General features: G+C 41.6%; 1 protein-coding gene across 1 annotated transcript; it reads right to left on the bottom strand.

The window, feature by feature from the left end:
• Positions 1-34,211: 34,211 nt before the first annotated feature.
• LOC142060936 (dynein light chain roadblock-type 2) lies at positions 34,212-40,597 on the bottom strand. The gene is made up of 4 exons (XM_075101315.1): positions 40,558-40,597; positions 40,291-40,366; positions 36,436-36,603; positions 34,212-34,519 (listed from the first exon to the last, which is right to left on the bottom strand). The coding sequence occupies exons 1-4, from the start codon at positions 40,570-40,572 to the stop codon at positions 34,476-34,478; spliced, it is 303 nt and encodes a 100-aa protein (XP_074957416.1). The 5' UTR covers positions 40,573-40,597; the 3' UTR covers positions 34,212-34,475.
• Positions 40,598-60,948: the final 20,351 nt, after the last annotated feature.

Below are 60,948 nucleotides of genomic sequence, written 5' to 3' on the forward strand. Positions count from 1 at the left end.
TGTTGTGAAAGTTGGCCATATAACATGGTATATCCACACAGATGTGGTTATGTCCATGCTGTTGGCTTAAATAGTCCCCATATATGAAACATGGCTTATGCATTGGGGAAAATATTTCCATGTATCTTTTAAATTGAGAAACAGGTTTTCATGTTGCTTTGTAGTCTAAGACTTAATATAATGTTCTATAACAATATACTAACTTATGCTCCTCCACTGTTGCACACATTTGCCCACATTTTCCGTAGATCATATGATACCATGGGCCAGAAAAGCACCCGAAAAAGCAGTGAATCAGTCGGTCTCAGAGAGTGTCACCCTCACATCCTGCAGTGAGATTCTGAGCAGAGGATTTATCACCCAGCAGAGTGAATGTCTCCTACTGTAATCACAAAACTTCATCACTACTTTGAATGAGACAGAGGCAATACGTGGGAGTCGTGCTGGTGTTGCCCACAGATGGCTGTTTGTATCCATCACCCTGGGCATGACTGGAAGTGGAGAAGGAATTGGCTCTCAGGAAGGCCCTTCTGGTGGGGAGGCAGTGCAGGTTGTCCTTGGCTGCCACCAGATGACAGAGACCTCTCAGGAGGGAGCTCTGGCCTCCACATGCACTCAAGACTGCGTGGGTTTTAAAAAAGTGAAGCCTGCTTGGCTGCATCCCTTGTGCTAGCAAATTCTCCCATTGTTTTTGATGCTCCAAGGAGCTGGGTTTCTTACAGATCTTAAGATGATGTCTATGGAAATATGCGGGTTTGGCACTAGATGCCTCAATCTTGATCCTTATGGGTCCCTTCCAACTTGAGATATTCTGTGATTCTGTGATCTCTGGCACTGACCAAGACGGGGCCTATAGTAGAGGGCTGCAAACACGGCTGTGTTTGATGCATCGGGGAGCAGGAGGCAACAGCAATCAGAAGTGATGACCTGCCATGTATAATGGCACTTATACGAAAATAACCAATGACTGTGTCTGAAATGAATCATCCATAAGCTCAAGGTTTGATGTGCCAAATTTTAAAGGTATAAGATAAAAACATGTTCCTTATAGACCCAAATTAAGCTATTTTACTCTGGCTCTGTGTCATTGTTGTTGTTTTTGTTTTTCACTTGAGCAAAAGGCTGTTCTGACTCAGACTTCAATTTGCAAATGTGTTTCCGATATTCCCCTGGTGAACATAGCATAATGTGTATAAATAGATTCTTACGATGAAGCTGCGTGCCAACATGTAACCCAAATCCTTGCGTTTAAGCTTTACATCTCATTTTTAGATGTTCACTTCCCCAGGATGGATATATTTTTTAATGGAATAACTTCATAGTCGAGCCCAATATAATATTAAATATAATCTGTCTAAAGAACTTCACATGTATGCTGAGTACAACGGTTCTGGGGAATGGCATTTGGATTGCGTTGAAGTTTAGTAATATGAAACAATAACTTGGAGCTAAAAATCCTGGAAGTAAAGAAAGATGGAGTACTTTGAAATTTAATTACATTACATAAAAATAAAATGCCAGTGCCAAGTTAAATTAATGAATTACATTTATTGGATTTACCAGTATGAACTAGAATTGCACAGCCGACTTCAGAGGTGGGTAAAGGTGCAGTTTACAGCTCTGGTGGATTAACTGCAGTGGTTTGAAGAACTGTCACTCCAGTGGTCCCACCCACCCCTCTTCAGGTGTCCGTGTATGATCAGCAGTGGTTTTAAGTAACACCCTGGGCAGTAAGCTGTGGCATCTCAAGGATAGCTACATCCCATTTGGCTGACATTAACCTCTGGCAGAAGGATGAGGCAGAGACCTAGAAACACTGATGTTTTAAACTGCCACTCCTAAAGCTACTGGAGCTTGACTCGCAAAGCTCTTTCATCTTCTGACCGTAGGAATGCATCTAGGCTCACGTAGGATGAGGATTTCAGCATACAGATGCTTAGGCCTTTGCAGATCAGACTCAGAATGGATATATCAATAGATATATCAAGAAACAGGAATTTTGTGGATGAAATGTGCAGTAGACGTCAGAGTCCAATGATATTGGTGGACTGTTTTCAACTGAATGCAGTGGCTTTTAAATCTAATATTATGAATATGTATTTTTATTCACTATAAAATGCTCCAGAAAGAAAGTAGAGAGTTTTGTGCAAAGCCAGCTGTATATATTTGAAAGCGAGGTCATAATTACCCATACTTATTCATGCTGTAAAAAATAGTTAATGCTTTATTAAGGCAAATATTTGAGCTTATCAGTCTATGAAAATATTTCTTTTATCAGCATAAACTGGGTGGAAAATTATCTTACTAAGAAAAAAGAAGAATTCTTTCCAGGGATTGATGGTACTATGAATTGTCGTGCTTGGGGTAATATTTCTGTGAACTAACAGATAAGCAACCTTGGAAAACTCAAAGGTAAGAATAAATAAAAAATTTGATGGTTTAATGTAGAAACCATTTTTGTGTGCTGTTAGAATTAGGCCAGATTCTTCTATCTTTTGCTTTACAGTACTACAGCTTTCACATTTTTATCATGAATGATGAAATACTGATGCTTGTAGAAGCTCATTCTTTAAATAAAAATCTTAGCTTTTACTTCAGAAAACAGATTTATGGCTGGATTAAAAAAAGCTTTAAATATGACCAGTGTTTATACAAAAATAATCTAGAAGCACACAACAGAATTAGAGCAGTCATATATCTTTTTGTTAATTCACTAATTCGTATCAGAGTCTTATTATTAGGCGAACAAGACCAAGATATGATCACTCATTCCTGATGGTTATGTCTGGGTGCTGTGATCAAACCATATCTAATTGCTGGAGAAGCTGAGCATGGTAGTGAGTTGGGAATCTAAATGTAGGCTGCGATTTGTAGTCAAGGTGAAGGAGAGGAAGGTGGAGATGCTAATGTACACAGCAACCAAACCGGGTGAGCACGAGATCAAAGTCTACCTGAAGATGAGGAAACGGAGATGCCTGTGAAATACCCAACCAACGTGAATGGCAAGAGCAGAATGAGGGGCAAGGCCAAAGAGAGACACCCCCAAAATTTCTAAGTTCATCTCATGATTTTGAGGGGCTTGGTTTGTGATTCTTACAGTACACGGCAATGCCGTACTTACATGACTAGTTATGTTGTCCTCCAAGTAAATATATGTGTAAATTTTCTTAGGGGACAACACTAGGCATTGCACAATAGATTATATCTACAATAGCTAGTATAGCTCCCATACCGGAACTATTCTTTAGAATAATGTCCCTTTTTTTGTATTTGCCGTCCACTGCTTTTGAAACAGCCAGACACTTCTTGTGCCTAAACATTTTTGTCACTGCTTGTTTTCTGTATGGTATCACATGTCCAGAAGATTCGTGTTTATCTTCTGATTGTCCATTATAAATTTTAAATCTGAATGGCACGTGCACATCAATTTGTCCCTGCCTCTGGCAGCAGATTGTCAAGAAAGATTATAAAGTATCGCACTGTCTTACATGGTAAAAGCTATTCTACTGTTTCGGTGAAGTTATTTGATTAGCTCAGGAAACTAATAGTTCATAAATAATTGAAGTCTAAATTCAGCCCTTCCATTGGGTAAGGTTCAACACTGTGAGAGATTATATATGCTTCAGTTTTGTTGCTGAGGACTTGAAAATATACTGTGTAGATATCAAAGAGCTGTCAAGCAAGATTTCTAACAGGCTGAGTGCATTGAGAAAAGAGTTAGTTAAAGTCTAAGCATGAGTGATAGTGTTTGCATAGTAAAGCAGTGATTATAGCACTGCTGGACTGTAAGGATATGACTAATGTTATACTGAGCTAGTAATGCTTATGAAGCTTGAAAAAATGCACAACACAAATTATTTTTCTCTCCTGAAAATGACATTTGAAATCTACCCAGAGAAGCTGAATTGGTTCCCACATGAAGCCCTGCAGGGAAAAAAATATATGCCAAAGGCAGACAGGAGGAAAGTATAGTTGTTCGCAAACATATTACTACTACTCAGCTTGGCTTTCAGTACATAGTGAAGTTCTGTGGACAGTCAGCTGCTGAAGGTCCTGCTTGGAGGGTGTTCAGGGCATCCATTTGGCATTTCTGATCTGGACTGCATGGAGAGGTTTCTTGTCATTTTCTATCGCTCCTCAACGCCCAAGCACGGGTGTGCTCTTAAAGTGGTGGCTGTGCACTCCAGTGTCAGTGTGCCTTGCTGAATAAAGGTTGGGACAATTTGAGAGAGTAACTGCTAATGAAGGTGAGTGAAACTTGGGCCTTATTCTCTTGGAAAGGTGGGAAGAATCTTTTCCATGGACTCACTGCATTATTGTGCTCGCTAAGGCAGGGGCTGGGCAGCGTGCTCTGGACTCCTGACTTTCTGAATAGTCTTGGCACAGATACCTGGCCAGGGAAAGGGAAATTTTTTAGGAAAAATATGAGTAGTTTATAGTCTAGGTAGAGATTAGATAGTAATTTTCAGGTGAAAACGATGAGTTGAAGGTGCCTTCCCAGTGAGCTTTCTGTTGAGGAGAGGATTTTTTCCAGTCTCTTGGTACTATTTATAGATTGTGATTGCTACCAGTAGTGAAAAGTAAGTTTTTTTAAAAGAATTGTAATGTTAAAATTATAATGATGCTTCAGAAACTTTATGTTTGCATTGCTTTCTTCATCAACAAATTTGAGATCATCAGGTGAAAGGTAAACTAGAAGTACAAAATAAAGGGTCATTTATTGTCAGTCAATATTTTGGCATCCTTTCATTTGCTATATAGCTTTATAGAAAAGTGGCTGGTTGCTTTTCATTTCTTCTCTGTCTGTCCTGATTTTCAAGTGCTGTTTAGGTAATTGGGGTAGTTAGTGAGCATCTACAATATAAATACTCTTGTTATTGGGTAGGTCTAGAGGAAGACGAGTCCTTTATGAAGCTGGGAAGGAGAAAGTAGGGAATTGTAAAGCTACAGTGACAGAGTAGAACAAGACTTTTCAAGAGTGTAGTTAATTTAATCTTGTTTCTTTAAAAATTATGACAGAGGAGCTTGTTGGGAGGCTGGCCTAGGTCAAAATTCCTTCTCCTGCGAGGAGCCGTGATGAGACCACCAGCTGAGAGGCATCCCTCGCCCCGCACACCGGGGCCACACTGTTCAGAGCAAGCACGCAGGCCACCGAACAAGTGGTGGGAAGCAGAGGGTTGCCCAGATAGCCCGTGTTGCTCCAGAAGCTGGCCCCTGCCCTCCTGCAGCACGAGGTGGGTGAGGAAGCCAAAACTGCTTCTTGTTTGAGACACCTGCAGCCCGTAAAACGATTTACTTGTGCACAGAGCAGACTCTGCTGACTGAAAGGGTCAGGCTGTGAACCCTCCCAAGAATTCTAACGTTCAATTAGACTGGAGATGTGGAGGGTGTTGGTAATTAAAATGAAGAGATTTCCCTTGGAAGTGGAGGGTTTTTTGCTACCTGGTTCAGCTCTCTTGTGGATTCTCTTTCTCCTGTGGGTGTTTTTTTTAAATGACTGATATAACTGTATTTTAGAAGGCAGGTCTAGCCATATTGCCTGAAGACTCCAGGACTATGGGGGGATAGATACGTAGTCTTACTGATTTCAGGTGTATTTCTTTAATGAATGTTGGAGTTATAGCAATACCCTGGGATCTAATCGAGCAGAAGCTCCTGGCTTACTTTTGCTGAATGACATGCAAAACTATGAGATGGGAGGTAGACTGTGTCCCAGAGATGTTTAAAATCGAGGCATTGTTAGCAAGACTAGAGAAAATACTACATGCAAAGCATTTATGGAACTGAATTGCCAACTATATGTGGGCTTCTATAAAGAAACCATGCAGGTGGTGTCATTAGAGATAAGTTTTGAAATACCTGGTGTATTAAGGCCATTCTGGTTTCCTCAGAGGTGCTGATTTAGCTTCAGATGGCTAGCATGTAAGCCAGGACTTCAAACCTTATATTTGGGAAAGAGAGGAAAGACAGCTTTTGCCTCCTGAATTTTGTTTTTTAAATAAAGGTGTATTTTAAGTCAAGAATACCTCTTCAGGACATCATAATATCACAGACAACTTGAGCTGGGTACAGATCTTCTTGGCATGTTGCTAATCTTGGAGCCTTCATTTTATCATGGAGCTGGGGAGTCAGCGCAGAAACTCCCCAGCCATCTCTATCAGAAAATTTATTTCAGATAGAGTTGTAACTACTCAGTAGGGGTCCAGTTTTAGACAGCCTTAAAACCTGACCTTTAAAAGGTGCTATTTCAAACATCTTCAGTAATTGTGCCTCTGGAAAGCTTCATTCCTGCATCTCTCTCTCATCTGTACACTCCTGCTGTCTGTGATGATCTAATTTATTTTGGTGAGATTTGAAGTTTATTACCGTTTGATTGTGTGGGGTTTTGCTTGTCTGATTTCTATGTTTTCTTGGTAAATGCCTACAATAGTAAACTCTTCTTCCTTACCTCAGAATGGTTTGCCATATTCTCACAACCTGGTTACCAGCCTTTGAGTAATAATTGCTCCTTAACCATTCTGAAAACAAAGATGCTATCCAGACAGAATTATTACTGGGGATTCACACACACACACATTTTTTACTCTCTGCCCTTGATTTATCTTTGTATTGTTCTTGTATAATTTGAAAAATCTCTTTGAAGGTATATTTTGGGATTGATTTTTTTTCCTCACAATTTCTTCGACCTTAATTAAAAATGCTAGATGGTGATAGTAAATAAAAAGGAAAATCAATATCAAGATGAACTATTTTAAGCTTATTAGTACACATTCAGTTAGGTATTTTGTATTATGGGTAAAAAATGAAAATAATTATTCAGAGCAAAGGTAATTCAGTTAAAGGAAGCTTTAATTTTTATTTTTTTTAAATCTCAGAAGAAATATGCACCATTTTCACTTTTATTTCCCTTCATGCCAAACACATGTAATCCAATCTTTCCTGGAGTTCAAGCAATTAATTTCTACCACCCCTTATTCGCTCACAGATAAAGCAACGTACAACAGAGTCTTTCCTCCACAGCACATTTAGTGTGCCAAAAATAATGTCTACTTGCAAACACAAGTGTCTTTAGAAGGATTATTTCTGAACTAAAAATGAAATACTGGTGCCTATTAAAACACAGTAATGGGAATGCAACTGATGCAATAAGACTTAATTTTGTTTTAAAGTTTTGGCCTGGAGCCTCACTTCTTTCTGTTTTGCTCCTCAATTGTACATTTGGAAACAGAGGAATGTGGCAAGGATTTACCCCCACCCGGAGTTTCTTTCAAGTCAGGCGTAAAGATGAGACCATCATGACAATGCCAGAGCCTTTGTGTGGCATGGGAAGGCCGAAGTAGGAGATAAAGGGTGTTAAATATCCTGCATCTGGTGCCTGGAGCAGCGGGTGGGATTTGGGACATGGCTTTAAGGCTGCAGTAGAGGGAGGAGAGCATCTGCAGAGACAAAGCTGGTGCCTGCAGCATGGCTGAGACCTCTCTAGGGAGAAGCTGTCTCCCTCTTACCTACAGCCTTCCCTTGGTGACATCTCTTCCCTAGATCTTCCCTCTGCCTCCTCCCGGAAAGAAAGAGACATCTATGGATTACTTGAAGAGAACGGTGAAAACCAGAATGGCAAAAATAAGGCCTTTTTCTTTCCTGTATGTTGTCCTTGAAACCTTATCTAAACCAACAAACTCTGCCCTGAATCCATATGAGGAAAAATGCAAGTTAGGTAATGCTTTGGAAAGCGTGTAAGGAACTTTGTTTTGGAGTTCTCTGTGGGTATCACAGCGGGATCAGATGTTGTGTCTCCATGTGATAACATATTGCCAGTGTCCAGAGAGGTATTTTTGCCCAGAACCAAGCTGCCAAGAAGTCTGAAGGAGAATACCCTTCCAAGTGGTGCAGTGTTTCATCATTAATTCATGCAAGTCTGCACAGAAAATGAGCACGGTCCCTGTTTTGAAGTCGTTGCATCAAGAGTTTTTTGGCAGGAGTGAACTACCTGACGCACAAGCAAAAACTCATACAAATGCTCATTTGTAAAAGGTGTTGAACAAACATAGTTTAAAATAAACGGTTTTTCTGGAACAGATAGCAGCAATTGGAAAAGTTATTGCACCCCCCATACACTTCAAAGTGAAATATTCTACTGTAAGTAAGCAGAAGGCTCTCTTCTACTGACAAATAGAGAATGAATAACTTGATATATAGAGGAATGGACAAGTATCCCAGAAGGTGGCTTCTAATCAGCCAGAAACGCTTTATAACCTGCACAATGCAAGGACTATCAGTATGGACCTTAATAGCTGCACTTGATAGCATGTACACTTACTGCCTTGCACGATGCCAAAACCCATCTGTGTGTTACTCACCGATAGTAAAGATGAATGTCAGTTAGTTACCCTCTGCACAATCTGATCTGCGCAGGACTTCAGCCGGCAACTGCCTGCGAAGGATGGTCTGCTCATACCAAGCCAGTCTGTGGGACTGGAGCCCTTGTTACCAAGCAAATAATCACTGTAAATTCATATAAGTATTACCATATAAGAAATCACTCTGAACCCAAGCTATGGCATTTTAGAAAGGCCAAATACGAATAGCATGCATAATCAGCTTGGCCAATTAATTAGCTAATACTGGTAAAAGGGAAGTATGTGATTGACCGGTTTTCCACTGATACTAAGACCCTTTTATATCAGTTGTTTGGCAGGGGCTTACTGTTCAAAACCATTCCAAACGTGTCTTCATACAGCTGTTATCCATCAGCAAGTTAGGCAAATTTTGTAAAAACACCTGAAAATTCAGGTTTGCAAATGAATTTTTGAAGCCATGTTCCTACCTCTTTTGTATTCCCTTTCCATGAATACAATTGAAATGTACAGTTAAGATGCCCATGGAAAGCGCTTGCGCGCGCAGGTGCTTGTGGAGACGGAGTTGTAAATCTGTGTGCTCAAAGACTGATGGAAAGAGAGTGCTACTTGTGGGCTTAAATGGGTGCGCAGGTTTCCATCACCTTGCACGTTTGCCTGGGTGAATTTTAAGGGTATGCTTTCAAAAACCACATGGAAATTTTTGCTTTAAATTTGCTTTCTGTGAATATAGTATTTGGAAACTGACTCTAAAGCTGAGCAAAGTATATTAGAGAGCTCTCCAGAGCTGGGTGGTATAATAAGATATTAGTGAATTGTAATATTCATAGTTAATGAGGGATTTTTTAAAAAGTTTAAGGAATTACTAATAACGCTCAGATTTATCAGTCTTTGATTATTTCCAGTTGTGAAAATAAATGAATTGCATAGAGTGAGATATATGCTGATTTATTTTTGGAATTATAATGTGTTACAATTCAAGATCAGATTAGGGTCAATTTACACTAAGTCTGCTTTGAAACTATTATATAACTGAGCCAGAGTAGGTCACTATGTCCTGCTCCGCATACAAAAAGCTCCCAGACTCAGTGTCTATAAATAAAGATCAAGCTAAACCAGACAAGCAGCTTGAGTCTAATATTGAGAAGATCATTTTGTGCTACCTTCTGCAAATAATTACGCTGGAGTCCAAGCGAGAAAGGAGCACACTATCATCTGGTGTACGCCACGCATACCAAGTGAAAAAGATTATATTTTGGCATTAATGTCAGCATTAATAAATAACCGTTCGTAGCTCCTAGTAAACTCCAGGACTAAAATATGAGCGAGAGGAGTGGGCGATGCCTGGTTTTTATTTACTCATCCACTTACCTATCATATTTTGTGTTGCAGTGTAAGAAGACAAAATAGCATGGCACGGTTTATTTGTGAGATGCTGTTGCCCTAGTTACCAGCCTCATATCAGGGTTGAGGTTGACAGTGTGGGCTCATTCCTTAATCTCAGCTCAGGTTGCTCGCAAGGGAAAAGGCTTTAATGTTAACTGAGCCTGTCTTTGGCTTGGGGAGTTAGGCCTTTAACAATGCACCGGGGAATATTTCTTCTCTGCGGCTGTCATAGCTTGTCTGGGGAATGGGAAAGGGAATCGCATCATGGGGGAGGGCAAACCTTGCTACGGTGAAGCTTATTAAATTATGGAGGAGGGGATTATTGGTGGGAGCAGGGCTGTGGGCTCAGGCAGCCGTTGGAAGAACCTTTTGTGTTCCAGCCTGGCAGAGGACAGGTTTTTGTTACAATCCCCTCCTAGGCGGCTCGGATAGGATTGCTTTGTGCCATGCACCGTATGGCCGAAGAGTTTTTCACTGCAGTTGGAGTAACAGAAGAAGGCGCAGAGTTTGGCTGTGGGATGGCAAGTGTGTGCAAATATACTCACCCTTCTTTAAAGTGCTAAAGAAAAGGATGAATTAATGGAGCTGGTCCCACTCTCAGCTCCGCCAGTCAGGAGTGGTTCAGGCTAAAATTCTCATCCTGGGTAGGCACCTGCTCTGCTGGAATTAACTCTGTAACTCTGGAATTAGCTCTCTCAACTCTCAAATTAACTCCTTTTTTTTTCTGTGCAAAGTTCCCTTCAAGACACAAAAATGCTTCTAGAATGCCACCCAAAATCTTTGATAATACAAGTCATCAAAATGTGTTGATGAGAATGAGCATCTGGTCCTGATCTGCAATGAGGCGCCTCTCCATCCATGTCACCTAGAGGTCTGACCTGGGTGACTTTCTCAGGGGATATTTATCACCCTGATTTGATCAGCTTCATCAAAAAATACACTGGTAAATGTTGCTTTCTTTAAAGCTTGGCGAGGGGCAACAGGTGTCACAGCAATAGCCCCCTCTTTTTACAGTAGCCTAGTGACTGAGCCATAGTCAGGCTGTTGGAGATTGCATTTATGTACCTCCTTTACCTGTGGAAGTTTGGATTTGCATCTTGCTTTCCCTAAGTATTATAGTTATTAAGCTATACCATGTTGGAGGGGACAGTACTGGAATTTAATTGAGAAAGGAAATGCTAGGCTAAATTTTAGGGGCAAATAGCCTTTTCAGGGAAAGGCATTAGAAGAGTTAGAGATCATTATTGCCCTGCTGGGCCGGGCTGCGCAGATCTTTCCCCTGGTATGAAGGAGACTTTGTATTCTCATAGGTGAAGGCATTAGTGCTCACAGAGAAATAACCTCAATCTACAGAATCACAGAGTCATAGTATAGTTTGTGTTGGAAGGAACCTTTAAAGGCCATCTAGCCCACCCCCCCTGCAGTGAGCAGGGACATCTTCAACCAGATCAGGTTGCTCAGAGCACCATCCAACCTGACCTTGAATGTTTCCAGGAATGGGGCATCTCCCACCTCTTTGGGCAACCTGTGCCAGTGTTTTACCACACTCATAGTAAAAAATTTTTTCCTTATATCCAGTCTAAATCTACCCTCCTTTAGTTTAAAACCATTCCCCCTTGTCCTGTCACAAGAGGCCTTGCTAAAGAGGTTGCCCCCATCCTTCCTATAGTCCCCCTTTAAGCACTGGAAGGCGGCAATAAGGTCTCCCCTCAGCCTTCTCTTCTCCAGGCTGAACAACCCCAACTATCAGCCTGTCCTTGTAGGAGAGGTGCTCCAGCCCTTGGAGCATTTCTGTGGCCTCCTCTGGACCCGCTCCAACAGGTCCATGACCTTCCTGTGCTGAGGGCTCCAGAACTGGATGCAGGGCTCCAGGTGGGGTCTCACTGGAGTGGAGCAGAGGGCCAGAATCACCTCTCTCGATCTGCTGGCCACGCTGCTTTTGATGCAGCCTAGGATACGGTTGGCTGCCAGCACGCATTGCTGGGTCATGTCCAACTTTTCATCCAGCTTTTCATATAGCTAAACATATGGGAGATACAGACCTTTAGGTGGGGCATGTATAATGAAAGGATCCACAGTCATTTCCTCAACTCCTGAAAGTGCCTTTTTAATTTCTTCTTGAGACATTAATTTTCGTTACCCACTGTTTTACTTGTCTTTAGTCATCCTTTATAAAGAGGGGACAGCCTGGGACATTTGTGTGCTATCGTGACAGATATTTCATACTTTTTACTGTTCTGTAAAGATAGTGCCATGAACAAATAACCTGAAGATAAGGCCCTCCGTGCTTGATAACAGCCAGAGACCTATAAATCATCAATGCAGTTGCTTTTTATACTATCTTTTCTATATGCTAGTTTTAACTGTGGAGTTAAAGCTGTTTGCAGGGAACAGGTTGCAGACTGTGGGCTGCATGTGTAAGGAGGCAAACCCACTGGCTGCGGTCTTTTCGCTCTGTGTTTACTTTCCTTCAGCTCTCTTCCTTAACATATTCTTTGAGTTTACACATCAAGATAAGGTTTCCTCTAACTGCCAGTCAGGCAAACTTAACCCGGAATCTGATAATTAACTTGTGTTCTGCTTCACACATCAGCAACCACCACAATCAATACTGGGGTGAGAACTAGAGTTGTTGCTGGCTGATTTTGCAAATGACACTTGAGGCAAAATGGAGCAGAGTGGCTGTTACACAGCTGTATTCGCTCCAGCTGCCCAGGCCTCTCTTTGACAGCCTGCTTTTGTAGATTAAGGAGCTGATTTGCAGGGGGTATAAATCATCATAGTTCTATTGACTTCAATAGAGGATCTTTCTCTTTCTTCCCCATATGTTTGTATGATAATTTTTGCCCTTTTCCTTCTATTTCTGGTCTTTCTTTGCAAGACACCAAACGAGCGAGGTCCCTTCTGTGCTGGAGTTGTGAGCTGAAGCAGGGTTAACATGCAAAAACCTTGGATGATGCCATTTGTACATACAAACTACAGTAGCTACATATTAAAACTGCTATGTATTTAATTAGCTGTGTTCATTTGGAGCAACTGTGCACATAAAAGCACATACACCTCTTAAGATGTACTCTGCAAATCAATACTTAACGCCTCCCTGGCAAAGAGAGCGAAGCAGCAGGGTCCAGGTTGGCAGAGCTGAAGGAGCTGAGCAGCCACAGTGGATATGGAGATGAGAGTTTGTGCTTAGGAGCAGACGGGATGCATTTGGCCCAGTGTGATTTACTTTGCATACTCCTAAATGTGCTTTCCAGGCTTTTCCCATCAAGATGATTTATAATTGTTGCAGATGGTGTCTAGGCTAATCCCTGATGAGAACTCTCTTAAGTTCCTGACAAATTTGAATCTGCAGCCACGTATCACATCAGGAGTGTTGAGGCATCCCTCTAACTAACATGCTACAGAGATACCGATGACAGTGACTGTGGATGGCCAGAACTGAATCAGTGTAAACATGTAACATTTTAAAAATACCAAAGAATGAAATGTTTCCTATTTTAATTATTAAAAGGAAACATAGTTATTGACTGATGTTATCTTACCACTAAACACAGTTTTCTTACCTAAATGGTGTTAATACACCATCAAATAATGGGGTAGACAACAGAAAGGGTTACTACAGAGCCAGGAGTTGTCAAAATGTAATACACCAAATGAGGCAGGTGGTAACAGAAGTAGCGTACATAGATATCATGCACAGAATCGTATAGGTTGGAAAGGACCTTTAAGATCAAGTCCAACCATAAACCTAGCACTGCCAGTTCATCACTAAACCATGTCCCTGAGCACCACACACATATGTCTTTTAAATATCTCCAGAAATAGTGACTCAACAACTTCCCTGGGCAGCCTGTTCCAATCCCTGACAACCCTTTTGGTGCAGAATTTTATCCTAATATCCAGTCTAAACCTCCCGTGATGCAGCTTTAGGCCATTTCCTCTCATCCTGTCACTTGTTACTTGGGAGAAGAGACCAACCCCCACCGTGCTACAACCTCCTTTCAGGTAGTTGTAGAGAGTGGTAAGGTCTCCCTTGAAGGGGGACCACAGGAAAGATGGGGGCAACCTCTTTAGCAAGGCCTGTTGTGACATGATAAGGGGTAATGGTTTTAAACTAAAGGAGGGTAGATTTAGACTAGATATAGATATTTAGACCCCAGTTGACCAGCTGCCAACTGGATTTAACTCCATTCACCACAGCTCTTTAGGCCCAGACATCCAGGCAGTTATTTTTACCTGGTGAAGAGCAGACCTGTACAAGCCATGAGCAGCCAGTTAATCCAGGAGAATGCTGTGGGAAACAGTGTCAAAGGCTGTACTAAAATCTAGGCAGAGAACACCCACAGGCTTTCCCTCATCTACTAAGAGGGTCACCTTGTCATAGAAGGAGATCAGGTACGTCAAGCAGGTCCTGCCTTTCCTAAGCCCATGCTGACTGGGCCTGATCCCCTGGTTATCCTCTACATACCACGTGATGGCACTCCAGATGATCTGCTGCATAAACTTCCCCGTCACCGAGGTCAGGCTGACAGGCCTGTAGTTCCCTGGATCTTCCTTCTGCCCTTTCATGTAGATGGGCGTCGCATTTGCTAATCTCCCGTCAGCTGGGAGCTCCCCAGTTAGCCAGGGCTGCTGATAAATGATGGAGAGTTGCTTGGTGAGCACTTCTGGCAGTTCCTTTAGTACTCATGGGTGGATCTCATCCGGCCCCATAGACTTGTGTGAGTCTAGGTGGTGTAGCAGTTCACTAACCATTTTCCCTTGGATTGTGGGGGCTTCATTCTGCTCCCTGTCCCTGCCTTCCAGCTCAGGGAGCTGGGTACCCAGAGAACAACTGATCTTACTATTAAAGACTGAGGCATTAAGTACCTCAGTACCTCATCCTTTGTCACTATGTTTTCTCCCACATCTAATAAAGGCTGGAGATTATCCTTAGACCTCCTTTTGCTGCTAATATATTTATAGAAGTATTTTTATTGCATTTTACAACAGTAGGCAGATTAAGTTCTAGCTGGGCTTTGGCCTTCCTAATTTTTTCTGTCCATAAGCTCGCTACATCTCTGTAGTCCTCCTGACTTGCCTGCCCCTTCTTCCAAAGGTGATAAGCACTCCTTTTTTTTATGAGCTGCAGCCAAAGCTCCCTGTTGAGCCAGGCTGGTCTTCTTCCCTGCTGGTTCATCTGTCGGCACATGGGGACAGCCTGTTCTTGCACCTGCAAGACTTCCTCCTGAAGAATGCCCAGCCTTCCTGGACTCCTTTGCCCTTCAGGGCTGCCTCCCAGGGGACTCTGTCAGTCTGTCTCCTGAACAGGGCAAAGTCTGCCCTCTGTAAGTCCAAGGTAGCAGTTCTGCTGATCCCGCTCCTTTTCCAAGATTTGTAAACTATAATTTCATGATTGCTGTGCTCAAGATGGCCTCCAGCCTTCACATCACCCACCAGTCCTTCTCTGTTCATGAACAACAGGTCCAGCGGGTCACCTTCCCTAGTTGGCTCCCTCACAAGCCGTGTCAGGAAGTTCTTCCATGCACTCCAGAAACCTCCTAGACTGTTTCCTCTCTGCTATATTGTATTTCCAGCAGACATCTGGTATATTGAAGACCCCCGTGAGGACAAGGGCTAGAGATTGTGAGGCTTCTCACAGCTGCTTGTAGAATAATTCATCTGCCTCTTCATCCTGGTTGGGTGGTCTGTAACAGACTCCTACCATGGTATCTGTCTTGTTGGCCTGGTGCTGTGTAGGCCATCCCATTATCAAAAGACCCAAAACTGTGGTGATGACACCAGCCACAGGACCATGTGTTAATAGAGTGGGTGCATCCGTTCCTTCCAGTGTTGCTGCCCGCAACTGGAAGGAGAGATGAGAAAATAACCTGTGCTCTAGAGTCCCTTACTAGCCATCCCAAGGCCCTGAAGTCTCTTTTGGTTGCCCTTGGAGTACATGTTGCAGCTTTATGACCTCTCACATGGAAGAGCAGTAATGGGTCATAGTCTGAAGACCATACCAGGGTAGGAAGTTTCCTAGCAATGTCCTTAAACTGGGCCCCAGGGAGGCAGCAGACTTCCCTAAGAGGAGGGTCTGTCCAGCATCTTGGACCCTCTGTTCCCCTCAGAAGGGAGTCGTCTACGACTATAAGCTGTCTTCTCTTCCTCGTGGAGGTAGTTTTCATAGGGGGTATAGGCCTTTCTGACCCTGGTATCACCACTGGTACAGATGGACTGTTACACACATCTGCTGTTGACTGGTCTTCCACCTGCAGAGCCTCATACCTTTATACAGAGGCACCTGGGAAGGTGAGGTGGGCAGGGAGGGTGTTCGTCTGCCGCCCCGAGCGTGGACTTGCCTCTATTCACACTTTTCCTTTGAGCTACTGCCTTCAGCCTGGTGGGGGAGGGATACAGGAACCCCTTGATCTTGTTTTTTTTGTGGTGGCTGCTCCTGTTTCCGTTTCAGGGAAGGGCAGAGCATGGCACCACCAGTCTATCTCTTTCCTCCCTGACGGTCCTTAACCTTTCTACCTCCTTGTGTAGCTTTGCCACCATCCTGAGCAAATCATCCACCTGGTCACCCCTCAAGCAGCTGTTCTCACGGCTGCCATCCCTTAACAGGGAAAGGCTCTGGCACATCCTGCAGCCTGAGGCCTGGACGGCTGCATGTTTTTGTGGGAGCTCTCCCTGGGTTGCCACGTCCGTTCTGGTGAGTGCACCTCTCTGAGACCACAGTAAAACTTGGCCATGGAATTACTCTAATAATGGGTGAATATCTCTATATTTTGACTGAGTACAAATTCTTAGCAGGGTAACATACTGTTTACTGCCGAGAAAATCTCTGGTTTTCCTCCCAAAGTACGTGGTCGCAACCCAGCAATTGTAAATATTCTCCCTGGACACTCTTAAACAGCAAGAATCAAACAGATGAAATTCTGCCCACTTCAAGCTTTAATGAATGTCTGAGCAATATTAAGCCACTAATTGACTTGTACTGTAGGTCAATGAAGAAGTGAAATCTGCAGTTAATGTCTGCTTAACTGTATCTTGCTGAAAGCCTGCATTAGGCCAGGACGCTCAGTGGGGGCTGTGGTATTGCTGAGCAGCCGGCAAAAATCACAGTTTCATACATTTTAATATGACTACATTGCTGTGGACACACAAACAACATCTGGCAAATGGTGCACAAGCAGTTACGTGGATGGCAGCCCATTTAGTGTTCTGTATCTAATAAACCATTGAGAAAATATCTGTACAGATCAATATTCTTCCTGGTGGGACTCATTCTAAGTTTAATCTAAGGTCTCATGAATATATGTAAAATGGTGGTTTGGATCTTCTGTTACAAAAGGTATAAATTCCCGACTTGATGTACAGGGGAGGTTTCTTTCAACCATAACAACACTAGGAATAATTGTGGCTTATGTCAAGAAGCTTACTACTCTGCTTAGTTAAAGACTACAGCTACAGCTGCAGCAGTACAGCTAAAGCTTTAGCTTTTACTATAGTAAAGACCAGCTACACTAGTTATCTGGGTGATACGTGGATCCCACCAAAGTCACTGGTCTGTGTATGATACAATAGTCTACATTCAGAGACGTGTCAAGATAATTTGGCCTCCTTTTTTGCATGCGGAATCTACTTCTTCCACTGCTGCCTTTCCACTATCCTTTTGCTTTTTAGGCTCCTGCTTCCACCTTCCTTTCCATCTTCTTTCTGGGCAGGAGAAATAAAGGACATTAGCAAATTGCTTATATCCAATGCTTGTTTGGTCCTGCACTTATCTATGGCTCAAACTATACTTCTGAGACCTTGGCTTCAGGGATTTAGAGTAACAAGAACTTCTCTTCCTAATGCTGCACTGAGAACAGGCTTCATACTGAACTAGCGCGGAATAGGTCGTTTGTATTGAAAAACACATGAAAGATTGATCACTGTTTTAATTGTAGTAATTATGAGAAATATGTCTGAGGAATTCTGGTTTCTTAAAGATCATCAAAGAGCAGAAGTTCTCACTCAGAAACATTCTCATCTCCCTTGTGCTGTAGTAAATCCAGAGTAATTCCAGTGGCTTCAATGGTGGAAGACGGGTTTATACTGGAGCATCTACCAGATCCTGGCTCCTCAGATGCTTAGAACTCCTGTAATATTTGGATGTTGTCTGCATAAACAAAGAGTCTTTGAAAGATCCACATCTGGAACACACCTGCTTTTGCCAAGTTGGCTAAATCTCTTTCCTAGGGATTTCATACTGGCATTGCAGCTGACAGTTTGTCTTTATTTCAGTCACTTAGTTTTCTGCTTCATGCACGAGAAGATGGGATTCAGTCATTTCAGTTCACCTCCTTTTCTCATCTCCAAAAATTAGTTCCCAAACCAATTGTCCCTGCATGCAGAGGATCGCGATGCTATTTCCGTATCGTCCTTGCCATCTGTCTCTGCCATGTGACACTTTTTCAGGCAAGAAGATCTTTGCTCTTTTTGCATTATCTGCAGAGCAGAAGGGCCTTGACTCGAGGAGGAAACACATAGCTTGTGCCTGATGGACACGCTTAGTGGTCAGTGCTGAAGGTGCATGGTACTAACTCGTATTAATTCAGGTCTGTGTTTATATGAGAAAGCCCGAGTGATTTTGTAAGCGTGGTAATTGCATACATAGTCAAATGACTGGATGTATGTTTTTGACCAAATATCAAGCTGTGAATGCCCAGCATATAAATTTTAAATATTTGCAACTAGCAGCTCCCAAATAACTACAGCTCAAGAATTATCTGTGGGAGGTATTTGGCAAATAATTTTAAATAATGAATACAGCTGAGATGATCATGATCTACTTGCAGACAACACTCGCAGACAAGTGTAACTGTTATGAATTATTCAGCCAATTCTATTCAGAATTATATTTTTTTTTAGAACTTTAATTAATGATCCATGAGAGTAAGTATGAGACACACTAACAAAGGTCTATTCTGCGCTAGTTCTGAAAGATTAAAATGAAATGCAGACAGTTTGGAAACCACAGACCTTGTTTTAGAATTGTCGTCTGCTCTGTTTACTGACGGTGACTTTTGCTGCTTGTTTACTGCAATTTACTTAGTTACAGCATAAGTTACACATGATTATCTTCTCAGTATGATGCTAAGCTGACATCTGTCAAGTTTAAAAGTCATAATAGGTGCTGTTAGTCATTGAGATGATCCAAAGGCGTAATGACTGGTATGACGACAAAACTGCATAGTCTTTTTTTAAAGGTGTCATAATTTCTAAAGATAATTTTGGGTGGGCCTTACCTGCTCAGAAGTGAGATGATTTTAGTACCTTAAAGGCTAGCAGAAGCAGATGCCAGGGAGAAGTGGACAGCTGGTGGTCATGGAAACAGTTATCAGAATAATATCAATTAACCAAGCAAAAGACATTGTTTGTGACCTTCTTGTTTGTTTGCTGCAACACAGCGGTAAGTTTGAACTATCTGCTATTTGCGTCAGAAACTTCATTTCTCGTGGGTTTATAAAGCAGCGATTTCAAGCCATACCAAGCTGAAATTGCATTGCAAGTCCTCAGCTGTAATGCTAATGAAGATTCCTCTAAGTTCCTTTTCATTTTTTAAAAAGTAGTGCAAAATAAAAATTCTTGGGTGTTTGAGATTTTTTTTAAATTTTAATTTAAGGAAAAAATGCACCATTAAAAGCCTTTTTTTCCAAGCTGTTAAGGCTTAAGGCAGCTCCTTAAGTCAGAGACCAAATTTTCTTTGAGTTTAATGAGAGGATGGTCAGCAGGCCACCGGCTTGCCTTTGGTAGCTTGGACAACTGCAGGGAAGGAGAAAGTCACAGCAGTTATATTTGAAGCACGGTGTCTTTCCGCAGTCTTCGAAAGTCTGGTCAGCCACCCTTATCATGCCTGGCTTTGCATAATGCACTACCTATATACAAACTCTGTAATCACATGGATGACTACACTTCCAGGGGTACCTTTGCTTTGCTGTGAATCTGCAGATTCAGAAGGCTGCACGGTGTTTAGGAAGATAACCTGTTATTTACTGTCAGTGCTTGAAGAGTAAAATACTGGTCCATTGAAAAGAAGCGGGAGAGAACCAGAAGCCTGGCGAGATGCTCAGAGGTATTTAACCACATTTTCTCCACAAAAATCAACAGCAGGACACTGAGGGTGTTTCCGTGTTGTCTGTGCCAGCACTGCCTTTGGTACCTGTGCTCTGGTTCTGCTTTGCATGTACAGTGCCAGGTGGTTCGAGCTTATGTTACACAGGTAGCAAGGACGACAAGCGAGCGAGTGCTGGAAAAGTCCTGCACTCAGGGCTCCATCTTCATGGAGCAGAAAGTGGTGTTTGCATGTAGGATCCCTGGGTCAGAGGCAGTGGCTTTTCCTGCTGGTGTGAGCCATGCACAGCAGTTATATACTTCATGGGTAATAATGGTTTTATTTTTCAGGTCTGTGTCAAAGGAATTTGTTGAAAAGGATTTAGTCAATATACCGACAATCACCTGTTCTATTTCTACAGTGTCTTCCAGTGCAGAGATTTTTTCCTTCATTTTCCCTTTTCTCCCATTCTGCTATGTGGCCAAACCTGCAAACAGCCAAAGCCAAATGCTCTAAAACAGCCAGAAAGGAAATCTGAACTAATGTACCAAAATGATGTAGCAAGAAAAAATGAATGTATTAATGAGAGGGACCAGTCAAGTTATAAAGGTGGAAATTATGTGGACAACCAAGCCAATGTCTGAGAAAAGCATAATGATAGGAGAGGAAATACAGTCACCAGTATGGACGTGTAGAAAGAGACGGTGCGAACATTTACCTTATAACAGGGATAGCTGATTTAATAATTCAGATACATGTATGGAAACATGCCCTGCAACAGGAGGGTGTATTTTTCTTGCTGGAGCTACAGGGACTCTCCCATTCCATCATCAAAACACTGTTAAATCAGTCATGTGTAGTCTGTAACTAAGAATAATGGTTTTAAAAAGATTTTAACTGAATGTATCTATCATGTAGTCTATGTGCATTTTTTCATTGTATGTGTAAAACACCAGCCAAAAATAATTTACAGCAATTATTTCCAGTGACAGGCCAATGTCAATTCTCCCAGGCAGAGGATGGCTATGTGAAAATAATTATACATGAATATCCAGCTGAGATCTTTTGAGCCACTAGAAAAGGGTGGTATGTAAGCAGTTTTGTAACAGGAGTGATAACACATGCACATGCATACTAATGCTGTAGAAAAGTTTTAGGACTGGGCTAAATAGCAGATGCAGAATTAATCCAGGAACATCTTTGCCCATAAAATTGCAAGTTCAAAATTTGGTCAGGCTTTCAAAATCTCAGAGAAAAATACCAAAACCTGATTAAAACACTTGGGCTTTAAAGTCATGTAGGCACTTCTGAAAACTGTAATTCTGGCTCATATTATGAGTTTCTTCAGGATAGTAGAGCACTGAACTAGCATTAGTGTGTACCACTCAGCAATGTATGCAATGTGTATTTCAGCTCAGATAAAATTTCCAGTGCTGCTAAATAAAGATGTATTAAACGACAATCTATGCCTACAGTCCAAGGAAACAAGGGAAGAACTGAGGGTCTAATGGGGTAGTGGTATCATGGTGCAAGAGTTAGGTCTGGGAGTCCCAAGGAGATAAAAGACCCAAGAGAAGTGTGATGTCTGTAAATGATCACATCTACAATATGTATTGCTCGTCTTCAGTCGTTCTGCACTGAACCTGCATTGTTGAGCTTTTCTGTGGTAACTTAAAGGGTAGCTAGCTTTGTTGGGATGTGTCTTTGAACTCATAGTTTATACTATGAGTAAACTGGTTTTATCCTGTAGTCATGGGAACTGTCAGTCTTCAAGTACTATGTGTAATGAATAATATATTATGAGACTATTCACTAAGATTTCTTGTGTGCTATAATATTAACAATTTCCCACATGTGGGATTCATATTTATCCCTCTGTATATTGAAGGCTAGTGTAAGTAGATGATGTCTGTTGTGCAGCAAACACACTTACTCTGAGGTAGTATTTGTTAAAATTATTTCCAGAGCATGTGGAATACAGGCCATAAAATGCCTCCTAATCTCCTAACATTATTAATGAAATAAAAAAGTGTTATTCATTACCCACAAGGAGAATTTAAAAATAAGCTCCACATTTGAATGACAGATTCCATAATGGCAATACATAGAAGTCTGTATCCAGAGGCTGACAGCAGCATGTGCGAAGGCCGACTATGGTGTACGCTGTGCTCTGTTTGGAGAATATGGTGCAAGAAGCTTTGAACTGTAGACAGGTCCTGAAATATCATGTAGCACATTACTAGGCACTGGCAGCCATGGCCTCCATTGCTTGGGCAAATTTTCAAATCTCAGCACGCCAAAGTATTAACTCCTGATCAAGATGACGTACCGCACAGCCCTCAAGTTTAATGTGCAGAAGTAATTGTTTCTACAGCAGATGACTGAATCCCCAGCTCATCGATTAAGTGGGTGTGCAAGTGGGCAAGGCTGATTTGATGTGTGGTTCAGTGTTGACTGAGGGATGGGGTCTTGGCTGGTTTACTTCAAATCCGGACCCTCACAGTGTTCAATCAGGGGTGGTGTCTGTTCTCCGAATATTCAGCTGTGCTCAGGGACTGAGCTGGCATGGGAACCAAGCAGGGTGCGTGGGTGAGTGACCCTCGCAAATCACTTGATGGTCAGTTGGTGCAGTGGGTGGAGGAAGGTGAAGCAAGTTTTCCCAGTTCATAGTAGGGCAATATGGTATTTACCCGCTGCTCACTTCTTAACACACTCAGCCCCTTTTAAATTAATCGCCTCATACTGGGGCCTTACGGGGAAGGCTTGCACTTTGACAGTCTGCCCTGGGCATGGTGAACTAACATAGATCTCTACAGTCCAACACCTTTTCAAATAATAGAATTATGAGAAGTTATAGTGCAGAATCATAACTGGAGAAAGAGTTTTTTGCAAAGTATTATGTTGGGCTTCTCCTCTTATAATTTTAGAGTCAGGTTTTATGCCTTTTATGTTACTTGAGGCATGTCCCTCCATGCTTCAGGTAACAGCACATAAGCATCGGTGGTGGAGCACTGGAACAGGCTCCCCAGGGAGGCAGTCTCAGCACCAAGCCTGACGCTATTCAAGAAGCACTTGGACAATGCCCTCAGAGATATGGTGTGAATTTGGGGTTGTCCTGTGCAGGGATAGGAGTTGGACTCGGTGTTCGTTGTAGGTCCCTTCCAACTCAGGACATTCTAGTCTAGTCTAGTCTCGTCTAGCATTCATTTCTTTTTCTGAATTTAGGATGACTGCAAAGTGTCCTGGACTTTTAAGAAAATCTTTTGGAAGCTGATTGTTGGATGGGATACAGCTCGTGAATGACTTAACAGATTATATTGATGTCTGTTGATATAATTTTTGTAGTTCTGTAAAGCACTATGATTTTTATAATGCCCCCTACATCTGTTGTAAATTTGCTCCTGTAGATACTTTACCCTGACCATGTTTGCTAAAGCTGGCGTTGCTTTCAATGCTGATGTTTAGGAATGTACTACATGCAGTGTGCATGGGTGCATGTGTATTTGCATTATCCTCATTCTATATGTATCCCACAGATAAAGACTCCCATTAACTTATACTTGGCTGTGCTTCATACAGATATTATTCACAGAATGACAGAATCCCAGGCTGGAAGGGACCTCAGGGATCATCTAGTCCAACCTTTCTAGGCAGAGCACAGTCTAGACAAGATGGCCCAGCACCCTGTCCAGCCGACTCTTGAAAGTGTCCAACATGGCCGAGTCACCCCCTTCCCTGGGGAGATTATTCCAGTGGTGACTGTCCTCACTGTGAAAAATTTCCCTCTCGTGTCCAATCGGAATCTCCCCAAGAGCAACTTGTGTCCGTTCCCCCTCGTCCTCTCCATGTGACTCCGTGTAAAAAGGGAGACTCCATCTTCTTTGTAGCTACCACTTAAGTACTGGTACATGGAGATGAGATCCCCTCTGAGCTTCCTTTTCTCAAGGCTGAACAAACCATTTCTCCCAGCCTGTCCTCGTATGGCAGCTTCCCAGTCCTTGGGTCATCTTGGTGGCCCTTCTCTGGACCCTTCCAGACTGTCCACATCCTTTTTGTACAGCGGGGACCAGAACTGGACACAGTACTCCAGGTGTGGCCTGACAAGCGCTGAGTAGAGCGGGATGATGACTTCTTTACCTCTGCTGGTGATGCCCTTTTTGATGCAACCCAGCATCCTGTTGGCCTTCTTGGCCGCAGCAGCCACTGTTCGCTCATGTTGAGCTTCCCGTCCACCAGGACCCCCAGGTCCCTTTCCACAGAGCTGCTCTCCTGCCAGCTGGATCCCAGTCTGTGCTGCACTCCCGCATTATGTTTTCCCAGGTGCAAGACCTTACACTTGTCCTTGTTGAACTTCATAAGGTTCTTTTCAGCCCACTCTTCCAGATTCAAACGTATCATGAAGTTGGACTGCTGAAAAAGCATGCACAAAGCTGATACTCCTTTGTCTTACAGCAGCTTTCATGTATGCAGGACTTCCATTTAGAAACTCCCAGTGAAAGAGAATGCAATGTGTAAGAATGTTTTTTTATTTTGGTTCATTTGGATGCCATTTCCATGGGATGGAGGCCATAGGTAATCAAGATGTATACACAACACTGTTTCCACAGCTTGTATTGGCAGAGGTCTCTTCTGCTGTTGATGCATATGTTCACAGGTCTTTCAGTAGTGAGAAAGTCACACTACCAGTCGCACCTCATTCAAATTACGATAGATAGAAATTTCCTATTGTTGATGTGACAGAGGGGAACATTTTTCCATTAACTTTTTCTATTAATCTTCTGGCATTCTTTGATGATTAAGAATGCAATTACACCAAGAAGTGGGCTTTTATATGGGTATATCTAAAGAACAGAAGTGCATTGCATTTATAAGACATGTTTCCATGCGTTTGTTTTTGTACATTGCAAATGTGCTCCTGATGTCAGCATGTGTGTGTAGATGTTATCACCTAGTTGTGAAAAACAAAGCCTGTTTGGCACAGGTAGATAAAAACCCTTGCAGATACTGTGGTGCTGCTTCAAAAAGGAGGCTATGAGTGTGCAATTATACTAACCTTGCTTAAACAGCTCTTTAGTAGGAAAGCAACGTCAGGCATTTTCTCATACTGTTGAGAAATCCTGCCATGGGGAAATCAGTCATAGTTCAGATGAGACCAATTACTTCATTGCAGAGATTAATCAGGAGCGCAGAAATGGTGGGGAATGGAGGATGGTGCTTTCTGCTTGAAGTTGAGTACAACTGACTGTCAGGGAAGGAGGAAGGAATGGCTCTTACGTGCTTTTATTACAGGGTTTGGGTTGCTGCAATGCATGGTTGGGGAGTAAAAAGAAGGAAAGGGACTCTGAAGGCCTTTGGGATGCCGAGTACTTTATCGTTAGTGGATGTGAGGCGAGCAAATTTAGAGAGCAGCGGCATTTTCCTGCTTCTCTCATAAACTCAAGGACACAATGCACAGCAATGGTCGTTCTGTTGTCTGCCATCTAATGGCCAGACAAGAAAGCAAACTAACCTGGTTTCAGCCTGTGGGCTACGAATCACTGGGTATTCTTGAGCTAAATATACATAAAAATAAAAAGAAATGCAAGCTTTTGCTCACAGATTTAAGTGTGTTACACAGGGGCTTATGTCACCATTAAGAAATGGTGTGATGCCACAGTAGAAAACTGCTAAAAACTAAAAAAAGAATTCCCACATTTGCCTGCAATAGATTGTTTTTAAACATTGCATATCTGAAAGCAAATATCAGTCTCAATATAAATGAAAATGCAGAATTTGAGACATTTAAAGTTTTCCTTTATTTACTTACCAAGCAGGTGAATAACTGTTCTCCCTTCTTTTCTCCAGTTCCCCCCTCCACTGACACGCACACCCCCATTCTTTTATTATAATGTGCAATATATAGGATCTGTCGCTGACGGGGAGCGTTAACACGCACCTATGCCTTTTCCTCTCGGGCAGACCACAGTGGCATCTGCAATAACTGACACCAGTTCCACCGCATGGAGAAAGTGCTCGAGGTAAATCTCTGCTAGAATAACAAAGAATAGATGGGGAGATGTTCCGCTTTAATATCCGCTCCATCTTTCTTATCTATATTAGAAACGTCTGTCACTAAGGGTGTCTGAGTAGAGCTGAAATTATGAAGCACCTTCTAGATTCCTTTATCTCCTGGAGCAACATTAATACTTATAAGTAGAAAAGGATACTGGGTGAAAGGAAAGACCATCGCTTGCCTATGCTGGTGCATTTGTTTAGGAAACATGCCTTTTAATTTCATAATGTTATTTGAAATGCCTTCCTCTGCTCTAAGAAAACATCCACTTTTGTTATTCTTTCTTTGTGAAACAGAAGCTGAAGATAGCAAGCTTGCTCACAAAAGCCCTGATTTGAATATGCTAATGTTAATTTAAGCATTCGATTGCCAAATTTCATGTGAGGATTTTTTTTTGTAGTGTGCACATTTAATATTTGTATATCCATTATTCCCCATGCTTATCTGATCCACAGGCACTGAGTAAATATTGTCTTTAAGTAGATCTACAGCAGAAGTCAAAAAAGACACTATAAAACGGAACTCCTCTTCCTAAGTATGGATGTCCTTTTTCCTCTACCTTTCTCTGGAAATTCAGAGAAGCTATTTCCACACCCAAAGGGCTTATGAATTTTTCGGGGGGGGTGGATACTTTCAGTCTAAATAATACAAATTAGAGCAATTTCTAATATGGCATCTGGCTGAAGTAATGGTGTGTGTGAATAAATTCCCCTCTTCTTGTAGCTCTGCTTGTTTTGAATGCAAATGGTGCAAACAGACATTACCTCCTTCAACAGGAAACGGTGATCAATGGAACACTTAAAAATAAATCTCTGAGTAACAAAACTGACAATAGGAAAAATTCATACCTTATCTTAGAGAACATCAGCAGGGGAGGGAAAGTGAGTGAAAAACTTAACTGAGTTGCTGACAACAAGATCTGATGTCTTCAAAATGTGCTTTCTGATGTTCTAACCCAAAGCAGAGGGTGAAATGCGTTACTTCAAGTGAGATACTGTGGGTGTGAAATACATTAAAACCCAGTGAAACATCCCCATTTTGCAAAGAGAAACCCATCAGTTAGCTACTGCCATAGTGCTGACTTCACTGAGGTTGCAAGGTATGAAATTTTGCAAATAATTGGTATATCAATAGTGCCTAGTGCTTCAAATAGGCTGGTGGCTTCGTAGCTGCTCTTTCTAAACACCATGACCTATTTCATATCCTACCTTTACAACGAACCTACAGCTAAGCAGTAACGTATTGTGCTAGTGCATTAGCACAGGCACCTCGGCAAGCAGTTAGGGAAACTAATACTGCTGGTAGCCAAGGGAGAATTACAGTGGTCTTATTAATGGATTGCAGTAGGGTAAATAAGTAGAAATTGTCTGTGGTCCGTCTGTTTCCCTACAGGAAAGGAATAAAACTGATTGAAAAAATGACGTGATATTGTGCGGTTATTAAATTTTCTTGACTGTAACTTCTCCTGTTTTGCAGTTTGCTGAACCATGAGTCTTCCTTTTACTTCTGAAATTCTTCCAAAGCAGAACACACAAGGGGAAAATAAAGCTTGTATGGATGCAGAATAATTTCATTTAAGTCAGCGAAGTTATTCTCCTGAAATACTGGTAGAAAGAAGAAAACTGCTCCTGCAGACTGTTAGCCCTTTAGGCCAAGGATGGTTTTGTCATGTGAGATGGACTATGGCAAATATATTGAGTGCTCCTGCAACAACACACTGGGAAAGTCCCCTTACAATATTCTACAATTAACAATAATCTGGAATCATAAAGATTACAGATTAGCCAGTCTCTTTTTTACCTGGACTATGGTTTAACTAGAAACTTCCTCTAACAAAATGTCACAGCAAATAAAATCTTTGCTTAACCAGGAACACTTCTCACTTTTCCATCTAGCTCCACTCTTAGAGACAAGAGCATTTCCAGTTTCTTCTCCATAGTCCCGACACACGTGCTGGTAGTCACACGGCTGGCCAATATTGAGCTCTAGACTTACAGCCTTGATAGTTTTGCAGACAAAAGGGTAATTCTAGTGATGGGTGCTCTCTCTTATAAATCACAAATTAAAAAAACAGAGGGAAACTGGCAGCTTTTCACAACTGACTGTAAGAATTCCCTATAGAAATGGTACAGCTTCTTTACTAATTTAAGTATCTAATAATTATTTATTTTCTCTACTTGACCATACTGTTCTGGGTTTTAGCCTGAACCAGACATAGAGGGATGCTGTAAGCCACTCGTAGCTCAGAAATCTTGTAGAAGGTGGCCATGAGATTTCCAGCTGATTTTAACAGAAGAATATGTTTAAGTACTTTGTTCAGCAGCAACAGTTGTACGGTAGGCACTGTGGTTTAGCGTGTAAGAAGCAGACACTGCTCCTGAGACCACATTCTGAGGTAGCCTTTGGCAAAATTAGCAACAAGTTTGACAAACTGATGGATTCGAAGGACAACTGCCGGCTCCCCTTAGGACAAGGGGAAAGAGGGGGAAGGAGTAATTCACTGGATCCTAGAGTTTTTCTTCCGTGTTTAAAAAGTCACTTTAAGTTGTTTGAATAGTGCTAAGGAATGTGTCCCTTGTTGTCATGCTTTGCAGTCATCTTCATTGATTTAACTGTGGAGTTTGTATATGTAAATAGCAAAGAAAGCTGGATCTTTGCCTCTCCTAGCTTCTGTGGTATCTGACGTACTTCAGTACAATGTTCTCTGCATTTGTACAGTGCTTTGGAAATGCAAAGTGCCACTAGTGTTATTGTAATGATGAGCCATATTATAGCAAACTTTCTTAGCCTGAAACTATGTTTAACGTTCTTGCTCCTTGCAATCATGGCCTTTGAACAATACTTTGTAAACTTATTGCCAGCTGGTAACTAATGCTGACTTCTATCCATCTTCTAGAATGGTCTAATGCAGTTGTCTTCTTGCTCAGTATCTTTAAAAACAAAGCAGCGAAAGCATGTTGAGATTTCTTTTTGATGCATAGACTCAAGGGGATGGTATCCTTTGTGTATCATTTTAACCACTTTAGAAAGAAGCCATTTCAGTGAAATCAATGGTACAGAGCCAGGGCAACTAAAAGGGTAGTACTCAGGTCAAAGGCAGACTTACGTACGTGTTTTTGGAAAAGAGGAAGAACACTCCTTACTACAGCATGACCCAAAACAACGTGCAGAGCTGAGAGCCCCAGCGGTCCAGAGTAGGATGTGGGCAGTTACAACTCAGGCTCTCTTGTTATGCATCCACTTTGAAGAGTTTTGATTATAATCAGTGTTGCTTTTAAAAATGAAGTGTACCCTGTTCAGTGTAGCTATTGAAAATTCCTCAGAAGTAAATTCTGAGTGCTTCTGCCACTATTTAAGGATAATTTGCAGAGATGACCAAAAATTATGTGTATTTGGACTAGCTGATTTTCCGCTTGGTTGCATCCTGAAGGAGAAATAACATTTTTCTCTCAAATTGTCCGCAAAGCTCAAGGAATCAGTTCAGATCTCACCGTGGCCTTTACTTTCCTGCTAGTCGCTGCATTTTTACAGGGGTCTGTTTCCAGTCCCACTGTGTCCCCAAATGTGAATGTCCTGAAATTCAGAGAGATTCAAATCAACGCTATGATCTGAACAGGTATATGCTGTACCTTTGCTGTTATGCTTAATTAACTTAGGACATTCTAGGCTTTCTCTCCAAGCATCAGTCTTCCTTTCTCCCATGGATACTGTGAAGTCCTGCAGTGAGCCTTGTTGTTATGACCTAATTTTTCTACAAACCGAGAGATGTAATTTGTTCAGGTGCCAGGCAGAGGGAACACAAACTTGTCATCCTCCTGGCTACTCTAATTTAGCTGCTTGAGATTTGAAAAATCAATAGGGGAATTATCTTGCTGCCTCTAGATTGTAACTTAATAATTAAAACATAATTAAAAGGATGACATTAGTTTATTTAGGAAAACTGTGGCTTTTACTGTGGGTCCACTCCAGAAATGGTGTCCTGCTGAGCTGAGACAGGGGACCTGGGACAGGTTCCTCTTGCTAGGGAAACCCTCTGTTATTGAAAGTGCTGCTGTCACTGTTTAGTTCCAAAACTAACTGAATAGGTCTGGAAATAATATTAATTCCTAACTGCATTTTCAGATGATTGTGATATTTTACTAAATTGTGCTTTTCAGGTTCACTATTATTAACACTTGCGTTCAGATAGTTTCTTCAGAGAATCCAGTGTGGTCCCACAAACACCTCTCAGGAAGTTAACAGTAATTATATATACATGCTTTATATATATACACACACACACACACACACACACGTAGATGCCCATCATATGTATAATACTGCTGTATACAAAGCCTTGTATCATCAGTAAATTTGAGGAACTTCTCACTGAAATGGTGTTGGCAAGTACAGTTAATATATGAAAAAGTACATGGTCTGATAATCCATTCATTGGCAATAGGAGAATTTAATATTTAACATCCTAGTGCTTCCTAGATGAACTGCGAACATCCTTAATGGATACTGTCCACTTCGGACCGTTTTGACCCAATATTTAATACCACCTTCCTCACCATTACAGTCTCTTCTAGGAATCCTGTCACAAGAATGCCCTTGCCAGACCTGACAAAATACAAATACATAAATTCCTGAAATCTGCACAAGTGGCAAGTAGTTAGCAGTTCATTATCTTACAAATGCTTTATCACTTGCACAGTTTGTGAATCATTGTCATTGTATCCCAGAGTTATATTCAATCAAATAACATACAAACATAAAGACCACAGATCTACATGCATCTTGAGTTAAGCTGAATAACTGAAAAGTAGACCATTTGATACGTGTATATGCATTACGTAATATGGACCAAATATGTCTAAAAACCCAAGTAACTTCATAGAAAGCCAGACTGCCAAAGCACTGAATGTGCATTAAATGAAATATTTCAAAGTATTTAATTGGCAGATGAGCAAAAGACAGAATAATTAACAACTGCCTTGAATGAATCAGCTGGCCGAAGCTGTTGTCCGTGAGTGACCATGCATTTTGAAAAATTACGTGTTAAGGGAAATCCAAGGTACTTTATTTCAAAAGTGGGAGGCTCTCTGAGCACTTTGTCTTTTAGTTAATTTTGAGGACCCCAAATACATGATGCTGACAGAATTTATTCCTCGGCTGATTGCCTAACTAGCATGTTACAGTTCAACCCAAACGCTGCCCTTCAGTGAACAACAGCCATTCTTGACATTCTCAGCATTCCCTTGACAAAATGATTATTTAAGAAATTAATCTCTTTCATGCTACTTTTTTCCTCAACCTCCCCCCAGTTAATTGTTAACTAGTAAAATCTCTGCTGGTTCACATAAATGACAGCCGAAATGACTTGGTGTCACACTTTGGTATTACAACATTTATTTCCCTGTATTTTGTCTGGACGATGCCGTTCCTTTTCCATGGCCCACCTTTATTCAGATCACTGTGCTGACGAGGGTTTTCCAGTAGGACTGTTTGAGACTTAGCTATTGGTGCTTCCATTTCCTGCTGAAAGACCTAAATGAAAAGTTTACACGTGTTCAGCTTGCTTTTGCTAACAGAAAATAGAAACAAATTACCAGGGAATGAAATGGAGTATTTCAATTTATGCTCCCTAGTGAAGATTGTTGCCAAAATTGTATAATACTACAGTGCTTTCAAGGAAACCTGATTAGAGACTGCCCTGCTAAGAGTAGCTGGCAGAAGCACAGCTCAGCCCGCGTGTTTGCATAACATTTGTTACTACGCACATCATTATAAATGGACCAAACTTTGCCCCCTTATCTGCATCTATGCCTCTCGTAGGAACAGTGAAAGAAACTAATTTGTGCACAGTATTTGACCCTTGGAGAACTACATGCATCTGCTTAAGGCCCTTTTCCCACATAAACCCACTTTTCAGCAAAATGATTTAGCATGTGTTTAATTTTAATGATTTGGCTTAAGTGTCTTTTTGAGTGCTTTATCAAGCTACAGCAATCATCAGCTGCTTAATAAATATTGGATTAAAGTCTGTAAAGGGAACTAACACATGTATCAGAAAGAAAAAAATGGAAGAACATTGCCAGACACTAAGCTTTTCTCTTTGCAGCACACTACTGTGTTCCTTGGGCTGAAGGACATTTTTCAATGATGCTGGAAATTGCCACGCCATTATTATTTCTGACAATAGAAAAGTGTAACAGGGACTGTAATTCTGGCAGTTTTCCGGACATATACAGTGAAACCTCCACAGAATTTAATGCTCTTAGAGAAAACTACGGAAACAAAACTATTAGCCCCAGATACACATTCATAGTAGTTGGAATTCAGCAATACTTTTGGGCAGGTGCTGAAGTGAAAAATCTGGGCTTTGAATTGGTAGGCATTGGTAGGCATTTGCCAGGATATTAGTAGAATAAATGTTCACTAATACATAGCAATAAATAAGTTGGATTGTTAATATTATCAGAACAGAAGCAGAGAGGATAATAAATAAAAACTTAATTTTTTCAAAGCATTGCCACACGTCAATATATTGGTTCATTACAAACAACTTAAAATGGTTGTCTTCCAGTGCACAATGAAAAAAACCCTCCAGTGGCAAGGAAATTCTTCTGGCACAGCACCGTCTACAGTAAGTGCAACCAACAGTCGTCACGGATTCATTGAATGGTTTGGGTTGGAAGGGACCTTAAAGATCATCTAGTTCCAACCCCCCTGCCATGGGCAGGGACACCTTCCACTAGAGGAGGTTGCTCAAAGGCCTATCCAGCCTGGCCTTGAATAGTGTCCGTTGATTTACATATCCTTACAATTTTTAATAGCCCTGCCCAGCTGGAATGCTGTGTTTAATTTCCATCACACTAGGCCTCTGTGCCTTTGGGTTCGCTCCCTCTCAATACACAGCGGCGGCACTGAATCTTCCCGTGGTCCCCTCCCTCCACTGCTTGCGTGTGTTGGAATCTGTCTGCTAGCCTTTGTGATCTCAACGCTCAGATGCCTTCTGCTCCCAGGAGCAGGACCAACCCTCCTGCATTTGTCAGCCTTTCCAAGCTATTCTGCAAAGTCAGAGCAAACACTCAGATTTGAAAAAAATACCACCAGGCATCGATAACTCTCCTTTGTGTAACTTTTGAGTGATACATAACATAGCCCTAATAGCAAATTGCTGACTCCATATCCAACAAGACATGAGGTGATTTATCAGTTTCATAACCTCCACCACAATTCATATGATGTACTACAAGGATCCCTGAGCAGTATTCAACAGATTCATTTTTCTTTTCATCCTCGTAGCCACCCCACACATTTGCTGTTCTTCTTTTCTGTATCTACAAAAAAGCCCTTCTTGTGACCAACTGAAGACAATCTGACGTTTTAAAGTTTAAATAATGAATTGATAAAATTTCTATATAATCTGCATAACCTGAGGTGATTTGTAGTATGATTGGATTTTTTTTCAAGCGCAGGGTCAGCTCAGACTCCTTTCACTTTCACACTGTCTCAGCACGTACTCAGGTGCAAGGCTTAGCATGACTTTGGGATCACGAGGGAGGGAAGCGTGTAGCCATGCTTCCCCTCACCTGAGGCACACGGTGCGGGCAGAACAGGGGTGCTGCTCCCAGTGCTGTACTGCCCTCCCACAGCCCAGAGGGCCCATCGGCCAGGAGACTCATCCCAAGGCACGTAGCATGCTTTCCGGACAGAATGGATTTGTTGTTAGCTTAACCCTACAGTGGCCTTTTATCAGCGCATCGGTTTTAAAGGCACTCAACAAGATGTATCTGATCTCCGGTGCTACTGTATAAACATGGATCTGATTTGGGAAACATTCTGAGCTTTAACCCACCCTTTGTCCGATGGCACCAAGGTGTATGGCTTGTGTATTGGCTCGGGTAGTTATCAGATAGCACTGTACGCAGTTGCCAAAACACACTGTTTACCGTTACCTAACTAACAGTAGTTCTACATTACAGTGCAGGCTCAACTTTGTCTGCCTGAAATCCCCAGTACTGAAAATATTAAAATGAAGCTATTTTTTCCATCTGTAGACATTGGAAATTACTAAAAGATTGTTTTTCTTTCACTTGTCTTCCCTTAGAAAACTTAAAAACCAGGAGTTAAAGACAGGCAATATCCTGTCCGTCATCACTGACATGAACTACACTTGCGTTCTTTGGTTCGTGTAACTGTGGTTACTCCAGTTCATAGGGACGCATTTATAGATGTATGTATACACGTGATCTACAGCTTCCCATGAGGGATGATTTCTCCTCCGGCATAATGTTAGAAGTGTAAAGAGAACAATTTAATTGCAAGAATGGCTTGAGCATCCATGAGAGAGAGTTTTAAGCATTTGGCTTTATTATTGCTCTTCTAAGTATCAAGATAAACATACAATATTTTGAGATAGGCATTATGATTTGCTCAAACACAAATTGATACAGCTACAACTGAGAACTTTAAACTGGCAACACTTCAGTCATGACATTTATACTTTATGTAAAATTACTTAGTGCTATGTTTTGTATTAAATATCAACAAGTAATATTAGTTTAACAAGCAGAACTACATCACTGTCTCTAAAAATATTGCTGTAGTAGAATTATTCACATGGATTCTGAATAATCATCAGGAGATAGTCCTTATCTGCAAAAAGATATAAAAATGTGGAGTTGAAATATTTTATATTATTTCCTGACAAATAGTCTTTATTAATCTATTCCTCTCCAACTTTTTGTTTATAAAACATAAGCAAAAGCAATGGCATTTACATAAAAAACATCTAGAAAATGTAAGTACTTTGTACAGAAATCTGAGACTGCAGATGAAAAAAATCTGTGTCATAAAGCTTAACTCTACCATATTAAAACTATTCTACTAAGCAGTAGATCTGCTTTCAAGAAGCTGTAAAGATATTTAAACGAGATGAAAAAAGTCACGAGATAAGCACCTGGAAGCTAGCACTTGTTAGAATAAAGAACTTTTGACATCTGCAGCCTCTTCTGCAGGTGCAGAGAACTTCTTTCAGTTCACTAACTAGTTTATTCAAAATGGAGAACCTCATTTAGACATGAAAAAAGCAGAAAAGATTTTAATAGACTTCTACTATGAATAATTTCTAAGCATGCCAGAGTTTGCCTACTATTTCTAAAAGCCCAGGGAAGTTTGGGAAACAATTCGGTTGCATAGCTATTCAACATCATCTATTTTAAATCAACTGTTTCTTGAAACTATCCAGTGAATTGGTAGGGTCATATCTGCTTTGGAGAGTTGAGAAGGTGCATTCCTGCGCTGTCACTTTCATCCAAAAGTGACTTAATATAAATCGCAGGTGGTTCATTTGCCACCTGCTATTACAGTAAAATACGATCAAACCTTTGAACAACTAATCACCCTATTAGCGAAAAAACTTCACATTTTATACCACTTCTTTTCAGGTCAACATGCTTTAATGGTTACTAGTCAAAAAGTCACCTCATAAAAATAGGTGAAGGGCAAATGCAAAATAAGAATCAAATGCATCAGTTTAAATCAATGAGCAAAAACCACGATTTAAAAAATGCTTTAGGTGTATACTTCAAAATAGGAACTAAAATAAATTTTAATCATAGTATCAGGTGATGACTAACGTTAACACTTAATGACAGCACCAGATTTCTTTCGTGCATACTGGTTTCATGGCAGCATCATAGCAACTCCAGCGGGGCGAAGTAATGCGTACCTAGTGCGGTACCTCTGCTCTCCATGTGCTATGAAATCAGCATCGGAGGGCTACCCCCGCGAAGGCTGCCATCACTACAAGCTCAGAGCCAATGTCCCCCAGAGGCTCTGCTGAGGAGATCCCTGAAGCCTCCTTTCTGTTCCGCACACCTCCATTGGATATTGCTGTCAAAACCCTGCATACCATTAGTGTCTCAATTAGCCAGCGCACACGTTAGCTCAGCCCCAACCAATCACTTCCACTTTGCCTGATACACCTTGTATTGGTAACTGCAGCTTCACCACAGCTCATCTGGCCTTGTTATCTATTTTAGACACACCGCTAACAAATTAACATATATTTGTATTTAACATGAGTGAGAAACAGGTTGCTATGTTCCCCTGGTTGTTTTAAGGAAAACAATTATATCACAGTTACCATGTTGGTGATAATGCTGCACATCTGTGACACAAATCCCACCATGATAATGTACCAAGTAAAAAATAATTTTTAGAAAAATAAGATTTTTTGCATCTGTTTGGAGCTAAAATGCATTTTCTGCCTTTAATACTATATATACACATGCACACTATTTGCTATATGTATTTGTCCAGTTTTCCTTTTGTGAAAACCCACAGAAACTGGACCATTAATCAGATCTAGACTTGTTTGGTTGCCTCCAAGCTTGAATACTATAAACTCCGCACATTAAAATCCTAACTCATCTGGTTACATGGTGAATATATGATTATGTTTTTATATACTTATTTTCAAAATGCATTTTCTGCTGTAGCCTTATTTGTAAAGGATTAGAACTTTAAAAAAACGTACAATTCTATTGTTATTTTAATAGAAATATTACCTGGAGCTACCATAATTTCATGTTTCTTTGATCTGATCCTAAGAAAGGTGAGATCATTCTGAGGATCAATATCTCTCACTGTGCTCCTAGCTTTCATGGTGAGCTGATGCAGAAGACCTGCATACTGGACTGTTGTAGAGTTATCAAGAGTTGTTCGTACAGGGATTCCTGCAAACAAATAATTTTCGAATAATCATTCAGTTAAGTTGTGTATTCTTCACATACAGCAGGTCATAAGACAAAAACCATGGATTTCAGAGTTCTTTCTGTTTTGTAGCAGAAAGGAGCTGTCTTGATTTCAGGTATCTTACATGCTTTTTAAAGTATAATTTGTATTAATCAGTGGCAATTAAAAATTGAGTTGCCTTATGAAACTTATGAAGGAGTCTAATTGCTGTTTAAGGCTCTTAATACCTATCAAATTCCATTCTGTAGTACTTAACCAGTTCTGGTGCTTAATCAGTTTAAACACTGTCACCGAGTTTGTAAGAATCTAACCCACGCTTTAACTGCTGCACTTGGCACGTGCAGTAACAGAAACGACACATTTCCGCTGAAATACCAGCAGCAATCAAAGGGCAGAAGTGGCATGTTTGCATTCGGCAAGCAAAACCGTTCTTGGAACAATCCCTTCCCATTAGTGGCAAAATAGTGGCAATTGGTAGTACACAGTGTATTGATCCCAACCATTAAAAATATGACTATGTAAGTCAAGATTAATTTTTGATGATTTAATGACTCGTTGTTTATCAATGTTTTGTCAAATCATGTGCTTTTTATTAATAGGCTACCAGGTGAAACTCAAAACAGGGTTCACAGTAACCCTGCAAGCGTAAAACTGTTTGGCTTTAATAAGCTTGTTTCACTAATAAAAAATTTATTTGACCTACTAACAAAGACAATAGATTACAAGCTGGCAAGGCAATTTTCTCTTTGCATACATTTGTATTGCATCTTCCAGATGGACAGGACAGGAATACAAAAATAGAGTAATATGACTTAAATTGAAGAGTTTGATTATGAAAGTAGAATTAGCATTAAAATAGTGAATGCCAGGTAAAGAATGAGAGGCAAAGGAATAAAATAATAGAACCACCTCAGATATTAGACTATTCCATAATTTTCCTAGGAAAGCATTATTTGAATCACTTGAAATCTGTGTTGTCACTTGAGAAATAATTCTGCGTTAGCAGGATGTGTAGTGTAGTGTAGGGAAGTGTAGAGAATGACCCGGTACATCCTTCGTGTCTAATGTTTATTACACAGAGATTGGAACTGATGTTTTAAAGGAAACAAAGCAGGAATTCCCAGGCAGTGCATTAACATGAGAATATCTATATAATCACAGCATTAAATAGTAAGTCACTTAAAAGCAGCAATGAATTAGTGTCAAGTTTGTATGACCTTGCATCTAAATGATTGCTTCAACAAATACAGCACTTTTAATGAAAATGGTAAATGTTAAACGATCCTCCAAGGTCTAATAATAACATGAAAATGAGTTGACACTAGTGACATGCTTAGATTAAAGCTGAGCTATGCTTACTTTAGGACAAATTGTCTTGGCCTCTGCCACCCAAATTAGAAAAAGGCAAATAAATCCTTCATTAGAAATGCTGTAGTGTGATCCTGCTCAACTGTGAAGGATAGCAACAGTTTATGAGATTTTCCAAATAAACAATGCACACTTAGCATAGCGTTTCAATGAACAAATCAACTTTGAGCATTAGAATAAATGACAGGCAATGTTTGTAGCAGGAATCTGTATTTTGCTATTTCCCCTGCATACTATTACACCTACATTACCTACACTATTACAAAACTCTTACTAAAAGACAACTGTTTATGTTAGTGAAGAACAGAGGGTTTAATCTTTTTAGGGAACCCAAACAGCCTAAGAAACCTCACTACTGGTTTGAGTATTTTTACTGGAAGTAATTTAAGTTGTACACTTGTTTTAAGTCTTTCAGGGTAGAAAGAAATCAAATTTATTTTTCAACAGAAAGATTTGAAGTAATTAGATCAACTAGTGCTAATTATGGATATTTGGAGATGTTACAAAAACTTGCAACCACGCACCGACTTTGAGGTTTAGTTTGCGGAATCTTACTTTTTAGTACCTTGAATACATCCTCACGGAGTATGGACTCTCTTGCATTCACATCTGGCATCTGGTGTCAAAACACTTCTAAATGATAAACTAAAATCAAAATTCCTTGTCTAGCTAGTCTTGTCTGTCAGCTTCAGTCTAGCCACATGTTCTACAGCTTTGTCAGGATGAGGAAGTTTGGACAGGACGGGGGGGACTTTATACCTTGCCGTTAATAGTCTAATGTGCGAAAAAAGGGAGGTGAAACGTTCTTACTCCTTTGCAAAACAAAATTGAGACAGAGGGAATCCAGAACAGCCTTTTAAAAAGCATGTTGTTGTCCTAACTCTGCACAGCTCTATCTGAGCTTTCCCTCAATACCATAGGACTACGCCCGCTAGCTAAAGATGCGCTGCAGAGTACACCCGAGCGGGAAAGCATACTTGACCAATATTGTACCAAGAAGTCCAAGTAACAGAACATAAGAAAACTAGGTTATTTTTCTATTAGATTACACTGGTGGTTTTGCTTTTAGAAATGTATTAGTCTGCAAGCTCAGAAAGGATCATCTGTGTTATCTAAGTGCTTGATGTTGTTCGCTTCTCGTTTGCAGCTTAGTCTAAGTGCTCATTGGATCAAATCACATTTTATTTACAGAATACAGAAATGGCTGAAACAGTACTTGTTCTGCAACCAGACTGCACTTCTGCTTAGTGAACAGCCGCATCTAGACATGAGCACACGCAGGCACAAAGCAGCTTTTCAGGTTCTATGCACTCCTCTCTTGACCTGCATCATCTGCTCTGTGAACAAAGGCGCATTTTACTTAACGTGTTGGGGCACACAAATTAAATTGTCCACATTTTCTTTAGGCTTCCTTCTTAGTGTTCTTGCCTCCTGTTGCTACACTGCTGCTAGTGCAATAGATTTTTTGGGGGATTGTGAAAGTGAAGGAGGACAACTAAATTACGGGCAAGGTAAATTGAGTGAGTTGTCTTTTTTGTAAAGGAATGATTAAAACAGATTAACCTGAGAAGCCTAGCTTCTACAAGCTGATTTCTGTGAACAGTTTCCCTTTTGGCTTGCAATCCTCAGGATCACAGCCAAAGCTGGCCTGACACGAAACTTGCTCTTTCTCCTATGACAGACCATAACACAATTTAAAGAACTTGTGCGTATTTAGCAGGTCCAAGGAGTGGCTCCCACAGTAGAAGACCAACTTTCTTTAGTAGATACTTTTCTCCTGGTGGTTTTGTTCTACCATAACTTTTCAGGGGAAGAGTTGGAGAGTGAAATGCTAGTGGATTTTCTTACATATATGAAGAATTCCGGACCAAAAAACACCTGCAAAAGCAACAGTTTCATGCCACACATTCTCTCTTTCTGTAGCCTACCAAAAGATGTTCAATGTCTGGTTCTGAAAAATACAGTATAGCTTAGTCAAATAAGGGGGGTAAGTAACTACATGGAACTCCGTAAGTTAAATTAAGATTATGATACTTCTAGGTATTTCTTCAGAGAAGACTTATGTCAAGGCTCTGCTTTCTGTTAACTTGAACGAATAACTACATCATATGGAGAGCTTCAAGAAATGGCCACAAACCAAATGTTCACGTCTTCAGATGAAATATACGTTCTTGAAAATCCCTACACCTTCATAAGGCATCGCAAGTGGATTGCGTTACCACCTCCTAACCTGCAGTCGTGTGCTTAAGGGTTGTTGCCCTACCCGGCTCGTTACTTGGGGAAAGCAGAGGACGCTTTACCTTCGGCGTTCACAACAATGGTTGCGATAACCCCTTTGTGGGCTTGAATCCTCTTGAGGGTTTCCTCCACTTCGGCCTGCGAGGGGAGAGCACACGGCAGCACCCCCGCGGCTCCGCCCGGCGGCCAGCGCCGGCCCCTCCGAGGGGGCCGCGGGGCCCTGCCCTCCGCCCGCCCCCCGCCGCCCCCGGCCGCCCGCCCCCCGCCGCCCCGCTCCCGCTCCCACTCCCACTCCCAGCGCCGGGCGGGAGCGGCGCCACGGCCGTTACCATTGCCATGGCCATGGCCGCCGCGCCCGCGTCGCCGTTGCCATGGAGCGGCGGAAGTGACGGCGGGAGCGGCGGCGCGGGCCGGGCGCGGGCGCGGCCCTGAGTGGGCGGTGGCGGTGCCGCTTCTCCCCTCACCCCGAGGGGCGGCCAGGAGAGGCGCTCTGGGAGCGCTGAGGGTACCGGCCGCCTGGCCGGTGCCCGGGCTTAAACGGGGCTCAGGGGGCGTGAGGGGAGGCCCTAGGCGGGGCTGGTCAGGGCAGTGAGGAGCCATCAGTGCCTTCAAGGGGCCCGCGGCCACTAGTGTGACTGCTGCTGCGGCTGGGCTCTTGGTGGGCTCTGGCTGTAGGTGAGCTGACGTGAGCTTAGGTTGCCTTAGTTGTAGTAGAGGAAGGGTTTTGTTAGTTTCTTTTAAAGCCGAGGCTGATACTAACCAAATCCCAAAGATACCCATTTAGCTACTATTGTTAGAAGTAAGCATTTTTCTTCTCCCTGCGTATAAGCGTTGCGTTGCCTGCTCTCTGTTTTCCACAAGTGTTGCATATCGTGTGGTTGTGCAGAGCTTGTTTTTCACCAGTAGAAGCTTTCCAGTTCAGCTGTGCTCCGATTGCTGTGTACAGATAGATAAATCACCTTCATAAGAAAAATCGTGTGCTGCCATAGCTTACTATGCTTTTCAGATTGGTGTGGGTCACTTCTACAAGGCGTAGTTTAAATAAGTTACCCATGTGTTTCTACTGTCCTTCACCAAATAGTAGGGGAATACACTTCCCATGCAAGACCTTTGAAGAGCCATCCTCCTCCATGTATGCAGTAAATAGCACTGATAACGTTCAAAAGACTCTTACGTGTCTGTTTAAGAGCAGGGGGCTAGTCTCACTGAGTCTTCTGTCTTGTTTATGAAGCTTCCTGGGATCTTGCCATTGAGTGACTTTTAGCTGCTCTGCTCTAAAGAGTTGGCAAGTATACAAAAGCCTCCCCCCTCTTTTTTTTTTAAACAGGCTGTAGAACAAATTAACAAGCTAGTTATCAATCTGCAGTTCTTTAAGGACCCAATTGTATTTGAAACTTGCTACAGAATATAAGCATATAATGCAATGCAGTTTATGGCCCTGTGTTGGAGAGAAAGTAACTTCAGTGTGTGGGATTGCCCTACCTCTTGCAACGGTATTATTGTAGCCATTTATTAAGTTTCAGACTGGCAAGGACCAACGTAAATCAGAGGTGTTGAAGTTGTTGTGTATTCAGATAAGCGTATAATTGAATTGAAAATCTGGCTTATGAGGGAAGGGAGAAATTATCAGGAATACTAATACGTTTATTTCAAAAGCTACTGTTTTAGGAGTTAACCCAAGATCCTGTGACATGCTATGGGAGGCAATCAAGAACACTATGCCTGTAGCAGCTGTGGGTCCATATGAGTGACCGCATCAGCTGTGTGGATTGCTTCACCTGTGAACAATTTAGCCAGAAGTGAAATTTGCATTGATAGACCTGTGCAGTTTTGTTACAGTAAGAAGTATGATGTTCTGAATTTTGGGGAATGAGGTATCCTTACAGATGCTTTTTTTTTTCTTTTTTGTTCTTTTTTTTTTTTTTTTGAGCAGTTGGAAGCACTGGTGCATGATTATTGAATCTGACTGGAACATCTGCTGAGCAATTTTGTTTTAATACAGTCTCTTAAATGAAAACTTATAGATTATACAGTATAAACCTGGTCCTACTGTTGGTGTTGGTCACAGGAGTGATCCTTGCTATTGCAGTCCAATTAAAGTCAGCATGCTGTAGGATAACATACTGAAAAGATTAGTGATGATCCTACCCCCAGTAACTGGACTGGCAATTCCAGGGATTTAGAAAATGAAAACGAGGAGTTTTTCCACTTACTCTGCTGCCCTGTAGCTTTTTTTTTTTTAAATTTTCAAGGCTTCTTTCAAGACCACTGTTTCTCTTCATGGATGCAAGATGCCTACATGTCTTTTTAAAACCAATAAAAGTATCAGCTCAGCTTTGCAAAAAATACTGGACTGGAGCCAAAATAACAGCTAGCATGATGCAGGATTATTCTTGGAAGCATTATTTATGCTCAACATGAAAGACTGAAACATGTAGACTTTTACATACATTCAGATAGCCTTTGTCTCAGACTTACTTAAAATTTAATTGAGAATTCAGATTCCAAGCAACATAATTTTTCTTTTGATATACAGTAGTGAATGCAGTATTAGCAACAGAGTGATACTGCTTGAGAACCAGAAACACCTCATAATCTAGGACTGGAATCTTGCAAATGCTTATCTATGTGAATAAGTTTAAACATTTGTTGGTAAAAGTAGGAAGGGAGAAGCTTAAACTTCAGGTGTTTGTACTTGTAGTCTGGTGTTTGAACTAATTTCTGCATTTATTGTAAAGATTGAGGGAAAAATCAACTGAAAGTTGGAAAATACTTAAAAGTTGTTTTTTTTTTTTAAGCTATGACAGAAGGTGTAATTCTCCACATGGAAAATAGGAAGAGGATTTTGCGGGTAAGTACATGAGAATTTCATTCCTTCCTTGCTGCTTGAACGTGGAGACCCAGGAAGAGGAAGGGAGGGCATTGAAGCACGCTGTGGGATACACTGAGGGACTTGAGCTACACTGAAGTGCTGTAAACAATCTTGATTTGCTGCCAGCCATTATGAGATGGCATAAATCAATTCAATTCAGGAAGAACCTTGCTTTTTATAACCAGCAATTGTGATTACAAGTAACTGTAAGGGTCTGCCAGCTATTATGGTAGCTCTCTTGCCCATGCTGTAGGATATCTCCAGAAGTTTTCAGTTTTGTTGGCCTGTAAAGTGGAATGAACCCATGCATGGCCATTGGTGGTGCTGTTGATGACCATACAGTTGGTTCTTCTAGTTTTTTCCTTTAGGCTTTAATTTGTAGCCAAATAGTCTCCAAGGAGATCTTGTAGAAGCAGATAATGTGGCACAGTAGCTGAAAGCTTAGAGTCCATTCTTCGCACACAGCCCTTACAACTATCTAAAATAAATGACTGATTATTTGGTATTACATTATTATTTTGACACAGTACTGAGAGAAAGAGAAATACAAACTGTGTTCAGGTGTATAAAAGTTTGAGTTTTTAATGCAGATATGTCACTACAAATCACACCGCTGGTCAGTCACACATCAACCAATGCACGGGAGCTACAGTTTGGATTTCTTGCTCACAAATGCTGTGGAGTGATCACACTGTGAATATTCTCAGTTAATTCTTGGTCCTTCAGTCTCTGAGGAGTTGGCTCAGAGTTTTGTAGAAGTAACAAAAGGCTTGAACTTTACTATCCCCAGAAGGCTTCAGGAGCAAAGGTGGTGTTTTGTGGCAGTAGCAGGGTTAAGTTATGGGGGAGAGTGTGCCAAGCTGAAAGTAGTCAGTGAGGTTTGGGGTGTCTGTGGCTGGAAAAATAATCAGTGGGGCTCCAGGGCTGTACCTGTCCATCTCCTCCTCTTTTCATAGTTCTGCAGTGAGCAATCAGTTGTTGTCAGCACCTCCTATGTGTGAAGTATAATAAAATACATGATCTCTATTATTCAGTTAAAAGCCTCTTCCCTTCTCCTGATTGAAATTTGGCTTTGGTTTTATTAAGAGACCTCCTTTAAAAAGGTGAAAATTAAGGAAAACAGAGTAAAGTTAAATCATCCTTGTAAGGTTATGAACAAAACTGTCGGGAAGGCCCTGCCTTTCTCCACCTGAAAAAAGTACAAGGTCTTGTAGCAAGCCTGTGACCTAGAGTGGATGAGATCGAGATCTTACCCAGTCCGACTGTTGATAGTTTTATTTGTTCTAATTTTTTGTTACCTCCATGAATCCAAATATCATAAACTGAGAAAGTATTGAAGAAAAACTGTGTCATGTAGGCACGTATGAAACAGTTTAAATTAATCTGTAGAGAAATGATAGAATGAAGATTCGCTCAAAATATTTTTTTTTTGTGTAAAGATTTTTTTTTTTTTTACGACTCCTGAAAGCAGGTTCCCAGGTTTTTTTGCCCATTGTGTGAGGAATTTCTAGCTCGGATCCTCTAGATGGTGCTACAGCTACAGCACATTGATGTGAACTCGCTGTTAGGTTTTGTGTCTTGCTTGTTAAAATGCCACTTCACTTAGGTCACATACCGCATGAAAAGATTAATGTCTTCAGCTACGATACTATTTACAGGTCTATGCAAGGAGGAATCAGCATAGGTGGATTGCCTCTCCTCAGCTAAGTAGGAGTAGAATGTCTTTTTATAGATACAGAAGCCTTGCAGGAACTGTTGTGTGGTCAAATTATCCCCTCATCTCTTGAAACCATACCTGGAGTGCTGACGAGGGCAGAGGTGGCCAACTGTAGCCTGTGGTGCTGATTAAGTGACAGCAATGAGGCTCTTAAAACTCCCAGCAGATGTTGCTGCTTTTGTATGCTAATGGAAACTTCACAAACCATTTTCTCTTCCTTCTGAGAGCAGATGTAAGTACATGAAAATCACTTTCTTATATCAAGCGCAAATTGATAATAACCTTGGTTCAGTTGTAAGGCAGAAGCTGTACAGGCACTTTATTTGGTAATTTCAGAAAGTTTATACAGAACTTCATGAAAATTAACTTTTTATATTATCTTAATTTTCCTTGTACTGAAATAGTTAAGCAAAATCTGAATTGTGAGCACACTGCTACCTGGGCTTTTTAACCTTCCACTCAGAAGCTTTCAGACTGGCACGTGAATCTGCTCTAGTACATTTGCCTTATCACCTCTAAGGTAGCCACTCCCCTGCTACCCCAGTTATTCCAGTGGGTAAAGTTTAGTCAGAACAGGCATGTCAGCTTATCAGTAGTATTCTTGAGTTTTTGGTGACCTAATACGATGCTTTGTGTGGTCTGCTGTGAATATACAGTAAAAAGAGTTGTGCATCACAGGGAGGATGCTGTGCCATGCATCCTCATGTTCCACAGTCCTGCCTTGATAGGAAATTCCCACTGAAGCAGTAAGAGTTTAGAGGATGACTCTACTGGTGGCTGAATCATAGAATCATACAGGTTGGAAAAGACCTCTAAGATCATACTGAAGTTACTACTGTTACTGATTGTGAGGGCTGTGCTTGTGATTAACTTGTATGGCAACACTGGGCTCCAGAAGTGTGAAAATGGGCATAATCTGAAGGGGACTGACTATCCAGTTTCTGTTACAACTGAGCCTTATGTTTAGCTCAAGTGTAGACTGTCCTTTGTAAGAATGAGAAAGAACTTGACCATCTTCATATGATATCCGTCTGTAAAAGGTGTTTTCAGACAATAATAAAGGAGTAGCCCAAGCCATGGAACTGCATTTTAAAACTTTTCACTTTGATAGCTGCATCATTTCTGTTATAAGTTGGCACCTTGCATTTTAGATTCTTTGGGAGGCTGCGCAAAATTTGGTCAGCGTTTTCCAATAAATAATTCAAGGTGTTTTTTGTACTTCTCTTTTATGAGGTGAAATACTGATGTTCTCTTCACTTAGACTATTGAAACATCTATAATACTCTTTACTGAGTAGAGAGTACTCACTGGCCAGATTTAATTTTGGGTAGCAGCAATCTGTCCAAAGATCACCTATAGTTTTTATTAGATGTTGCAATAGTGATTCTGAGGTGATTAGTGACAGCAGCTACAATGCAGTATTTTTACGTCCTGTCTTAGTAATTTATTTAGTGTTGTTTGCCCTCTTTAAGGTACAGCTGCCTTTCAGTCCAGAAGGTGAGTGACTGTAGCATCTGTAAAGTTGCGTATGCATTTTCATATTGCTGAGGCATTTGGGTTTGCAAGAACCAAACACAAAACCTCAAGCTTCTGTGACTGTTCTGGTACTAAGAGGGCACATGCACATTCAAAAGTTCAACAGAAATAACCAGAAACTAGATGGTTCCCTGCCAACCTCCAGCTAAAGTTAACATGCCTACTTTAATAATGTTGCATGTCTGTGATGCAGTGGCTAACCTTGGGACACAGCAGGCTGTAGGTGCTAGTAAAAGGTGGGGTTGGGGCTCTTAAACAAGAACAGCCTTTTTCTCACTCTGTGGTGTTAAAATGTGAGATACAGTATTAGACTGGCCTGGCTGACTGTAGCTGCCATCTTGGGAGAAAGAATGGATGCAGCTGGGCTTCTGGCAATTTGTGTATTTATACATCATCATCAAAAGTCTGGTCTATAACTGGCAGTGGATAGGAAGCTAGCAGAGAATTGGGGTGAAATTTACTGTTGACCCTTTTTTGGACAAGAAAAGAGCTAAATTTTCCCATTAATTGAGTATTCTGTGGATCTTTGATGAAAGTCCCAATTAAACTGTTGTACAAAAATGCAACCTGTAGTTTGATGATGCAATATTGTCATATATTATTTCCTCATCTCAGTTTGGTCCAGAAGTAAGAGTTCCAACATATCATAAAGAGTCCGTGTTTGTAAACCAAAGAAATCTGAAACTATCACAACAAGTGTACACACGTAATTAGATATCTTGTGGTTTCTCCATCACTAATGATACCAGTGTCTTTGCTAGGGTAAGACTGCTTGGAGCAATTTTGCTATTAGGAGTTTCTCCTAAAGGCTTTTTAAATACAAAGAAAGTTTGCAAAGTTAATTTTGAGAATTACTGGGACCATTGCTCATAGAACAGTGATGAGGAAAGAAGTTGTAACAGAACTGAGTATGGGGCAGATGACATTTTAATTTGCAGTTATTCTGGAAAAATCAGAATTCCTGGTTTTAAAGAAAATCAAATGCAGTTGTAGAATTCATTTGACATGAATAATCTGTTTGGAAAGCATCTGTGTTTACACATGACACTGACTCTTTCCCTAAATGCTGGCCCTTGTGTATGGCAGGAGACTGATGTGACCAGTAACTCCTAGACTGGACTACCTGAAAGCCAAGGGAAGGGGAGCTTTTGGTAGAGACACTTGTTCTGAGATTCACGTCCACTACTTGTTCGACGGAACTTAAGTTGCTGTAAACTTTCTGCCCAGTGTGAAAACTGTGCGGGTTTTTGTAGGTATAATAATCAGAATTAGTGCAACTGGAGCCGTGGTTTTTTGGTATTGGTGTTAATCTTGTATTGCTTTTAACTCTTCTTTGTAGGTGTCTCAAGATTGCATAACTGGGTCCAAAACCAGAAATAAATTCAGTAGTAATCCAGAAAGCTTTTCGAGATGGCATGTGGCCATTGCAGAACTTTTTGGAAGGACGAATGATTTACACTAGATTGAGTTGTTTTGTAACCCAGCATTGCAGCCTCACCGGTTGCATTCTTCCTCTGTGTGTCACTGTGACTTAGTGAATCTTTAAATGCTTTAGTCACCTTCTTTAGCTCCATGTCAGCTAACCAGCAAAATGCATTATTCAGTTCAATCTTTCTACAGCTAGAAAGCTTAGAAAAAAAGCCAACAGAGTGATGGTTCTAAAGGTACGCTGAAGTGGCGTCAAAGCAGCATCCTGTGACAAATTTCTGTAGTGCTCTTGGAACTGGCAGGCTCTCAAGTAAATGTAAACATATGACTTTGACATCATTAGAGTGGAACCAGAAGCCACAGTGTGAAACACTGTATGCTGTCTTTAATGTGGTAGAAATGCTTCTGTGAGATTGTACATGTAAATTAAAAAATAGCCATTGGCACATGGTTTCCAAGTAACCATCATATAAACATGGGTACATGCTTTCTAAACACAACTTGCGTTACACCATCAATCATGACCCGGGGGACTGTGTGTCCTCTTTTGAGTGGACAGTTCAGTGCATCACCAATAGCACTGATCTGTGATGTGAGGGCAGGAGCCACTGCCAAGTGCCAAATGTTGAAGGCACCTTTCAGTCTAATCCATCTCCTTTCCCCCTCCTATGTGTAACTTATGTTTTCTCAAAATAGAATACGCCATTTCTTTAATGTAACTTTTCACAACAGCTTACTGAGTTGGGGGCTTACTTGTTTCTTTTGGGAAGATCTCATCTCCTTTAGAAACTGGCTTTCAGAAGGTGCCAGTTATCAGAGTGCCTGAATAGATCACAGGCACACATACTGCATCCCAATATCGCCTTGAGCTCAGGGGGAAAAAGTGAAATGGGAAGCTGTGGCACCAGAAGGTGATGATGTCCTTCCTTTTATCCTAACATCCTAGTATCTTTTCTGGATTTTATGCAATATCCAGGTTCAACTCCTCTCTCTATTTGAGGCAGGTTTCCCATCTTCTAAGCAGTTGTTTTAGACCTAAACTGCACCCTGTGTTTGGTGTGGCTTTTTCCCAATCTCTCCTTTGGTGCTGTTTTACGTTGACTACTTAAATATTTGAGTATTTTTAAATAAAAGTTTTCGCATCCACTGAAATTGTACATGAATGAAAATTCAAAACTGTTGCCAGCTATTACAAGAAAATAAGTTCAGCAGCAGTTCAGTGTTAAACTGTTACCACAATTTGTAAGTGACAGTGCAGAGTGTTGGTTTTTACAGGTTTTCAGGCTGTGATTCTCTTGACCAAAGAAACGATCTCTGCTGTAGTATGAGTCTGTTGTTTGATGGCATTTGTCAGAGTGTCATTTTCCTCCTCTCTGACAAGCGAATGTGAGCCTTTTCAGCTTGCTCAGCCCAAGGGTTTGTACTGTATCAACTCTGCTTGGAGGCTCTCATGTCAGAATAATAAACAGCTTTGGTTCTAGACTCAAAATCCTTTAAAAAAAATGCCAGTGATAGTGGCCAAACCAATGTTAAAAGGATACTTGAGAGGATCGATCTTTCACATCCAAATTCCAATAAAATGTTACTTCTGATGCCAGACTAAGCTCACTGGACATAAGTGAAGTTTTGATTTCAGCGTGCTCACTGAGCAGGTAGGGTGCAATCAGGCAAGTAGAATGGAGCCGTTAGTCACCACTAGCAGAATTTAAAAAAAAGATTTTTTTTAAAATAAAATAGTTTCGTTCTTAAGTTGTATCAGATGGGTATAATTGTCTTTAGAAAGTCAGCTTTTAACTCTTTATGCTGGCAAGCTGCTATTCTAATGCTTATTCCAATCTGTTCCGATGTTTTAATCCAGGGAACTTTTCAGTTGCCAGTCCTGTGATGGCTCATCTGTGCTGATTTCACTGCCTGTAATTTTGAGTGAGTGGGAGATGGGAATTAGCTTCAAGGGCTGCCAGGAGAATGCTAGAACAGTCTCAGGTACTGATCCAGGGAGGTGCTTAGCTGCTGCCCAGAGTGCCAGCTGAAGTCTGTGCAGCTCAGGTTATTTAAAATGTTAGATATTGTACATTGAGCGTGGGCCGTCTTCTGAGGCTTTTTCTCCCTCTGCTTATGATGTTGTAGTGGTCGTTGTCCATGACAGCAGCATATCACTGAGAAGTGTGACAATGGCAAGTCCCTTAATGCTGAGTGGTGGCATTGATGCATTAGGGTTGATGTTTAAATAGCATTATTGGTCAAGCAAGATTGACATAACGTGAAGCCATGAGAAAGTGAGCCTAAATTCCATGCCTAAAGGATGTAAGCAAGCAGGTGAGGTTGTAGTTTGGCCCCCAGGTGCTGGCTGTGTGCCAGCAGTTAGTGCCTTGTTGTGATCCCTTTGTGTGCACGTGCATGCACTCTGCCCTCCTAATCACAGTGTGTTTTTTTTCTTGTATAATTTCTAAAGTGAGTTCCTGTACCTTACCCCTCTCATCCTGGATTACACTTAGTCTTGGTAAATTTTCTGTGGCACAACTACCACCACACCTCTTGTGCCTTCATTGCACTTGCCTGATAACATGATGAAGGTGGAACAGATACATGGTTCTGAGAAAAATCAATACTTTGAAGAATGCCCTGTTCTTACTGGAAATCTTACAATTTCTGGGAAAGAACTAAGTCTTACAGTGGTTCTTGCAGTTGGGTTGAAGTGCATTTAATGTGGCATTAGAAAGGGAACATTTTAGGATGCTTGTTACTTCATGAATGACACACTTGATCAATGTTCATCTTTTGGTCAAAAGTACCTTTTAGTTTGGGTTTAATCATCCAGTTGTGCCACAATGATGTAGCTCTATTTCTGGCCTAGTTCTGTGCTAGAATGAACACTGCATTAAGGCATAAATATCTTAACAACTTTAACCACACACTACGTTTTCTAGAAGGCATACCTAAGAACTGAAGTTGTAAACTATTCATAAATGTCTAGTATGTTGACCACATTTTACCAAAGATAAGAGCTTTGAAGCCAGCCTGGACTTTTCTGTGCAGCCTTTTAAATCCCAACTGGGACTGAATGGTGTTTAACAAAAGGCCAACCAAAGCTACAGGCTGGAGCCAAGCTAGTACAGGTCCTCCACTGCTCTGTCATTTGGAACTCCAAAATCTCTTAGCAAAGGCTGTAATAATTGACCTGGCAGATTATTAAGTACAACTGCTCCCACTTGTAGGGCCTTTTCCTGTTCAAATTTCAGAGAACAGCATTTCTTTGGAGCTATGGAGAATACTTGTACCTTGAAACATATTTTGTGCTTTCTTTGGGCTGTGATGTCATACTGAGCAAAGGAGGATAGCCATTTGAGGCAGTCAAGTCATATAGCACCTGGGAGGCTGAAATCCCAGTCTCCTTTCTTTGCACTGTCTCAGGTCTCTTCCCATTCCCAGTACTATTATTTCTATAATCTTAATGGGGACACATCTGTTTTTTGAGAGCTGGTGCAAGTTTCCTTTCCAGGAAAATAGCAAATTGGTAGTAATATTTATAATGCCTGAAGAGGACTGGGTATGATGTAGTGAAGATGAACCAAAGACAGGCACTATTTGCTAATGCATGCAGAAGTTCTTTGGTAGGTACCTGATCCTGAAATCTGCCTTCATTTTGAAGGCTAGATGGAGTATCAGCACTTCCATAGAGGATCAGAGCTGTGGGTATTGTAGACTGGTGTCTTGTGTCTGACAGTATTCAGTATATTGTGTTTTTACAGGCGGGTGAGGGACACTTTGCTATATGAATGTTAAAAAGAAAGTATCATTTTTTGTCTGTGCTAAGAGTTCATCTCACGTTGGGGATCTTTAGTTCCTTAACCTTGTGGAGAACCAGAAGGTCTTGGCCTGTTAATGATGTGTTTTGTGATCTTGAGCAAACTACTTTACTTCCTTGTGCCTCTGCTTCCCCTCTGTCAGGTTTCCAGAGCACAGGCCTTCTGCTGTGTGCTTGCTCAGTGTCTAGTACAGTGGGGCCCTGATCTCTTCTGGGGCCTCTAAATACTACCACTGTATAAAATAAAATAATCCTTCTTGAAAATAGGGATGCGGGCTGGGAATTTCAAAAGGGCAGAAGAACGAGTCAGTTTTCATGGACTCTGTTAAAAGCCAAAGCTATATGCTCAGAGGCTTAAGGTAATTTTCTGAGCCCAGTCCTGTTGCTGTTGGCTTCAGTGATGTAGGACAGCAGAACAGACTCCAGAAATCTTCCATTATATCTGTCTACTCTTTTAGATGTCATGAGGGAGATTTTTAGTGCAACAGATTGAACCTCAGATAAGATTACATGTTGTAATTACCAGTGGGATTTCTTTGTCCAATTCTTTAAGCACTGAGTGGAAAAAAAAATGCATGTACATCCCTTAAGTAAAGGGAAGTGTGTGCATTTTTCCACTCTAAGCTAAGTAAAGAATAAGATGACATGTAAGCATGGATGGGCAAAAAGATAAATGAAGTTATTTATCAAAACAAATATTCAGACTTTCCCTGTGCCTAATATGAGTATTTGGAATAGAGTTATAGAATGGCCGTGAAGTTTGGATTATTTTAGGTTTTTAGCTGTAAATGTGAACTAAAACTGATAGTTTTCATTAAATTTGAATTGGCTGTGGTATTACACCATTTCAAAAGCCACTGGAGACACTCAAATTGCATTTAAAATCTTGTATTGTAATTAGTGATATCTACATTTATTATTGTGGTAACTGTACTTTAATGAATGTGTTCAGTACTAAACAAAACTACAAGATCTAAACAGCTCTCAGAGCATGTTGATTTCAGCTACCCTTTATTCCCTTGGTCATCATCTTAGGTGAACTTGGATACTAAAACTAAGCTTTAGAAAGCTAATCAGGAGAACATGTAAAATTTAAGGGACAAAAATTAAATATTTTTCCATGAAGTTAAATAACTGTTTGCAGATGGAGTCTTCTGATCTTGTCTGCCACCTGTGTCTAAGGTGCTGCTGTACTTCCCACGGTAACCAGAGTATCTTGCCAAATTTAATGCATTTTTCCACATGGTGTCCCAGGAAGAGAGGAAGGTGTACTTATAGTTAAAATCAGGAGTTCTTAGGTGTGACGCTGTCTTTCCATCTGTTGGACTTACTGTCTGACTTCTTCTTTCAGCCCTGTGGAAGCTGAATACAGGGGATGGTGATAGGTGTACATCGTCATGTCATCTCAGCTAATACCAGTGCAGAGTAGGGTAAAAATACTACTAATGTTATTCTCATCACCCCAGACACCTTTGTTCTGAGGCATTTGTTCCTGGAGGGAAATTTGTTAGGATCTCCCTGTATTCATGAGACTTCATCAATGTTGGCTGTGGTTACTTTCATTTCATGGGCCTCACTTGGGATTTTCAGGACATGTCTATCCATCTGGGAAAGAGTTGGCTTTGTCCTGCTTTCCATATCGCTGGATTCCCTGTATTTAGCTTCCTACTAAGTGAAGGAGGTGTTAGCAAAAGGGAGTGGCAGAAGGCAGTATTTTACTGAATTTAGCCAGGAAGGCCAGCTTTTCTGTGGGAATATTAAATCGGCTGTGGTCCCCTACTTCAGATAGAATTCCCATATTAATTCTGTGGGATACTTGACTGTTCCAGAGAAAGGACACTGTCTCAAATGCTAAGTTGAAAAGCATTTAAGCTTTCCTTGTACTAAGCTACTGGAGAGGTTCTTGGCATAATTCGGTTCCTAACTAAGCTGCATCAGCATCCTTGGGCTGTTCTAAGAACTGCCTCCCACCTCAGTTTCATGCTGTCCTCTTCTTCCAGTTGCAAAACAAGCTCTGGTAGGGTCTCAGAAGTGCTTTCCCTGGAGATTTTCCCTGCAGTAGTAATCACCACTTTAGGATTCTCTTACGCTGCTTTGACCGTACTATGCACTGTAAAGGGGCTGAGACTGGGGGAGAGGATCTAACTGAAGGTTTTAGAGTAATTTCTGCAGAACCATATTGATTTCATCTCTATTAAATTCATTGAGTTTTCCCATAAGGGCTTTTTCATTTAACTGTTGCTAAAAAATGCTGCACAAATTACCTGGCAAGAATGCTGTAGAGTTATAAGCCCTTCAGGCAGTCCCTTAAAGGCAAAGCAGTAAAGTTGGGTGAACTATTCACAGCCAGGAGTTTTTTATTCAATGAATTTACCGCTTTGTCTGTTCACAGATTACTGACAAACAGCCACTGACTTTGTATGAATTTGTTCATTATCCCAAATTATTCAATGCCTGGTTTATGCAATGCAGTTTTTGCTTCAGGGCTGCTGGCAGACTGATCCACAAGTATTGTTTGAATACCACTGTTTGTAATTCTTACAGAAAAGCCCTATAAAACTCAATAGAGGCCTGGTGTTTTATTTCTGGGCACATCCATAAAACTTAGCAGAAAATTATATCCTTACCATAAAATTCTACAGCTTGGTTTAAAGTAGTTATAATTTTCTACTGATTTCTGTATGTTTTTAGTACCATTTATGCAAGAAAAAAGTTTCTTTCATCAGTGTTACTTTCAAGTTTTTGTTGTTTCTGAGAGCAGAGAGAGTTGATAACATGAATGGAAATCTTTGGGAATTGACCTCTTTTATCCTTGAGTTTGTTTGGTTATACTCCAATTACGATGATGCCCATTATGAGGCCATTTTCCACTATTGGCGTGTAAATGAGTATCAGACCCTAGTCTGATCCTAAAGTCCGATCAGATCCCAAAATGAAAACTGAGGTGTGTAAAAAGGGACTATGTAATATGCAAATACATTGGATTTCTCTGTCCTTTTGAGTGGCTTTAAATGCCCATGTCTGTGATAGCTCTTCAAGGAACATGGTTTCATTAGTGAGAATCAGGCTCCACTCAAATTCCAAGATATCTCTGGACTTCAGAAGTGGTTTTTTGGGTCCAGACATGCACCTTTGAAGTGGTACGACTGTTAGAGACTCTAGCACCAGTGTTGTTCCATTGAGATAAATAGCTTTGGTTATTTGCTTGACTGAATTGGAGATACAAAGTTCATTTCTGACAGGTTGTGTTGGCTTTGATTTGTTATATTTATGTTGGTTTTGAATGTGTTCCCCACTGGCTTATTCTGATGTAACAAGAAAAGGTACAGGTCCATGGAGAAGGAATTAATCCTCCGATGTGTTTGGTACACAAGACTGTTACGAATGCTTTGATATGCAAATGTGTGTAAGGAACCAGTAATTTTCCTGGTGGATTGTGCGATATCTCCTTTTCATGTAGTAATAATGTTACCATAAAATCAGAGTCATAGAATCATTTAGGTTGGAAAAGACCTTTAAAATCATTCAGTCCAACGGTTAACCTAGCATTACAAAGTCCACCACTAAACTGTGTCCCTGAGCACCACATCCAAATGTCTTTTAAATACCTCCAGGGATGGCTACTACACCACCTCTCTGGGCAGCCTGTTCCAATCCCTGACAACCATTTTGGTGAAGAAATTTTTCCTAATATCCAATCTAAATGTCCCCTGGTGCAGCTTGAGGCCATTTCCTCTCATCCTATCACTTATCACTGGGGAGATGAGGCCAACACCCACCTCACTACAACCTCCTTTCAGGTAGTTGTAGAGAGCGATAAGGTTTCCCCTCAGCCTCCTCCAGGCTAAACACCCCCAGCTCCCTCAGCTACTCCTCATAGGACTTGCTTTCCAGACCCTTCCCCAGCTTTGTTGCCCTTCTCTGGACACACTCCAGCACCTCAATGTCCCTCTTGAACTGAGGGGCCCAAAACTGAACACAGGATTCAAGGTGTGGCCTCACCAGTGCCGAGTACACGGGCACGATCACTTCCCTACTTCTGCTGGCCACACTATTGCTGATACAAGCCAGGATGCCATTGGCCTTCTAGGCCACCTGGGCACACTGCTGCCTCATGCTCAGCCGGCTGTGAGCCAGCACACCCAGACCCTTTTCCACTGAGCAGCTTACCAGCCACTCTTCCCCAGGCCTGTAGCTTTGCATGCAGCTGTGACCCAAATGCAAGACCCAGCACTGAGCCCTGTTGAACCCCATACTGTTGGCCTCAGCCCACTGATCCAGCCTGTCCAGATCCCTCTGCAGAGCTGTCCTACTCTTGAGCAGATCAACAATCGTACCCAACTTGGTGTCACCTGCAAACTTACTGAGGGTGCACTCGATCCCCTCATCCTGATCATTGATAAAGGTATTAAACAAGACTGGTCCCAACACTGAGCCTTGTGGAACCCCGCTTGACCAGCTGCCAACTGGATTTAACTCCATTCACCACAGCTCTTTAGGCCCAGACATCCAGGCAGTTATTTTTACCTGGTGAAGAGCAGACCTGTACAAGCCATGAGCAGCCAGTTAATCCAGGAGAATGCTGTGGGAAACAGTGTCAAAGGCTGTACTAAAATCTAGGCAGAGAACACCCACAGGCTTTCCCTCATCTACTAAGAGGGTCACCTTGTCATAGAAGGAGATCAGGTACGTCAAGCAGGTCCTGCCTTTCCTAAGCCCATGCTGACTGGGCCTGATCCCCTGGTTATCCTCTACATACCACGTGATGGCACTCCAGATGATCTGCTGCATAAACTTCCCCGTCACCGAGGTCAGGCTGACAGGCCTGTAGTTCCCTGGATCTTCCTTCTGCCCTTTCATGTAGATGGGCGTCGCATTTGCTAATCTCCCGTCAGCTGGGAGCTCCCCAGTTAGCCAGGGCTGCTGATAAATGATGGAGAGTTGCTTGGTGAGCACTTCTGGCAGTTCCTTTAGTACTCATGGGTGGATCTCATCCGGCCCCATAGACTTGTGTGAGTCTAGGTGGTGTAGCAGTTCACTAACCATTTTCCCTTGGATTGTGGGGGCTTCATTCTGCTCCCTGTCCCTGCCTTCCAGCTCAGGGAGCTGGGTACCCAGAGAACAACTGATCTTACTATTAAAGACTGAGGCATTAAGTACCTCAGTACCTCATCCTTTGTCACTATGTTTTCTCCCACATCTAATAAAGGCTGGAGATTATCCTTAGACCTCCTTTTGCTGCTAATATATTTATAGAAGTATTTTTATTGCATTTTACAACAGTAGGCAGATTAAGTTCTAGCTGGGCTTTGGCCTTCCTAATTTTTTCTGTCCATAAGCTCGCTACATCTCTGTAGTCCTCCTGACTTGCCTGCCCCTTCTTCCAAAGGTGATAAGCACTCCTTTTTTTTATGAGCTGCAGCCAAAGCTCCCTGTTGAGCCAGGCTGGTCTTCTTCCCTGCTGGTTCATCTGTCGGCACATGGGGACAGCCTGTTCTTGCACCTGCAAGACTTCCTCCTGAAGAATGCCCAGCCTTCCTGGACTCCTTTGCCCTTCAGGGCTGCCTCCCAGGGGACTCTGTCAGTCTGTCTCCTGAACAGGGCAAAGTCTGCCCTCTGTAAGTCCAAGGTAGCAGTTCTGCTGATCCCGCTCCTTTTCCAAGATTTGTAAACTATAATTTCATGATTGCTGTGCTCAAGATGGCCTCCAGCCTTCACATCACCCACCAGTCCTTCTCTGTTCATGAACAACAGGTCCAGCGGGTCACCTTCCCTAGTTGGCTCCCTCACAAGCCGTGTCAGGAAGTTCTTCCATGCACTCCAGAAACCTCCTAGACTGTTTCCTCTCTGCTATATTGTATTTCCAGCAGACATCTGGTATATTGAAGACCCCCGTGAGGACAAGGGCTAGAGATTGTGAGGCTTCTCACAGCTGCTTGTAGAATAATTCATCTGCCTCTTCATCCTGGTTGGGTGGTCTGTAACAGACTCCTACCATGGTATCTGTCTTGTTGGCCTGGTGCTGTGTAGGCCATCCCATTATCAAAAGACCCAAAACTGTGGTGATGACACCAGCCACAGGACCATGTGTTAATAGAGTGGGTGCATCCGTTCCTTCCAGTGTTGCTGCCCGCAACTGGAAGGAGAGATGAGAAAATAACCTGTGCTCTAGAGTCCCTTACTAGCCATCCCAAGGCCCTGAAGTCTCTTTTGGTTGCCCTTGGAGTACATGTTGCAGCTTTATGACCTCTCACATGGAAGAGCAGTAATGGGTCATAGTCTGAAGACCATACCAGGGTAGGAAGTTTCCTAGCAATGTCCTTAAACTGGGCCCCAGGGAGGCAGCAGACTTCCCTAAGAGGAGGGTCTGTCCAGCATCTTGGACCCTCTGTTCCCCTCAGAAGGGAGTCGTCTACGACTATAAGCTGTCTTCTCTTCCTCGTGGAGGTAGTTTTCATAGGGGGTATAGGCCTTTCTGACCCTGGTATCACCACTGGTACAGATGGACTGTTACACACATCTGCTGTTGACTGGTCTTCCACCTGCAGAGCCTCATACCTTTATACAGAGGCACCTGGGAAGGTGAGGTGGGCAGGGAGGGTGTTCGTCTGCCGCCCCGAGCGTGGACTTGCCTCTATTCACACTTTTCCTTTGAGCTACTGCCTTCAGCCTGGTGGGGGAGGGATACAGGAACCCCTTGATCTTGTTTTTTTTGTGGTGGCTGCTCCTGTTTCCGTTTCAGGGAAGGGCAGAGCATGGCACCACCAGTCTATCTCTTTCCTCCCTGACGGTCCTTAACCTTTCTACCTCCTTGTGTAGCTTTGCCACCATCCTGAGCAAATCATCCACCTGGTCACCCCTCAAGCAGCTGTTCTCACGGCTGCCATCCCTTAACAGGGAAAGGCTCTGGCACATCCTGCAGCCTGAGGCCTGGACGGCTGCATGTTTTTGTGGGAGCTCTCCCTGGGTTGCCACGTCCGTTCTGGTGAGTGCACCTCTCTGAGACCACAGTAAAACTTGGCCATGGAATTACTCTAATAATGGGTGAATATCTCTATATTTTGACTGAGTACAAATTCTTAGCAGGGTAACATACTGTTTACTGCCGAGAAAATCTCTGGTTTTCCTCCCAAAGTACGTGGTCGCAACCCAGCAATTGTAAATATTCTCCCTGGACACTCTTAAACAGCAAGAATCAAACAGATGAAATTCTGCCCACTTCAAGCTTTAATGAATGTCTGAGCAATATTAAGCCACTAATTGACTTGTACTGTAGGTCAATGAAGAAGTGAAATCTGCAGTTAATGTCTGCTTAACTGTATCTTGCTGAAAGCCTGCATTAGGCCAGGACGCTCAGTGGGGGCTGTGGTATTGCTGAGCAGCCGGCAAAAATCACAGTTTCATACATTTTAATATGACTACATTGCTGTGGACACACAAACAACATCTGGCAAATGGTGCACAAGCAGTTACGTGGATGGCAGCCCATTTAGTGTTCTGTATCTAATAAACCATTGAGAAAATATCTGTACAGATCAATATTCTTCCTGGTGGGACTCATTCTAAGTTTAATCTAAGGTCTCATGAATATATGTAAAATGGTGGTTTGGATCTTCTGTTACAAAAGGTATAAATTCCCGACTTGATGTACAGGGGAGGTTTCTTTCAACCATAACAACACTAGGAATAATTGTGGCTTATGTCAAGAAGCTTACTACTCTGCTTAGTTAAAGACTACAGCTACAGCTGCAGCAGTACAGCTAAAGCTTTAGCTTTTACTATAGTAAAGACCAGCTACACTAGTTATCTGGGTGATACGTGGATCCCACCAAAGTCACTGGTCTGTGTATGATACAATAGTCTACATTCAGAGACGTGTCAAGATAATTTGGCCTCCTTTTTTGCATGCGGAATCTACTTCTTCCACTGCTGCCTTTCCACTATCCTTTTGCTTTTTAGGCTCCTGCTTCCACCTTCCTTTCCATCTTCTTTCTGGGCAGGAGAAATAAAGGACATTAGCAAATTGCTTATATCCAATGCTTGTTTGGTCCTGCACTTATCTATGGCTCAAACTATACTTCTGAGACCTTGGCTTCAGGGATTTAGAGTAACAAGAACTTCTCTTCCTAATGCTGCACTGAGAACAGGCTTCATACTGAACTAGCGCGGAATAGGTCGTTTGTATTGAAAAACACATGAAAGATTGATCACTGTTTTAATTGTAGTAATTATGAGAAATATGTCTGAGGAATTCTGGTTTCTTAAAGATCATCAAAGAGCAGAAGTTCTCACTCAGAAACATTCTCATCTCCCTTGTGCTGTAGTAAATCCAGAGTAATTCCAGTGGCTTCAATGGTGGAAGACGGGTTTATACTGGAGCATCTACCAGATCCTGGCTCCTCAGATGCTTAGAACTCCTGTAATATTTGGATGTTGTCTGCATAAACAAAGAGTCTTTGAAAGATCCACATCTGGAACACACCTGCTTTTGCCAAGTTGGCTAAATCTCTTTCCTAGGGATTTCATACTGGCATTGCAGCTGACAGTTTGTCTTTATTTCAGTCACTTAGTTTTCTGCTTCATGCACGAGAAGATGGGATTCAGTCATTTCAGTTCACCTCCTTTTCTCATCTCCAAAAATTAGTTCCCAAACCAATTGTCCCTGCATGCAGAGGATCGCGATGCTATTTCCGTATCGTCCTTGCCATCTGTCTCTGCCATGTGACACTTTTTCAGGCAAGAAGATCTTTGCTCTTTTTGCATTATCTGCAGAGCAGAAGGGCCTTGACTCGAGGAGGAAACACATAGCTTGTGCCTGATGGACACGCTTAGTGGTCAGTGCTGAAGGTGCATGGTACTAACTCGTATTAATTCAGGTCTGTGTTTATATGAGAAAGCCCGAGTGATTTTGTAAGCGTGGTAATTGCATACATAGTCAAATGACTGGATGTATGTTTTTGACCAAATATCAAGCTGTGAATGCCCAGCATATAAATTTTAAATATTTGCAACTAGCAGCTCCCAAATAACTACAGCTCAAGAATTATCTGTGGGAGGTATTTGGCAAATAATTTTAAATAATGAATACAGCTGAGATGATCATGATCTACTTGCAGACAACACTCGCAGACAAGTGTAACTGTTATGAATTATTCAGCCAATTCTATTCAGAATTATATTTTTTTTTAGAACTTTAATTAATGATCCATGAGAGTAAGTATGAGACACACTAACAAAGGTCTATTCTGCGCTAGTTCTGAAAGATTAAAATGAAATGCAGACAGTTTGGAAACCACAGACCTTGTTTTAGAATTGTCGTCTGCTCTGTTTACTGACGGTGACTTTTGCTGCTTGTTTACTGC

The sequence above is a fragment of the Phalacrocorax aristotelis genome, chromosome 8 (genome assembly GCF_949628215.1).
Source record: "Phalacrocorax aristotelis chromosome 8, bGulAri2.1, whole genome shotgun sequence".
Classification (NCBI taxonomy): Eukaryota; Metazoa; Chordata; class Aves; order Suliformes; family Phalacrocoracidae; genus Phalacrocorax; species Phalacrocorax aristotelis.

Bases quoted from the DNA above. Each gene is read 5' to 3' on its own strand.
- LOC142060936 (XM_075101315.1), bottom strand. The intron at 36,604-40,290 runs GTAAAGCGTCCT...ATTTGTTTGCAG, and splicing joins CATTGTTGTGAACGCCGAAG to GAATCCCTGTACGAACAACT. The intron at 34,520-36,435 runs GTAATATTTCTA...ATCTTTTTGCAG, and splicing joins TGAAATTATGGTAGCTCCAG to ATAAGGACTATCTCCTGATG.